This window comes from Macrosteles quadrilineatus, unplaced genomic scaffold (genome assembly GCF_028750875.1).
Source record: "Macrosteles quadrilineatus isolate MER2022 unplaced genomic scaffold, UCM_ALF_1.0 Scaffold_2__2_contigs__length_208266976, whole genome shotgun sequence".
In the NCBI taxonomy this organism is placed as follows: domain Eukaryota; kingdom Metazoa; phylum Arthropoda; class Insecta; order Hemiptera; family Cicadellidae; genus Macrosteles; species Macrosteles quadrilineatus.
Window position 1 is genome coordinate 185,180,673 of NW_026542595.1, and position 72,089 is coordinate 185,252,761.

A 72,089-nucleotide genomic window follows, 5' to 3' on the forward strand; every position below is an offset into this window, starting at 1 on the left:
CATTGAACATGGCACATGGAACATGGAAAAAGGAACATGGAACATGGAACATGGAACAAAGAGCATGGAACATTGAACATGGAACATGGAACGTGGAACAAGGAACATGAAACATGGAACATGGAACATAAAAACATAGAGCATGGAACATAGAACATGGTAAATAGAACATAGAGCATGGAACATAGGACATGGAACATGAAACATGGAACATGGAACATGGAACATGGAACATGGAGCATGGAACATGCAACAAGGAACATAGAACATGGAACATAGAACATGAAACATGGAACATAAAACATGGACCATGGAACATGAAACATGGAACAAGGAACATGGAACATGGAACATGGAACATGGAAAATGGAACAAGGAACATGGAACATGGAACATAGAGCATGGAACATAGAACATAGAGCATGGAACATATGACATGGAACATAGACCATGGAACATAGAACATAGAGCATGGAACATAGGACATGGAACATGGAACATGGAACAAAGAGCATGGAACAAGGAACATGGAACATGGAACATGCAACAAGGAACATAGAACATGAAACAAGGAACATGGAACATGGAACAAGGAACATGGAACATAAAACATGGAACATGGAACATAGAACATAGAACATGGAACAAGGAACATGGAACATGGAACAAGGAACATGGAACATAGAACAAGGAACATGGAATTTAGAGCATGGAACATGGAACATAGAACATGGAACATAGAACATGAAACATGAAACATAAAACATGGACCATGGAACATGAAACATGGAACAAGGAACATGGAACATGGAACATGGAACATGGAAAATGGAACAAGGAACATGGAACATGGAACATAGAGCATGGAACATATGACATGGAACATAGACCATGGAACATAGAACATAGAGCATGGAACATAGGACATGGAACATGGAACATGGAACAAAGAGCATGGAACAAGGAACATGGAACATGGAACATGCAACAAGGAACATAGAACATGAAACAAGGAACATGGAACATGGAACAAGGAACATGGAACATAGAACATGGAACATGGAACATAGAACATAGAACATGGAACAAGGAACATGGAACATGGAACAAGGAACATGGAACATAGAACATGGAACATGGAATTTAGAGCATGGAACATGGAACATAGAACATGGAAATGAAACATGGAACATTGAACATGGCACATGGAACATGGAAAAAGGAACATGGAACATGGAACATGGAACAAAGAGCATGGAACATTGAACATGGAACATGGAACGTGGAACAAGGAACATGAAACATGGAACATGGAACATAAAAACATAGAGCATGGAACATAGAACATGGTAAATAGAACATAGAGCATGGAACATAGGACATGGAACATGAAACATGGAACATGGAACATGGAACATGGAACATGGAACATGGAGCATGGAACATGCAACAAGGAACATAGAACATGGAACATAGAACATGAAACATGGAACATAAAACATGGACCATGGAACATGAAACATGGAACAAGGAACAAAGACCATGGAACAAGGAACATGGAACATGGAACATGCAACAAGGAACATAGAACATGAAACAAGGAACATGGTACATGGAACAAGGAACATGGAACATAGAACATGGAACATGGAACATAGAACATAGAACATGGAACAAGGAACATGGAACATGGAACAAGGAACATGGAACATAGAACATGGAACATGGAATTTAGAGCATGGAACATGGAACATAGAACATGAAACATGGAACATAAAACATGGACCATGGAACATGAAACATGGAACAAGGAACATGGAACATGGAACATGGAAAATGGAACAAGGAACATGGAACATGGAACATAGAGCATGGAACATAGAACATAGAGCATGGAACATATGACATGGAACATAGACCATGGAACAAGGAACATGGAACATAGAGCATGGAACATAGAGCATGGAACATAGAACATGGAACATAGAACATATAGCATGGAACAAAGGACATGGAACCCGAAACATGGAAATTGGACCATGGAACATGGACCAAGGAACATGGAACATGGAACATGGAACATGGAACATTGAACATGGAACATGGAACAAGGAACAAGGAACATGGAACATGGAACATAGAACATGGAACATAATACATCGAACATAGAACAAGGAACAAGGAACATGGAACATTGAACATGGAACATGGAACATGGAACATAGAACATGCAACAAGGAACAGAGAACATGGAACAAGGAACATGGAACATGGAACAAGAAACATGGAATTTGGAACATGGAAAATGGAACATGGAACATGGATCATGGAACATAGGACATGGAACATGGAACAAGGAACATAGAGAATGGAACATATGACATGGAACATAGACCATGGAACATAGAACATAGAGCATGGAACATAGGACATGGAACATGGAACATGGAACAAAGAGCATGGAACAAGGAACATGGAACAAGGAACATGGAACATGGAACAAGGAACATGGAACATGGAACATGGAACATAAAACATGGACCATGGAACATGAAACATGGAACAAGGAACATGGAACATGGAAAATGGAACAAGGAACATGGAACATGGAACATAGAGCATGGAACATAGAACATAGAGCATGGAACATATGACATGGAACATAGACCATGGAACATAGAACATAGAGCATGGAACATAGGACATGGAACATGGAACATGGAACAAAGAGCATGGAACAAGGAACATGGAACATGGAACATGCAACAAGGAACATAGAACATGGAACATAGAACATGAAACATGGAACATAAAACATGGACCATGGAACATGAAACATGGAACAAGGAACATGGAACATGGAACATGGAACATGGAAAATGGAACAAGGAACATGGAACATGGAACATAGAGCATGGAACATAGAACATAGAGCATGGAACATATGACATGGAACATAGACCATGGAACATAGAACATAGAGCATGGAACATAGGACATGGAACATGGAACATGGAACAAAGAGCATGGAACAAGGAACATGGAACATGGAACATGCAACAAGGAACGTAGAACATGAAACAAGGAACATGGAACATGGAACAAGGAACATGGAACATAGAACATGGAACATGGAACATAGAACATAGACCATGGAACAAGGAACATGGAACATGGAACAAGGAACATGGAACATAGAACAAGGAACATGGAATTTAGAGCATGGAACATGGAACATAGAACATGGAACATAGAACATGAAACATGAAACATAAAACATGGACCATGGAACATGAAACATGGAACAAGGAACATGGAACATGGAACATGGAACATGGAAAATGGAACAAGGAACATGGAACATGGAACATAGAGCATGGAACATATGACATGGAACATAGACCATGGAACATAGAACATAGAGCATGGAACATAGGACATGGAACATGGAACATGGAACAAAGAGCATGGAACAAGGAACATGGAACATGGAACATGCAACAAGGAACATAGAACATGAAACAAGGAACATGGAACATGGAACAAGGAACATGGAACATAGAACATGGAACATGGAACATAGAACATAGAACATGGAACAAGGAACATGGAACATGGAACAAGGAACATGGAACATAGAACATGGAACATGGAATTTAGAGCATGGAACATGGAACATAGAACATGGAAATGAAACATGGAACATTGAACATGGCACATGGAACATGGAAAAAGGAACATGGAACATGGAACATGGAACATAAAAACATAGAGCATGGAACATAGAACATGGTAAATAGAACATAGAGCATGGAACATAGGACATGGAACATGAAACATGGAACATGGAACATGGAACATGGAACATGGAACATGGAGCATGGAACATGCAACAAGGAACATAGAACATGGAACATAGAACATGAAACATGGAACATAAAACATGGACCATGGAACATGAAACATGGAACAAGGAACATGGAACATGGAACATGGAACATGGAAAATGGAACAAGGAACATGGAACATGGAACATAGAGCATGGAACATAGAACATAGAGCATGGAACATATGACATGGAACATAGACCATGGAACATAGAACATAGAGCATGGAACATAGGACATGGAACATGGAACATGGAACAAAGACCATGGAACAAGGAACATGGAACATGGAACATGCAACAAGGAACATAGAACATGAAACAAGGAACATGGAACATGGAACAAGGAACATGGAACATAGAACATGGAACATGGAACATAGAACATAGAACATGGAACAAGGAACATGGAACATGGAACAAGGAACATGGAACATAGAACATGGAACATGGAATTTAGAGCATGGAACATGGAACATAGAACATGAAACTTGGAACATAAAACATGGACCATGGAACATGAAACATGGAACAAGGAACATGGAACATGGAACATGGAAAATGGAACAAGGAACATGGAACATGGAACATAGAGCATGGAACATAGAACATAGAGCATGGAACATATGACATGGAACATAGACCATGGAACAAGGAACATGGAACATAGAGTTTGGAACATAGAGCATGGAACATAGAACATGGAACATAGAACATATAGCATGGAACAAAGGACATGGAACCCGAAACATGGAAATTGGACCATGGAACATGGAACAAGGAACAAGGAACATGGAACATTGAACATGGAACATGGAACATGGAACAAAGAGCATGGAACATAGAACATGGAACATGGAACGTGGAACAAGGAACATGGAACATAGAGAATGGAACATAGAACATGGAACATAGAACATGGAACATGGAACATAGTACATGAAACATGGAACATAGAACATGGAACATGGAACATGGAACGTGGAACAAGGAACATGAAACATGGAACATTGAACATGGCACATGGAACATGGAAAAAGGAACATGGAACATGGAACATGGAACAAAGAGCATGGAACATAGAGCATGGAACATAGAACATGGAACATAGAACATATAGCATGGAACAAAGGACATGGAACCTGAAACATGGAAATTGGACCATGGAACATGGAACAAGGAACAAGGAACATGGAACATTGAACATGGAACATGGAACATGGAACATGGAACATGCAACAAGGAACATGGAATTTGGAACATGGAACATGGAGCATGGAACATTGAAGATAGAACATGGAACATGGAACATTGAGAATGGAACATAGAACATGTAACATGGAACATGGAATATAGAGAATGGAACATAGAACATGGAACATAGAACATGGAACATGGAACATGGAACATAGTACATGAAACATGGAACATAGAACATGGAACATGGAACATGGAACGTGGAACAAGGAACATGAAACATGGAACATTGAACATGGCACATGGAACATGGAAAAAGGAACATGGAACATGAACATGGAACAAAGAGCATGGAACATAGAACATGGAACATGGAACGTGGAACAAGGAACATGAAACATGGAACATGGAACATAAAAATATAGAGCATGGAACATAGAACATGGTAAATAGAACATAGAGCATGGAACATAGGACATGGAACATGAAACATGGAACATGGAACATGGAACATGGAACATGGAACATGGAACATGGAACATAGAGCATGGAACATGCAACAAGGAACATAGAACAAGGAACATGGAACATATGACATGGAACATAGACCATGGAACATAGAACATAGAGCATGGAACATAGGACATGGAACATGGAACATGGAACAAAGAGCATGGAACAAGGAACATGGAACATGGAACATGCAACAAGGAACATAGAACATGGAACATAGAACATGAAACATGGAACATAAAACATGGACCATGGAACATGAAACATGGAACAAGGAACATGGAACATGGAACATGGAAAATGGAACAAGGAACATGGAACATGGAACATAGAGCATGGAACATAGAACATAGAGCATGGAACATATGACATGGAACATAGACCATGGAACATAGAACATAGAGCATGGAACATAGGACATGGAACATGGAACATGGAACAAAGAGCATGGAACAAGGAACATGGAACATGGAACATGCAACAAGGAACGTAGAACATGAAACAAGGAACAAGGAACATGGAACAAGGAACATGGAACATAGAACATGGAACATGGAACATAGAACATAGACCATGGAACAAGGAACATGGAACATGGAACAAGGAACATGGAACATAGAACAAGGAACATGGAATTTAGAGCATGGAACATGGAACATAGAACATGGAACATAGAACATGAAACATGAAACATAAAACATGGACCATGGAACATGAAACATGGAACAAGGAACATGGAACATGGAACATGGAACATGGAAAATGGAACAAGGAACATGGAACATGGAACATAGAGCATGGAACATATGACATGGAACATAGACCATGGAACATAGAACATAGAGCATGGAACATAGGACATGGAACATGGAACATGGAACAAAGAGCATGGAACAAGGAACATGGAACATGGAACATGCAACAAGGAACATAGAACATGAAACAAGGAACATGGAACATGGAACAAGGAACATGGAACATAGAACATGGAACATGGAACATAGAACATAGAACATGGAACAAGGAACATGGAACATGGAACAAGGAACATGGAACATAGAACATGGAACATGGAATTTAGAGCATGGAACATGGAACATAGAACATGGAAATGAAACATGGAACATTGAACATGGCACATGGAACATGGAAAAAGGAACATGGAACATGGAACATGGAACATAAAAACATAGAGCATGGAACATAGAACATGGTAAATAGAACATAGAGCATGGAACATAGGACATGGAACATGAAACATGGAACATGGAACATGGAACATGGAACATGGAACATGGAGCATGGAACATGCAACAAGGAACATAGAACATGGAACATAGAACATGAAACATGGAACATAAAACATGGACCATGGAACATGAAACATGGAACAAGGAACATGGAACATGGAACATGGAACATGGAAAATGGAACAAGGAACATGGAACATGGAACATAGAGCATGGAACATAGAACATAGAGCATGGAACATATGACATGGAACATAGACCATGGAACATAGAACATAGAGCATGGAACATAGGACATGGAACATGGAACATGGAACAAAGACCATGGAACAAGGAACATGGAACATGGAACATGCAACAAGGAACATAGAACATGAAACAAGGAACATGGAACATGGAACAAGGAACATGGAACATAGAACATGGAACATGGAACATAGAACATAGAACATGGAACAAGGAACATGGAACATGGAACAAGGAACATGGAACATAGAACATGGAACATGGAATTTAGAGCATGGAACATGGAACATAGAACATGAAACTTGGAACATAAAACATGGACCATGGAACATGAAACATGGAACAAGGAACATGGAACATGGAACATGGAAAATGGAACAAGGAACATGGAACATGGAACATAGAGCATGGAACATAGAACATAGAGCATGGAACATATGACATGGAACATAGACCATGGAACAAGGAACATGGAACATAGAGTTTGGAACATAGAGCATGGAACATAGAACATGGAACATAGAACATATAGCATGGAACAAAGGACATGGAACCCGAAACATGGAAATTGGACCATGGAACATGGAACAAGGAACAAGGAACATGGAACATTGAACATGGAACATGGAACATGGAACAAAGAGCATGGAACATAGAACATGGAACATGGAACGTGGAACAAGGAACATGGAACATAGAGAATGGAACATAGAACATGGAACATAGAACATGGAACATGGAACATAGTACATGAAACATGGAACATAGAACATGGAACATGGAACATGGAACGTGGAACAAGGAACATGAAACATGGAACATTGAACATGGCACATGGAACATGGAAAAAGGAACATGGAACATGGAACATGGAACAAAGAGCATGGAACATAGAGCATGGAACATAGAACATGGAACATAGAACATATAGCATGGAACAAAGGACATGGAACCTGAAACATGGAAATTGGACCATGGAACATGGAACAAGGAACAAGGAACATGGAACATTGAACATGGAACATGGAACATGGAACATGGAACATGCAACAAGGAACATGGAATTTGGAACATGGAACATGGAGCATGGAACATTGAAGATAGAACATGGAACATGGAACATTGAGAATGGAACATAGAACATGTAACATGGAACATGGAATATAGAGAATGGAACATAGAACATGGAACATAGAACATGGAACATGGAACATGGAACATAGTACATGAAACATGGAACATAGAACATGGAACATGGAACATGGAACGTGGAACAAGGAACATGAAACATGGAACATTGAACATGGCACATGGAACATGGAAAAAGGAACATGGAACATGAACATGGAACAAAGAGCATGGAACATAGAACATGGAACATGGAACGTGGAACAAGGAACATGAAACATGGAACATGGAACATAAAAATATAGAGCATGGAACATAGAACATGGTAAATAGAACATAGAGCATGGAACATAGGACATGGAACATGAAACATGGAACATGGAACATGGAACATGGAACATGGAACATGGAACATGGAACATGGAACATAGAGCATGGAACATGCAACAAGGAACATAGAACAAGGAACATGGAACATGGAACATGGAACATAAAACATGGACCATGGAACATGAAACATGGAACAAGGAACATGGAACATGGAACATGGAACATGGAAAATGGAAAAAGGAACATGGAACATGGAACATAGAGCATGGAACATAGAACATAGAGCATGGAACATATGAGATGGAACATAGACCATGGAACATAGAACATAGAGCATGGAACATAGGACTTGGAACATGGAACATGGAACATGGAACATGGAACATGGAACATGGAACATGGAACATGGACCATGGAACATGGAACATGGACCATGGAACATAGATCATGGAACATGGAACATGAAACATGGAACAAGGAACAAGGAACATGGGACATGTAACATGGAACATGGAACATGGAACATGGAACATTGAACATGGAACATGGAACATGGAACATTGAACATGGAATATGGAACATGGAACATAGAGCATGGAACATAGAACATGGAACAAGGAACATGGAACATGGAGCATGGAACATGGAACATAGAACATGGAACATGGAACATGGAACATGGGACATAGAACATGGAACATAGAGCATGGAACATAGAGCATGGAACATAGAACATGGAACATAGAACATATAGCATGGAACAAAGGACATGGAACCCGAAACATGGAAATTAGACCATGGAACATGGACCAAGGAACATGGAACATGGAACATGGAACATGGAACATGGAACATGGAACATTGAACATGGAACATGGAACAAGGAACAAGGAACATGGAACATGGAACATGGAACATGGGACATAGAACATGGAACATAGAGCATGGAACATAGAGCATGGAACATAGAACATGGAACATAGAACATATAGCATGGAACAAAGGACATGGAACCTGAAACATGGAAATTGGACCATGGAAAATGGAACAAGGAACAAGGAACATGGAACATTGAACATGGAACATGGAACATGGAACATGGAACATGGAACATGCAACAAGGAACATGGAATTTGGAACATGGAACATGGAGCATGGAACATTGAAGATAGAACATGGAACATGGAACATAGAGAATGGAACATAGAACATGTAACATGGAACATGGAACATGGAACATAGAACATGGAACATGGAACATGGAACATAGAGAATGGAACATAGAACATGGAACATAGAACATGGAACATGGAAAATGGAACATAGTACATGAAACATGGAACATAGAACATGGAACATGGAACATGGAACGTGGAACAAGGAACATGAAACATGGAACATTGAACATGGCACATGGAACATGGAAAAAGGAACATGGAACATGGAACATGGAACATGGAACATGGAACATGGAACGAAGAGCATGGAACATTGAACATGGAACATGGAACGTGGAACAAGGAACATGAAACATGGAACATGGAACATAAAAACATAGAGCATGGAACATAGAACATGGTAAATAGAACATAGAGCATGGAACATAGGACATGGAACATGAAACATGGAACATGGAACATGGAACATGGAACATGGAACATGGAACATGGAACATGGAGCATGGAACATGCAACAAGGAACATAGAACATGGAACATAGAACATGGAACATGGAACATAAAACATGGACCATGGAACATGAAACATGGAACAAGGAACATGGAACATGGAACATGGAACATGGAAAATGGAACAAGGAACATGGAACATGGAACATAGAGCATGGAACATAGAACATAGAGCATGGAACATATGACATGGAACATAGACTATGGAACATAGAACATAGAGCATGGAACATAGGACATGGAACATGGAACATGGAACAATGAGCATGGAACAAGGAACATGGAACATGGAACATGCAACAAGGAGCATAGAACATGAAACAAGGAACATGGAACATGGAACAAGGAACATGGAACATAGAACATGGAACATGGAACATAGAACATAGAACATGGAACAAGGAACATGGAACATGGGACAAGAAACATGGAACATAGAACATGGAACATGGAATTTAGAGCATGGAACATGGAACATAGAACATGGAAATGAAACATGGAACAAGGAACAAGGAACATGGAACATTGAACATGGAACATGGAACATGGAACATGGAACATGGAACATGAAACATGAAACATGGAACAAAAAACAGGGAACATAGAACATAGAGCATAGCACATAGGACATGGAACATGGAACATGGAACATGGAACATGGAACATGGACCATGGAACATGGAACATGGACCATGGAACATAGATCATCGAACATGGAACATGAAACATGGAACAAGGAACATGGAACATGGGACATGTAACAGGGAACATGGAACATGGAACATGGAACATTGAACATGGAACATGGAACATAGAGCATGGAACATAGAACATGGAACAAGGAACATGGAACATGGAGCATGGAACATGGAACATAGAACATGGAACATGGAACATGGAACATGGGACATAGAACATGAAACATAGAGCATGGAACATAGAGCATGGAACATAGAACATGGAACATAGAACATATAGCATGGAACAAAGGACATGGAACCCGAAACATGGAAATTGGACCATGGAACATGGACCAAGGAACATGGAACATGGAACATGGAACATGGAACATTGAACATGGAACATGGAACATGGAACATGGAACAAGGAACAAGGAACATGGAACATGGAACATAGAACATGGAACATAATACATCGAACATAGAACAAGGAACAAGGAACATGGAACATTGAACATGGAACATGGAACATGGAACATAGAATAGCAACAAGGAACAGAGAACATGGAACAAGGAACATGGAACATGGAACAAGAAACATGGAATTTGGAACATGGAAAATGGAACATGGAACATGGATCATGGAACATAGGACATGGAACATGGAACATGGAACAAAGAGAATGGAACATAGAACATGGAACATGGGACATGTAACATGGAACATGGAACATAAACATGGAACATGGAACATAGAACATGGAACATGGAACATAGAGCATGGGACATAGGACATGGAACATGGAATATAGAACATGGAACAAGTAAAAGGAACATGAAACATGGAACATCGAACATGGAACATGAAAAAAGGAACATAGAACATGGAACAAGGAACATAGAACATGGAACATGGAACATGCAACAAGGAACATAGAACTAGGAACAAGGAACATGGAACATGGAACATGGAACATGGAAAATGGAACAAGGAACATGGAACATGGAACATAGAGCATGGAACATGGAACATAGAGCATGGAACATATGACATGGAACATGGAACATGGAACAAAGATCATGGAACAAGGAACATGGATCATGGAACATGGAACAAAGAGCGTGGAACAAGGAACATGGAACATGGAACATGAAACATGCAACAAGGAACATAGAACTAGGAACAAGGAACATGGAACATGGAACATGGAACATGGAAAATGGAACATGGAACATGGAACATAGAGCATGGGACATAGGACATGGAACATGGAATATAGAACATGGAACAAGTAAAAGGAACATGAAACATGGAACATCGAACATGGAACATGAAAAAAGGAACATAGAACATGGAACAAGGAACATAGAACATGGAACATGGAACATGCAACAAGGAACATAGAACTAGGAACAAGGAACATGGAACATGGAACATGGAACATGGAAAATGGAACAAGGAACATGGAACATGGAACATAGAGCATGGAACATGGAACATAGAGCATGGAACATATGACATGGAACATGGAACATGGAACAAAGATCATGGAACAAGGAACATGGATCATGGAACATGGAACAAAGAGCGTGGAACAAGGAACATGATACATGGAACATGGAACATGGAACATGATACATGGAACATGGAACAAGGAACAAGGAACATGGAACATTGAACATGGAACATGGAACATGGAACATGGAACATGCAACAAGGAACATGGAATTTGAACATGGAACATGGAGCATGGAACATTGAAGATAGAACATGGAACATAGAGAATGGAACATAGAACATGGAACATGGAACATGGAACATGGAACATAGAGAATGGAACATAGAACATGGAACATAGAACATGGAACATGGAACATAGAGAATGGAACATAGAACATGGAACATAGAACATGGAACATGGAACATGGAACATAGTACATAACACATGGAACATAGAACATGGAACATGGAACATGGAACGTGGAACAAGGAACATGAAACATGGAACATCTAACATGGCACATGGAACATGGAAAAAGGAACATGGAACATGGAACATGGAACAAAGAGCATGGAACATAGAACATGGAACATGGAACGTGGAACAAGGAACATGGAACATGGAACATAGAGAATGGAACATAGAACATGGAACATAGAACATGGAACATGGAACATGGAACATGGAACATAGAGAATGGAACATAGAACATGGAACATAGAACATGGAACATGGAACATGGAACATAGTACATGAAACATGGAACATAGAACATGGAACATGGAACATGGAACATGGAACAAGGAACATGGAACATAGAACATGGAACATGGAACTTAGAGCATGGAACATGGAACATAGAACATGGAACATGAACATAGATAATGGAAAATTGAACATCAAACATGGAACATGATACATGGAACATGGAACATGGAACATGATACATGGAACATGGAACAAGGAACAAGGAACATGGAACATTGAACATGGAACATGGAACGTGGAACATGGAACATGCAACAAGGAACATGGAATTTGAACATGGAACATGGAGCATGGAACATTGAAGATAGAACATGGAACATAGAGAATGGAACATGGAACATGGAACATGGAACATAGTACATGAAACATGGAACATAGAACATGGAACATGGAACATGGAACGTGGAACAAGGAACATGAAACATGGAACATTGAACATGGCACATGGAACATGAAAAAAGGAACATGGAACATAGAACATGGAACAAAGAGCATGGAACATAGAACATGGAACATGGAACGTGGAACAAGGAACATGGAACATAGAGAATGGAACATAGAACATGGAACATAGAACATGGAACATGGAACATAGTACATGAAACATGGAACATAGAACATGGAACATGGAACATGGAACGTGGAACAAGGAACATGAAACATGGAACATTGAACATGGCACATGGAACATGGAAAAAGGAACATGGAACATGGAACATGGAACAAAGAGCATGGAACATAGAGCATGGAACATAGAACATGGAACATAGAACATATAGCATGGAACAAAGGACATGGAACCTGAAACATGGAAATTGGACCATGGAACATGGAACAAGGAACAAGGAACATGGAACATTGAACATGGAACATGGAACAAGGAACATGGAACATGCAACAAGGAACATGGAATTTGGAACATGGAACATGGAGCATGGAACATTGAAGATAGAACATGGAACATGGAACATTGAGAATGGAACATAGAACATGTAACATGGAACATGGAATATAGAGAATGGAACATAGAACATGGAACATAGAACATGGAACATGGAACATGGAACATAGTACATGAAACATGGAACATAGAACATGGAACATGGAACATGGAACGTGGAACAAGGAACATGAAACATGGAACATTGAACATGGCACATGGAACATGGAAAAAGGAACATGGAACATGAACATGGAACAAAGAGCATGGAACATAGAACATGGAACATGGAACGTGGAACAAGGAACATGAAACATGGAACATGGAACATAAAAATATAGAGCATGGAACATAGAACATGGTAAATAGAACATAGAGCATGGAACATAGGACATGGAACATGAAACATGGAACATGGAACATGGAACATGGAACATGGAACATGGAACATGGAACATAGAGCATGGAACATGCAACAAGGAACATAGAACAAGGAACATAGAACATGGAACATGGAACATAAAACATGGACAATGGAACATGAAACATGGAACAAGGAACATGGAACATGGAACATGGAAAATGGAAAAAGGAACATGGAACATGGAACATAGAGCATGGAACATAGAACATAGAGCATGGAACATATGACATGGAACATAGACCATGGAACATAGAACATAGAGCATGGAACATAGGACATGGAACATGGAACATGGAACATGGAACATGGAACATGGAACATGGAACATGGAACATGGAACATGGAACATGGAACATGGAACATGAAACTTGGAACAAGGAACATGGAACATGGGACATGTAACATGGAACATGGAACATGGAACATTGAACATGGAATATGGAACATGGAACATTGAACATGGAACATGGAACATGGAACATAGAGCATGGAACATAGAACATGGAACAAGGAACATGGAACATGGAGCATGGAACATGGAACATAGAACATGGAACATGGAACATGGAACATGGGACATAGAACATGGAACATAGAGCATGGAACATAGAGCATGGAACATAGAACATGGAACATAGAACATATAGCATGGAACAAAGGACATGGAACCCGAAACATGGAAATTAGACCATGGAACATGGACCAAGGAACATGGAACATGGAACATGGAACATGGAAAATGGAACATTGAACATGGAACATGGAACAAGGAACAAGGAACATGGAACATGGAACATAGAACATGGAACATAATACATCGAACATAGAACAAGGAACAAGGAACATGGAACATTGAACATGGAACATGGAACATGGAACATAGAACATGCAACAAGGAACAGTGAACATGGAAATTGGACCATGGAAAATGGAACAAGAAACATGGAATTTGGAACATGGAAAATGGAACATGGAACATGGATCATGGAACATAGGACATGGAACATGGAACATGGAACATAGAGAATGGAACATATGACATGGAACATAGACCATGGAACATAGAACATAGAGCATGGAACATAGAGCATGGAACATAGAACATGGAACATAGAACATATAGCATGGAACAAAGGACATGGAACCTGAAACATGGAAATTGGACCATGGAAAATGGAACAAGGAACAAGGAACATGGAACATTGAACATGGAACATGGAACATGGAACATGGAACATGGAACATGCAACAAGGAACATGGAATTTGGAACATGGAACATGGAACATGGAACATTGAAGATAGAACATGGAACATGGAACATAGAGAATGGAACATAGAACATGTAACATGGAACATGGAACATGGAACATGGAACATGGAACATGGAACATGGAACATAGAGAATGGAACATAGAACATGGAACATAGAACATGGAACATGGAAAATGGAACATAGTACATGAAACATGGAACATAGAACATGGAACATGGAACATGGAACGTGGAACAAGGAACATGAAACATGGAACATTGAACATGGCACATGGAACATGGAAAAAGGAACATGGAACATGGAACATGGAACATGGAACATGGAACGAAGAGCATGGAACATTGAACATGGAACATGGAACGTGGAACAAGGAACATGAAACATGGAACATGGAACATAAAAACATAGAGCATGGAACATAGAACATGGTAAATAGAACATAGAGCATGGAACATAGGACATGGAACATGAAACATGGAACATGGAACATGGAACATGGAACATGGAACATGGAACATGGAACATGGAGCATGGAACATGCAACAAGGAACATAGAACATGGAACATAGAACATGGAACATGGAACATAAAACATGGACCATGGAACATGAAACATGGAACAAGGAACATGGAACATGGAACATGGAAAATGGAAAATGGAACAAGGAACATGGAACATGGAACATAGAGCATGGAACATAGAACATAGAGCATGGAACATATGACATGGAACATAGACCATGGAACATAGAACATAGAGCATGGAACATAGGACATGGAACATGGAACATGGAACAATGAGCATGGAACAAGGAACATGGAACATGGAACATGCAACAAGGAACATAGAACATGAAACAAGGAACATGGAACATGGAACAAGGAACATGGAACATAGAACATGGAACATGGAACATAGAACATAGAACATGGAACAAGGAACATGGAACATGGGACAAGAAACATGGAACATAGAACATGGAACATGGAATTTAGAGCATGGAACATGGAACATAGAACATGGAAATGAAACATGGAACAAAAAACAGGGAACATAGAACATAGAGCATGGAACATAGGACATGGAACATGGAACATGGAACATGGAACATGGAACATGGACCATGGAACATGGATCATGGACCATGGAACATAGATCATGGAACATGGAACATGAAACATGGAACAAGGAACATGGAACATGGGACATGTAACAGGGAACATGGAACATGGAACATGGATCATTGAACATGGAACATGGAACATAGAGCATGGAACATAGAACATGGAACAAGGAACATGGAACATGGAGCATGGAACATGGAACATAGAACATGGAACATGGAACATGGAACATGGGACATAGAACATGAAACATAGAGCATGGAACATAGAGCATGGAACATAGAACATGGAACATAGAACATATAGCATGGAACAAAGGACATGGAACCCGAAACATGGAAATTGGACCATGGAACATGGACCAAGGAACATGGAACATGGAACATGGAACATGGAACATTGAACATGGAACATGGAACATGGAACATGGAACAAGGAACAAGGAACATGGAACATGGAACATAGAACATGGAACATAATACATCGAACATAGAACAAGGAACAAGGAACAAGGAACATGGAACATTGAACATGGAACATGGAACATGGAACATAGAACATGCAACAAGGAACAGAGAACATGGAACAAGGAACATGGAACATGGAACAAGAAACATGGAATTTGGAACATGGAAAATGGAACATGGAACATGGATCATGGAACATAGGACATGGAACATGGAACATGGAACAAAGAGAATGGAACATAGAACATGGAACATGGGACATGTAACATAGAACATGGAACATAAACATGGAACATGGAACATAGAACATGGAACATGGAACATAGAGCATGGGACATAGGACATGGAACATGGAATATAGAACATGGAACAAGTAAAAGGAACATGAAACATGGAACATCGAACATGGAACATGAAAAAAGGAACATAGAACATGGAACAAGGAACATAGAACATGGAACATGGAACATGCAACAAGGAACATAGAACTAGGAACAAGGAACATGGAACATGGAACATGGAACAAGGAAAATGGAACAAGGAACAGGGAACATGGAACATAGAGCATGGAACATGGAACATAGAGCATGGAACATATGACATGGAACATGGAACATGGAACAAAGATCATGGAACAAGGAACATGGATCATGGAACATGGAACAAAGAGCGTGGAACAAGGAACATGGAACATGAAACATGCAACAAGGAACATAGAACATGGAACAAGGAACATGGAACATGGAACATGGAACAAGGAACATGGAACATAGAACATGGAACATGGAACTTAGAGCATGGAACATGGAACATAGAACATGGAACATGAACATAGAGAATGGAAAATTGAACATCAAACATGGAACATGATACATGGAACATGGAACATGGAACATGGAACATGGAACATGGAACATGCAACAAGGAACATGGAATTTGAACATGGAACATGGAGCATGGAACATTGAAGATAGAACATGGAACATAGAGAATGGAACATAGAACATGGAACATAGAACATGGAACATAGAGAATGGAACATAGAACATGGAACATGGAACATAGAACATGGAACGTGGAACATGGAACATAGTACATGACACATGGAACATAGAACATGGAACATGGAACATGGAACGTGGAACAAGGAACATGAAACATGGAACATTGAACATGGCACATGGAACATGGAAAAAGGAACATGGAACATGGAACATGGAACAAAGAGCATGGAACATAGAACATGGAACATGGAACGTGGAACAAGGAACATGGAACATGGAACATAGAGAATGGAACATAGAACATGGAACATAGAACATGGAACATGGAACATGGAACATGGAACATAGAGAATGGAACATAGAACATGGAACATAGAACATGGAACATGGAACATGGAACATAGTACATGAAACATGGAACATAGAACATGGAACATGGAACATGGAACGTGGAACAAGGAACATGAAACATGGAACATTGAACATGGCACATGGAACATGGAAAAAGGAACATGGAACATGGAATATGGAACAAAGAGCATGGAACATAGAGCATGGAACATAGAACATGGAACATAGAACATATAGCATGGAACAAAGGACATGGAACCTGAAACATGGAAATTGGACCATGGAACATGGAACAAGGAACAAGGAACATGGAACATTGAACATGGAACATGGAACATGGAACATGGAACATGCAACAAGGAACATGGAATTTGGAACATGGAACATGGAGCATGGAACATTGAAGATAGAACATGGAACATGGAACATAGAGAATGGAACATAGAACATGTAACATGGAACATGGAATATAGAGAATGGAACATAGAACATGGAACATAGAACATGGAACATGGAACATGGAACATAGTACATGAAACATGGAACATAGAACATGAAACATGGAACATGGAACGTGGAACAAGGAACATGAAACATGGAACATTGAACATGGCACATGGAACATGGAAAAAGGAACATGGAACATGAACATGGAACAAAGAGCATGGAACATAGAACATGGAACATGGAACGTGGAACAATGAACATGAAACATGGAACATGGAACATAAAAATATAGAGCATGGAACATAGAACATGGTAAATAGAACATAGAGCATGGAACATAGGACATGGAACATGAAACATGGAACATGGAACATGGAACATGGAACATGGAACATGGTACATGGAGCATGGAACATGCAACAAGGAACATAGAACATGGAACATAGAACATTGAACATGGAACATAAAACATGGACCATGGAACATGAAACATGGAACAAGGAACATGGAACATGGAACATGGAACATGGAAAATGGAAAAAGGAACATGGAACATGGAACATAGAGCATGGAACATAGAACATAGAGCATGGAACATATGACATGGAACATAGACCATGGAACATAGAACATGGAACATGGAACATGAAACATGGAACAAGGAACATGGAACATGGGACATGTAACATGGAACATGGAACATGGAACATGGAACATTGAACATGGAACATGGAACATTGAACATGGAACATGGAACATGGAACATTGAACATGGAACATGGAACATGGAACATAGAGCATGGAACATAGAACATGGAACAAGGAACATGGAACATAGAGCATGGAACATAGAGCATGGAACATAGAACATGGAACATAGAACATATAGCATGGAACAAAGGACATGCAACCCGAAACATGGAAATTGGACCATGGAACATGGACCAAGGAACATGGAACATGGAACATGGAACATGGAACATGGAACATTGAACATGGAACATGGAACAAGGAACAAGGAACATGGAACATGGAACATAGAACATGGAACATAATACATCGAACATAGAACAAGGAACAAGGAACATGGAACATTGAACATGGAACATGGAACATGGAACATAGAACATGCAACAAGGAACAGAGAACATGGAACAAGGAACATGGAACATGGAACAAGAAACATGGAATTTGGAACATGGAAAATGGAACATGGAACATGGATCATGGAACATAGGACATGGAACATGGAACATGGAACATAGAGAATGGAACATATGACATGGAACATAGACCATGGAACATAGAACATAGAGCATGGAACATAGGACATGGAACATGGAACATGGAACAAAGAGCATGGAACAAGGAACATGGAACAAGGAACATGGAACATGGAACAAGGAACATGGAACATAGAACATGGAACATGGAACATGGAACATAAAACATGGACCATGGAACATGAAACATGGAACAAGGAACATGGAACATGGAAAATGGAACAAGGAACATGGAACATGGAACATAGAGCATGGAACATATGACATGGAACATAGACCATGGAACATAGAACATAGAGCATGGAACATAGGACATGGAACATGGAACAAAGAGCATGGAACAAGGAACATGGAACATGGAACATGCAACAAGGAACATAGAACATGAAACAAGGAACATGGAACATGGAACAAGGAACATGGAACATAGAACATGGAACATGGAACGTAGAACATAGAACATGGAACAAGGAACATGGAACATGGAACAAGGAACATGGAACATAGAACATGGAACATGGAATTTAGAGCATGGAACATGGAACATAGAACATGGAAATGAAACATGGAACAAGGAACAAGGAACATGGAACATTGAACATGGAACATGGAACATGGAACATGGAACATGGAACATGAAACATGAAACATGGAACAAAAAACAGGGAACATAGAACATAGAGCATGGAACATAGGACATGGAACATGGATTATGGAACATGGAACATGGAACATGGACCATGGAACATGGAACATGGACCATGGAACATAGATCATGGAACATGGAACATGAAACATGGAACAAGGAACATGGAACATGGGACATGTAACATGGAACATGGAACATGGAACATGGAACATTGAACATGGAACATGGAACATGGAACATTGAACATGGAACATGGAACATGGAACATAGAGCATGGAACATAGAACATGGAACAAGGAACATGGAACATGGAGCATGGAACATGGAACATAGAACATGGAACATGGAACATGGAACATGGGACATAGAACATGGAACATAGATCATGGAACATAGGGCATGGAACATAGAACATGGAACATAGAACATATAGCATGGAACAAAGGACATGGAACCCGAAACATGGAAATTGGACCATGGAACATGGACCAAGGAACATGGAACATGGAACATGGAACATGGAACATGGAACATTGAACATGGAACATGGAACAAGGAACAAGGAACATGGAACATGGAACATAGAACATGGAACATAATACATCGAACATAGAACAAGGAACAAGGAACATGGAACATTGAACATGGAACATGGAACATGGAACATAGAACATGCAACAAGGAACAGAGAACATGGAACAAGGAACATGGAACATGGAACAAGAAACATGGAATTTGGAACATGGAAAATGGAACATGGAACATGGATCATGGAACATAGGACATGGAACATGGAACATGGAACATAGAGAATGGAACATAGAACATGGAACATGGGACATAAGACATGGAACATGGAACATGGAACATGGAACATGGAACATGGAACATGGACCATGGAACATGGAACATGGACCATGGAACATAGATCATGGAACATGGAACATATGACATGGAACATAGACCATGGAACATAGAACATGGAACATGGAACATGGACCATGGAACATGGAACATGGACCATGGAACATAGATCATGGAACATGAAACATATGACATGGAACATAGACCATGGAACATAGAACATGGAACATGGAACATGAAACATGGAACAAGGAACATGGAACATGGGACATGTAACATGGATCATGGAACATAGGACATGGAACATGGAACATGGAACATAGAGAATGGAACATAGAACATAGAGCATGGAACATAGGACATGGAACATGGAACATGGAACATGGAACATGGAACATGGAACATGGACCATGGAACATGGAACATGGACCATGGAACATAGATCATGGAACATGGAACATATGACATGGAACATAGACCATGGAACATAGAACATGGAACATGGAACATGAAACATGGAACAAGGAACATAGAACATGGGACATGTAACATGGAACATGGAACATGGAACCTGGAACATTGAACATGGAACATGGAACATGGAACATTGAACATGGAACATGGAACATGGAACATGGAACATAGAGCATGGAACATAGAGCATGGAACATAGAACATGGAACATAGAACATATAGCATGGAACAAAGGACATGGAACCCGAAACATGGAAATTGGACCATGGAACATGGACCAAGGAACATGGAACATGGAACATGGAACATGGAACATGGAACATTGAACATGGAACATGGAACAAGGAACAAGAAACATGGAACATGGAACATAGAACATGGAACATAATACATCGAACATAGAACAAGGAACAAGGAACATGGAACATTGAACATGGAACATGGAACATGGAACATAGAACATGCAACAAGGAACAGAGAACATGGAACAAGGAACATGGAACATGGAACAAGAAACATGGAATTTGGAACATGGAAAATGGAACATGGAACATGGATCATGGAACATGGAACATGGAACGTAGAACATAGAACATGGAACAAGGAACATGGAACATGGAACAAGGAACATGGAACATAGAACATGGAACATGGAATTTAGAGCATGGAACATGGAACATAGAACATGGGAATGAAACATGGAACAAGGAACAAGGAACATGGAACATTGAACATGGAACATGGAACATGGAACATGGAACATGGAACATGGAACATGAAACATGGAACAAAAAACAGGGAACATAGAACATAGAGCATAGAACATAGGACATGGAACATGGATTATGGAACATGGAACATGGAACATGGACCATGGAACATGGAACATGGACCATGGAACATAGATCATGGAACATGGAACATGAAACATGGAACAAGGAACATGGAACATGGGACATGTAACATGGAACATGGAACATGGAACATTGAACATGGAACATGGAACATGGAACATTGAACATGGAACATGGAACATGGAACATAGAGCATGGAACATAGAACATGGAACAAGGAACATGGATCATGGAGCATGGAACATGGAACATAGAACATGGAACATGGAACATGGAACATGGGACATAGAACATGGAACATAGATCATGGAACATAGGGCATGGAACATAGAACATGGAACATAGAACATATAGCATGGAACAAAGGACATGGAACCCGAAACATGGAAATTGGACCATGGAACATGGACCAAGGAACATGGAACATGGAACATGGAACATGGAACATGGAACATTGAACATGGAACATGGAACAAGGAACAAGGAACATGGAACATGGAACATAGAACATGGAACATAATACATCGAACATAGAACAAGGAACAAGGAACATGGAACATTGAACATGGAACATGGAACATGGAACATAGAACATGCAACAAGGAACAGAGAACATGGAACAAGGAACATGGAACATGGAACAAGAAACATGGAATTTGGAACATAAAAATTGAACATGGAACATGGATCATGGAACATAGGACATGGAACATGGAACATGGAACATAGAGAATGGAACATAGAACATGGAACATGGGACATAGGACATGGAACATGGAACATGGAACATGGAACATGGAACATGGAACATGGACCATGGAACATGGAACATGGACCATGGAACATAGATCATGGAACATGGAACATATGACATGGAACATAGACCATGGAACATAGAACATGGAACATGGAACATGGACCATGGAACATGGAACATGGACCATGGAACATAGATCATGGAACATGGAACATATGACATGGAACATAGACCATGGAACATAGAACATGGAACATGGAACATGAAACATGGAACAAGGAACATGGAACATGGGACATGTAACATGGATCATGGAACATAGGACATGGAACATGGAACATGGAACATAGAGAATGGAACATAGAACATAGAGCATGGAACATAGGACATATAACATGGAACATGGAACATGGAACATGGAACATGGAACATGGACCATGGAACATGGAACATGGACCATGGAACATAGATCATGGAACATGGAACATATGACATGGAACATAGACCATGGAACATAGAACATGGAACATGGAACATGAAACATGGAACAAGGAACATAGAACATGGGACATGTAACATGGAACATGGAACATGGAACATGGAACATTGAACATGGAACATGGAACATGGAACATTGAACATGGAACATGGAACATGGAACATGGATCATAGAGCATGGAACATAGAGCATGGAACATAGAACATGGAACATAGAACATATAGCATGGAACAAAGGACATGGAACCCGAAACATGGAAATTGGACCATGGAACATGGACCAAGGAACATGGAACATGGAACATGGAACATGGAACATGGAACATTGAACATGGAACATGGAACAAGGAACAAGGAACATGGAACATGGAACATAGAACATGGAACATAATACATCGAACATAGAACAAGGAACAAGGAACATGGAACATTGAACATGGAACATGGAACATGGAACATAGAACATGCAACAAGGAACAGAGAACATGGAACAAGGAACATGGAACATGGAACAAGAAACATGGAATTTGGAACATGGAAAATGGAACATGGAACATGGATCATGGAACATAGGACATGGAACATGGAACATGGAACATAGAGAATGGAACATATGACATGGAACATAGACCATGGAACATAGAACATAGAGCATGGAACATAGGACATGGAACATGGAACATGGAACAAAGAGCATGGAACAAGGAACATGGAACAAGGAACATGGAACATGGAACAAGGAACATGGAACATAGAACATGGAACATGGAACATGGAACATAAAACATGGACCATGGAACATGAAACATGGAACAAGGAACATGGAACATGGAAAATGGAACAAGGAACATGGAACATGGAACATAGAGCATGGAACATATGACATGGAACATAGACCATGGAACATAGAACATAGAGCATGGAACATAGGACATGGAACATGGAACAAAGAGCATGGAACAAGGAACATGGAACATGGAACATGCAACAAGGAACATAGAACATGAAACAAGGAACATGGAACATGGAACAAGGAACATGGAACATAGAACATGGAACATGGAACGTAGAACATAGAACATGGAACAAGGAACATGGAACATGGAACAAGGAACATGGAACATAGAACATGGAACATGGAATTTAGAGCATGGAACATGGAACATAGAACATGGAAATGAAACATGGAACAAGGAACAAGGAACATGGAACATTGAACATGGAACATGGAACATGGAACATGGAACATGGAACATGAAACATGAAACATGGAACAAAAAACAGGGAACATAGAACATAGAGCATGGAACATAGGACATGGAACATGGAACATGGAACATGGAACATGGAACATGGAACATGGACCATGGAACATGGAACATGGACCATGGAACATAGATCATGGAACATGGAACATGAAACATGGAACAAGGAACATGGAACATGGGACATGTAACATGGAACATGGAACATGGAACATGAAACATTGAACATGGAACATGGAACATGGAACATTGAACATGGAACATGGAACATGGAACATAGAGCATGGAACAAAAAACAGGGAACATAGAACATAGAGCATGGAACATAGGACATGGAACATGGATTATGGAACATGGAACATGGAACATGGACCATGGAACATGGAACATGGACCATGGAACATAGATCATGGAACATGGAACATGAAACATGGAACAAGGAACATGGAACATGGGACATGAAACATGGAACATGGAACATAAAAATATAGAGCATGGAACATAGAACATGGTAAATAGAACATAGAGCATGGAACATAGGACATGGAACATGAAACAAAGAGCATGGAACATAGAACATGGAACATGGAACGTGGAACAATGAACATGAAACATGGAACATGGAACATAAAAATATAGAGCATGGAACATAGAACATGGTAAATAGAACATAGAGCATGGAACATAGGACATGGAACATGAAACATGGAACATGGAACATGGAACATGGAACATGGAACATGGTACATGGAGCATGGAACATGCAACAAGGAACATAGAACATGGAACATAGAACATGGAACATGGAACATAAAACATGGACCATGGAACATGAAACATGGAACAAGGAACATGGAACATGGAACATGGAACATGGAAAATGGAAAAAGGAACATGGAACATGGAACATAGAGCATGGAACATAGAACATAGAGCATGGAACATATGACATGGAACATAGACCATGGAACATAGAACATGGAACATGGAACATGAAACATGGAACAAGGAACATGGAACATGGGACATGTAACATGGAACATGGAACATGGAACATGGAACATTGAACATGGAACATGGAACATTGAACATGGAACATGGAACATGGAACATTGAACATGGAACATGGAACATGGAACATAGAGCATGGAACATAGAACATGGAACAAGGAACATGGAACATAGAGCATGGAACATAGAGCATGGAACATAGAACATGGAACATAGAACATATAGCATGGAACAAAGGACATGCAACCCGAAACATGGAAATTGGACCATGGAACATGGACCAAGGAACATGGAACATGGAACATGGAACATGGAACATGGAACATTGAACATGGAACATGGAACAAGGAACAAGGAACATGGAACATGGAACATAGAACATGGAACATAATACATTGAACATAGAACAAGGAACAAGGAACATGGAACATTGAACATGGAACATGGAACATGGAACATAGAACATGCAACAAGGAACAGAGAACATGGAACAAGGAACATGGAACAAGAAACATGGAATTTGGAACATGGAAAATGGAACATGGAACATGGATCATGGAACATAGGACATGGAACATGGAACATGGAACATAGAGAATGGAACATATGACATGGAACATAGACCATGGAACATAGAACATAGAGCATGGAACATAAGACATGGAACATGGAACATGGAACAAAGAGCATGGAACAAGGAACATGGAACAAGGAACATGGAACATGGAACAAGGAACATGGAACATAGAACATGGAACATGGAACATGGAACATAAAACATGGACCATGGAACATGAAACATGGAACAAGGAACATGGAACATGGAAAATGGAACAAGGAACATGGAACATGGAACATAGAGCATGGAACATATGACATGGAACATAGACCATGGAACATAGAACATAGAGCATGGAACATAGGACATGGAACATGGAACAAAGAGCATGGATCAAGGAACATGGAACATGGAACATGCAACAAGGAACATAGAACATGAAACAAGGAACATGGAACATGGAACAAGGAACATGGAACATAGAACATGGATCATGGAACGTAGAACATAGAACATGGAACAAGGAACATGGAACATGGAACAAGGAACATGGAACATAGAACATGGAACATGGAATTTAGAGCATGGAACATGGAACATAGAACATGGAAATGAAACATGGAACAAGGAACAAGGAACATGGAACATTGAACATGGAACATGGAACATGGAACATGGAACATGGAACATGAAACATGAAACATGGAACAAAAAACAGGGAACATAGAACATAGAGCATGGAACATAGGACATGGAACATGGATTATGGAACATGGAACATGGAACATGGACCATGGAACATGGAACATGGACCATGGAACATAGATCATGGAACATGGAACATGAAACATGGAACAAGGAACATGGAACATGGGACATGTAACATGGAACATGGAACATGGAACATGGAACATTGAACATGGAACATGGAACATGGAACATTGAACATGGAACATGGAACATGGAACATAGAGCATGGAACATAGAACATGGAACAAGGAACATGGAACATGGAGCGTGGAACATGGAACATAGAACATGGAACATGGAACATGGAACATGGGACATAGAACATGGAACATAGATCATGGAACATAGGGCATGGAACATAGAACATGGAACATAGAACATATAGCATGGAACAAAGGACATGGAACCCGAAACATGGAAATTGGACCATGGAACATGGACCAAGGAACATGGAACATGGAACATGGAACATGGAACATGGAACATGGAACATTGAACATGGAACATGGAACAAGGAAAAAGGAACATGGAACATGGAACATAGAACATGGAACATAATACATCGAACATAGAACAAGGAACAAGGAACATGGAACATTGAACATGGAACATGGAACATGGAACATAGAACATGCAACAAGGAACAGAGAACATGGAACAAGGAACATGGAACATGGAACAAGAAACATGGAATTTGGAACATGGAAAATGGAACATGGAACATGGATCATGGAACATAGGACATGGAACATGGAACATGGAACATAGAGAATGGAACATAGAACATGGAACATGGGACATAGGACATGGAACATGGAACATGGAACATGGAACATGGAACATGGAACATGGACCATGGAACATGGAACATGGACCATGGAACATAGATCATGGAACATGGAACATATGACATGGAACATAGACCATGGAACATAGAACTTGGAACATGGAACATGGACCATGGAACATGGAACATGGACCATGGAACATAGATCATGGAACATGGAACATATGACATGGAACATAGACCATGGAACATAGAACATGGAACATGGAACATGAAACATGGAACAAGGAACATGGAACATGGGACATGTAACATGGATCATGGAACATAGGACATGGAACATGGAACATGGAACATAGAGAATGGAACATAGAACATAGAGCATGGAACATAGGACATGGAACATGGAACATGGAACATGGAACATGGACCATGGAACATGGAACATGGACCATGGAACATAGATCATGGAACATGGAACATATGACATGGAACATAGACCATGGAACATAGAACATGGAACATGGAACATGAAACATGGAACAAGGAACATAGAACATGGGACATGTAACATGGAACATGGAACATGGAACATGGAACATTGAACATGGAACATGGAACATGGAACATTGAACATGGAACATGGAACATGGAACATAGAGCATGGAACATAGAACATGGAACAAGGAACATGGAACATAGAGCATGGAACATAGAGCATGGAACATAGAACATGGAACATAGAACATATAGCATGGAACAAAGGACATGGAACCCGAAACATGGAAATTGGACCATGGAACATGGACCAAGGAACATGGAACATGGAACATGGAACATGGAACATGGAACATTGAACATGGAACATGGAACAAGGAACAAGGAACATGGAACATGGAACATAGAACATGGAACATAATACATCGAACATAGAACAAGGAACAAGGAACATGGAACATTGAACATGGAACATGGAACATGGAACATAGAACATGCAACAAGGAACAGAGAACATGGAACAAGGAACATGGAACATGGAACAAGAAACATGGAATTTGGAACATGGAAAATGGAACATGGAACATGGATCATGGAACATAGGACATGGAACATGGAACATGGAACATAGAGAATGGAACATATGACATGGAACATAGGCCATGGAACATAGAACATAGAGCATGGAACATAGGACATGGAACATGGAACATGGAACAAAGAGCATGGAACAAGAAACATGGAACAAGGAACATGGAACATGGAACAAGGAACATGGAACATAGAACATGGAACATGGAACATGGAACATAAAACATGGACCATGGAACATGAAACATGGAACAAGGAACATGGAACATGGAAAATGGAACAAGGAACATGGAACATGGAACATAGAGCATGGAACATATGACATGGAACATAGACCATGGAACATAGAACATAGAGCATGGAACATAGGACATGGAACATGGAACAAAGAGCATGGAACAAGGAACATGGAACATGGAACATGCAACAAGGAACATAGAACATGAAACAAGGAACATGGAACATTGAACAAGGAACATGGAACATAGAACATGGAACATGGAACGTAGAACATAGAACATGGAACAAGGAACATGGAACATGGAACAAGGAACATGGAACATAGAACATGGAACATGGAATTTAGAGCATGGAACATGGAACATAGAACATGGAAATGAAACATGGAACAAGGAACAAGGAACATGGAACATTGAACATGGAACATGGAACATGGAACATGGAACATGGAACATGAAACATGAAACATGGAACAAAAACAGGGAACATAGAACATAGAGCATGGAACATAGGACATGGAACATGGAACATGGAACATGGAACATGGAACATGGAACATGGAACATGGACCATGGAACATGGAACATGGACCATGGAACATAGATCATGGAACATGGAACATGAAACATGGAACAAGGAACATGGAACATGGGACATGTAACATGGAACATGGAACATGGAACATGGAACATTGAACATGGAACATGGAACATGGAACATTGAACATGGAACATGGAACATGGAACATAGAGCATGGAACATAGAACATGGAACAAGGAACATGGAACATGGAGCATGGAACATGGAACATAGAACATGGAACATGGAACATGGAACATGGGACATAGAACATGGAACATAGATCATGGAACATAGGGCATGGAACATAGAACATGGAACATGGAACATTGAGAATGGAACATAGAACATGTAACATGGAACATGGAATATAGAGAATGGAACATAGAACATGGAACATAGAACATGGAACATGGAACATGGAACATAGTACATGAAACATGGAACATAGAACATGGAACATGGAACGTGGAACAAGGAACATGAAACATGGAACATGGAACATGAACATGGAACAAAGAGCATGGAACATAGAACATGGTAAATAGAACATAGAGCATGGAACATAGGACATGGAACATGAAACATGGAACATGGAACATGGAACATGGAACATGGAACATGGAACATGGAACATAGAGCATGGAACATGCAACAAGGAACATAGAACAAGGAACATAGAACATGGAACATGGAACATAAAACATGGACCATGGAACATGAAACATGGAACAAGGAACATGGAACATGGAACATGGAACATGGAAAATGGAAAAAGGAACATGGAACATGGAACATAGAGCATGGAACATAGAACATAGAGCATGGAACATATGACATGGAACATAGACCATGGAACATAGAACATAGAGCATGGAACATAGGACATGGAACATGGAACATGGAACATGGAACATGGAACATGGAACATGGACCATGGAACATGGAACATGGACCATGGAACATAGATCATGGAACATGGAACATGAAACATGGAACAAGGAACATGGAACATGGGACATGTAACATGGAACATGGAACATTGAACATGGAACATGGAACATGGAACATTGAACATGGAACATGGAACATGGAACATAGAGCATGGAACATAGAACATGGAACAAGGAACATGGAACATGGAGCATGGAACATGGAACATAGAACATGGAACATGGAACATGGAACATGGGACATAGAACATGGAACATAGAGCATGGAACATAGAGCATGGAACATAGAACATGGAACATAGAACATATAGCATGGAACAAAGGACATGGAACCCGAAACATGGAAATTAGACCATGGAACATGGACCAAGGAACATGGAACATGGAACATGGAACATGGAACATTGAACATGGAACATGGAACAAGGAACAAGGAACATGGAACATGGAACATAGAACATGGAACATAATACATCGAACATAGAACAAGGAACAAGGAACATGGAACATTGAACATGGAACATGGAACATGGAACATAGAACATGCAACAAGGAACAGTGAACATGGAAATTGGACCATGGAAAATGGAACAAGAAACATGGAATTTGGAACATGGAAAATGGAACATGGAACATGGATCATGGAACATAGGACATGGAACATGGAACATGGAACATAGAGAATGGAACATATGACATGGAACATAGACCATGGAACATAGAACATAGAGCATGGAACATAGAGCATGGAACATAGAACATGGAACATAGAACATATAGCATGGAACAAAGGACATGGAACCTGAAACATGGAAATTGGACCATGGAAAATGGAACAAGGAACAAGGAACATAGAACATTGAACATGGAACATGGAACATGGAACATGGAACATGGAACATGGAACATGCAACAAGGAACATGGAATTTGGAACATGGAACATGGAGCATGGAACATTGAAGATAGAACATGGAACATGGAACATAGAGAATGGAACATAGAACATGTAACATGGAACATGGAACATGGAACATGGAACATGGAACATGGAACATGGAACATGGAACATAGAGAATGGAACATAGAACATGGAACATAGAACATGGAACATGGAAAATGGAACATAGTACATGAAACATGGAACATAGAACATGGAACATGGAACATGGAACGTGGAACAAGGAACATGAAACATGGAACATTGAACATGGCACATGGAACATGGAAAAAGGAACATGGAACATGGAACATGGAACATGGAACGAAGAGCATGGAACATTGAACATGGAACATGGAACGTGGAATAAGGAACATGAAACATGGAACATGGAACATAAAAACATAGAGCATGGAACATAGAACATGGTAAATAGAACATAGAGCATGGAACATAGGACATGGAACATGAAACATGGAACATGGAACATGGAACATGGAACATGGAACATGGAACATGGAACATGGAACATGGAGCATGGAACATGCAACAAGGAACATAGAACATGGAACATAGAACATGGAACATGGAACATAAAACATGGACCATGGAACATGAAACATGGAACAAGGAACATGGAACATGGAACATGGAACATGGAAAATGGAACAAGGAACATGGAACATGGAACATAGAGCATGGAACATAGAACATAGAGCATGGAACATATGACATGGAACATAGACCATGGAACATAGAACATAGAGCATGGAACATAGGACATGGAACATGGAACATGGAACAATGAGCATGGAACAAGGAACATGGAACATGGAACATGCAACAAGGAACATAGAACATGAAACAAGGAACATGGAACATGGAACAAGGAACATGGAACATAGAACATGGAACATGGAACATAGAACATAGAACATGGAACAAGGAACATGGAACATGGGACAAGAAACATGGAACATAGAACATGGAACATGGAATTTAGAGCATGGAACATGGAACATAGAACATGGAAATGAAACATGGAACAAGGAACAAGGAACATGGAACATTGAACATGGAACATGGAACATGGAACATGGAACATGGAACATGAAACATGAAACATGGAACAAAAAACAGGGAACATAGAACATAGAGCATGGAACATAGGACATGGAACATGGAACATGGAACATGGAACATGGAACATGGACCATGGAACATGGAACATGGACCATGGAACATAGATCATGGAACATGGAACATGAAACATGGAACAAGGAACATGGAACATGGGACATGTAACAGGGAACATGGAACATGGAACATGGATCATTGAACATGGAACATGGAACATAGAGCATGGAACATAGAACATGGAACAAGGAACATGGAACATGGAACATGGAGCATGGAACATGGAACATAGAACATGGAACATGGAACATGGAACATGGGACATAGAACATGAAACATAGAGCATGGAACATAGAGCATGGAACATAGAACATGGAACATAGAACATATAGCATGGAACAAAGGACATGGAACCCGAAACATGGAAATTGGACCATGGAACATGGACCAAGGAACATGGAACATGGAACATGGAACATGGAACATTGAACATGGAACATGGAACATGGAACATGGAACAAGGAACAAGGAACATGGAACATGGAACATAGAACATGGAACATAATACATCGAACATAGAACAAGGAACAAGGAACATGGAACATTGAACATGGAACATGGAACATGGAACATAGAACATGCAACAAGGAACAGAGAACATGGAACAAGGAACATGGAACATGGAACAAGAAACATGGAATTTGGAACATGGAAAATGGAACATGGAACATGGATCATGGAACATAGGACATGGAACATGGAACATGGAACAAAGAGAATGGAACATAGAACATGGAACATGGGACATGTAACATGGAACATGGAACATAAACATTGAACATGGAACATAGAACATGGAACATGGAACATAGAGCATGGGACATAGGACATGGAACATGGAATATAGAACATGGAACAAGTAAAAGGAACATGAAACATGGAACATCGAACATGGAACATGAAAAAAGGAACATAGAACATGGAACAAGGAACATAGAACATGGAACATGGAACATGCAACAAGGAACATAGAACTAGGAACAAGGAACATGGAACATGGAACATGGAACATGGAAAATGGAACAAGGAACATGGAACATGGAACATAGAGCATGGAACATGGAACATAGAGCATGGAACATATGACATGGAACATGGAACATGGAACAAAGATCATGGAACAAGGAACATGGATCATAGAACATGGAACAAAGAGCGTGGAACAAGGAACATGGAACATGGAACATGAAACATGCAACAAGGAACATAGAACATGGAACAAGGAACATGGAACATGGAACATGGAACAAGGAACATGGAACATAGAACATGGAACATGGAACTTAGAGCATGGAGCATGGAACATAGAACATGGAACATGAACATAGAGAATGGAAAATTGAACATCAAACATGGAACATGATACATGGAACATGGAACATGGAACATGATACATGGAACATGGAACAAGGAACAAGGAACATGGAACATTGAACATGGAACATGGAACATGGAACATGGAACATGGAACATGCAACAAGGAACATGGAATTTGAACATGGAACATGGAGCATGGAACATTGAACATTGGAACATGGAACATAGAGAATGGAACATAGAACATGGAACATGGAACATGGAACATGGAACATAGAGAATGGAACATAGAACATGGAACATAGAACATGGAACATGGAACATAGAGAATGGAACATAGAACATGGAACATAGAACATGGAACATGGAACATGGAACATAGTACATGAAACATGGAACATAGAACATGGAACATGGAACATGGAACATGGAACAAGGAACATGAAACATGGAACATTGAACATGGCACATGGAACATGGAAAAAGGAACATGGAACATGGAACATGGAACAAAGAGCATGGAACATAGAACATGGAACATGGAACGTGGAACAAGGAACATGGAACATGGAACATAGAGAATGGAACATAGAACATGGAACATAGAACATGGAACATGGAACATGGAACATGGAACATAGAGAATGGAACATAGAACATGGAACATAGAACATGGAACATGGAACATGGAACATGGAACATGGAACATGGAACATGGAACATGGAACATAGAGAATGGAACATAGAACATGGAACATAGAACATGGAACATGGAAAATGGAACATAGTACATGAAACATGGAACATAGAACATGGAACATGGAACATGGAACGTGGAACAAGGAACATGAAACATGGAACATTGAACATGGCACATGGAACATGGAAAAAGGAACATGGAACATGGAACATGGAACATGGAACGAAGAGCATGGAACATTGAACATGGAACATGGAACGTGGAACAAGGAACATGAAACATGGAACATGGAACATAAAAACATAGAGCATGGAACATAGAACATGGTAAATAGAACATAGAGCATGGAACATAGGACATGGAACATGAAACATGGAACATGGAACATGGAACATGGAACATGGAACATGGAACATGGAACATGGAGCATGGAACATGCAACAAGGAACATAGAACATGGAACATAGAACATGGAACATGGAACATAAAACATGGACCATGGAACATGAAACATGGAACAAGGAACATGGAACATGGAACATGGAAAATGGAACAAGGAACATGGAACATGGAACATAGAGCATGGAACATATGACATGGAACATAGACCATGGAACATAGAACATAGAGCATGGAACATAGGACATGGAACATGGAACATAAAACATGGACCATGGAACATGAAACATGGAACAAGGAACATAGAACATGGAACATAGAACATGGAACATGGAACATAGAGAATGGAACATAGAACATGGAACATAGAACATGGAACATGGAACATGGAACATAGTACATGAAACATGGATCATAGAACATGGAACATGGAACATGGAACGTGGAACAAGGAACATGAAACATGGAACATTGAACATGGCACATGGAACATGGAAAAAGGAACATGGAACATGGAACATGGAACAAAGATTATGGAACATAGAACATGGAACATGGAACGTGGAACAAGGAACATGGAACATGGAACATAGAGAATGGAACATAGAACATGGAACATAGAACATGGAACATGGAACATGGAACATGGAACATAGAGAATGGAACATAGAACATGGAACATAGAACATGGAACATGGAACATGGAACATAGTACATGAAACATGGAACATAGAACATGGAACATGGAACATGGAACATGGAACAAGGAACATGGAACATAGAACATGGAACATGGAACTTAGAGCATGGAACATGGAACATAGAACATGGAACATGAACATAGAGAATGGAAAATTGAACATCAAACATGGAACATGATACATGGAACATGGAACATGGAACATGATACATGGAACATGGAACAAGGAACAAGGAACATGGAACATTGAACATGGAACATGGAACATGGAACATGGAACATGCAACAAGGAACATGGAATTTGAACATGGAACATGGAGCATGGAACATTGAAGATAGAACATGGAACATAGAGAATGGAACATAGAACATGGAACATGGAACATGGAACATGGAACATAGAGAATGGAACATAGAACATGGAACATAGAACATGGAACATGGAACATGGAACATAGAACATGGAACATAGAACATGGAACATGGAACATGGAACATGGAACATAGTACATGAAACATGGAACATAGAACATGGAACATGGAACATGGAACGTGGAACAAGGAACATGAAACATGGAACATTGAACATGGCACATGGAACATGAAAAAAGGAACATGGAACATAGAACATGGAACAAAGAGCATGGAACATAGAACATGGAACATGGAACGTGGAACAAGGAACATGGAACATAGAGAATGGAACATAGAACATGGAACATAGAACATGGAACATGGAACATAGTACATGAAACATGGAACATAGAACATGGAACATGGAACATGGAACGTGGAACAAGGAACATGAAACATGGAACATTGAACATGGCACATGGAACATGGAAAAAGGAACATGGAACATGGAACATGGAACAAAGAGCATGGAACATAGAGCATGGAACATAGAACATGGAACATAGAACATATAGCATGGAACAAAGGACATGGAACCTGAAACATGGAAATTGGACCATGGAACATGGAACAAGGAACAAGGAACATGGAACATTGAACATGGAACATGGAACATGGAACATGGAACATGGAACATGCAACAAGAAACATGGAATTTGGAACATGGAACATGGAGCATGGAACATTGAAGATAGAACATGGAACATGGAACATTGAGAATGGAACATAGAACATGTAACATGGAACATGGAATATAGAGAATGGAACATAGAACATGGAACATAGAACATGGAACATGGAACATGGAACATAGTACATGAAACATGGAACATAGAACATGGAACATGGAACATGGAACGTGGAACAAGGAACATGAAACATGGAACATTGAACATGGCACATGGAACATGGAAAAAGGAACATGGAACATGAACATGGAACAAAGAGCATGGAACATAGAACATGGAACATGGAACGTGGAACAAGGAACATGAAACATGGAACATGGAACATAAAAATATAGAGCATGGAACATAGAACATGGTAAATAGAACATAGAGCATGGAACATAGGGCATGGAACATGAAACATGGAACATGGAACATGGAACATGGAACATGGAACATGGAACATAGAGCATGGAACATGCAACAAGGAACATAGAACAAGGAACATAGAACATGGAACATGGAACATAAAACATGGACCATGGAACATGAAACATGGAACAAGGAACATGGAACATGGAACATGGAAAATGGAAAAAGGAACATGGAACATGGAACATAGAGCATGGAACATAGAACATAGAGCATGGAACATATGACATGGAACATAGACCATGGAACATAGAACATAGAGCATGGAACATAGGACATGGAACATGGAACATGGAACATGGAACATGGAACATGGAACATGGAACATGGACCATGGAACATGGAACATGGACCATGGAACATAGATCATGGAACATGGAACATGAAACATGGAACAAGGAACATGGAACATGGGACATGTAACATGGAACATGGAACATGGAACATGGAACATTGAACATGGAACATGGAACATGGAACATTGAACATGGAACATGGAACATGGAACATAGAGCATGGAACATAGAACATGGAACAAGGAACATGGAACATGGAGCATGGAACATGGAACATAGAACATGGAACATGGAACATGGAACATGGGACATAGAACATGGAACATAGAGCATGGAACATAGAGCATGGAACATAGAACATGGAACATAGAACATATAGCATGGAACAAAGGACATGGAACCCGAAACATGGAAATTAGACCATGGAACATGGACCAAGGAACATGGAACATGGAACATGGAACATGGAAAATGGAACATTGAACATGGAACATGGAACAAGGAACAAGGAACATGGAACATGGAACATAGAACATGGAACATAATACATCGAAAATAGAACAAGGAACAAGGAACATGGAACATTGAACATGGAACATGGAACATGGAACATAGAACATGCAACAAGGAACAGTGAACATGGAAATTGGACCATGGAAAATGGAACAAGAAACATGGAATTTGGAACATGGAAAATGGAACATGGAACATGGATCATGGAACATAGGACATGGAACATGGAACATGGAACATAGAGAATGGAACATATGACATGGAACATAGACCATGGAACATAGAACATAGAGCATGGAACATAGAGCATGGAACATAGAACATGGAACATAGAACATATAGCATGGAACAAAGGACATGGAACCTGAAACATGGAAATTGGACCATGGAAAATGGAACAAGGAACAAGGAACATGGAACATTGAACATGGAACATGGAACATGGAACATGGAACATGCAACAAGGAACATGGAATTTGGAACATGGAACATGGAACATGGAACATTGAAGATAGAACATGGAACATGGAACATAGAGAATGGAACATAGAACATGTAACATGGAACATGGAACATGGAACATGGAACATGGAACATGGAACATGGAACATAGAGAATGGAACATAGAACATGGAACATAGAACATGGAACATGGAAAATGGAACATAGTACATGAAACATGGAACATAGAACATGGAACATGGAACATGGAACGTGGAACAAGGAACATGAAACATGGAACATTGAACATGGCACATGGAACATGGAAAAAGGAACATGGAACATGGAACGAAGAGCATGGAACATTGAACATGGAACATGGAACGTGGAACAAGGAACATGAAACATGGAACATGGAACATAAAAACATAGAGCATGGAACATAGAACATGGTAAATAGAACATAGAGCATGGAACATAGGACATGGAACATGAAACATGGAACATGGAACATGGAACATGGAACATGGAACATGGAACATGGAACATGGAGCATGGAACATGCAACAAGGAACATAGAACATGGAACATAGAACATGGAACATGGAACATAAAACATGGACCATGGAACATGAAACATGGAACAAGGAACATGGAACATGGAACATGGAAAATGGAAAATGGAACAAGGAACATGGAACATGGAACATAGAGCATGGAACATAGAACATAGAGCATGGAACATATGACATGGAACATAGACCATGGAACATAGAACATAGAGCATGGAACATAGGACATGGAACATGGAACATGGAACAATGAGCATGGAACAAGGAACATGGAACATGGAACATGCAACAAGGAACATAGAACATGAAACAAGGAACATGGAACATGGAACAAGGAACATGGAACATAGAACATGGAACATGGAACATAGAACATAGAACATGGAACAAGGAACATGGAACATGGGACAAGAAACATGGAACATAGAACATGGAACATGGAATTTAGAGCATGGAACATGGAACATAGAACATGGAAATGAAACATGGAACAAGGAACAAGGAACATGGAACATTGAACATGGAACATGGAACATGGAACATGGAACATGGAACATGAAACATGAAACATGGAACAAAAAACAGGGAACATAGAACATAGAGCATGGAACATAGGACATGGAACATGGAACATGGAACATGGAACATGGAACATGGACCATGGAACATGGATCATGGACCATGGAACATAGATCATGGAACATGGAACATGAAACATGGAACAAGGAACATGGAACATGGGACATGTAACAGGGAACATGGAACATGGAACATGGATCATTGAACATGGAACATGGAACATAGAGCATGGAACATAGAACATGGAACAAGGAACATGGAACATGGAGCATGGAACATGGAACATAGAACATGGAACATGGAACATGGAACATGGGACATAGAACATGAAACATAGAGCATGGAACATAGAGCATGGAACATAGAACATGGAACATAGAACATATAGCATGGAACAAAGGACATGGAACCCGAAACATGGAAATTGGACCATGGAACATGGACCAAGGAACATGGAACATGGAACATGGAACATGGAACATTGAACATGGAACATGGAACATGGAACATGGAACAAGGAACAAGGAACATGGAACATGGAACATAGAACATGGAACATAATACATCGAACATAGAACAAGGAACAAGGAACATGGAACATTGAACATGGAACATGGAACATGGAACATAGAACATGCAACAAGGAACAGAGAACATGGAACAAGGAACATGGAACATGGAACAAGAAACATGGAATTTGGAACATGGAAAATGGAACATGGAACATGGATCATGGAACATAGGACATGGAACATGGAACATGGAACAAAGAGAATGGAACATAGAACATGGAACATGGGACATGTAACATAGAACATGGAACATAAACATGGAACATGGAACATAGAACATGGAACATGGAACATAGAGCATGGGACATAGGACATGGAACATGGAATATAGAACATGGAACAAGTAAAAGGAACATGAAACATGGAACATGGAACATGGAACATGAAAAAAGGAACATAGAACATGGAACAAGGAACATAGAACATGGAACATGGAACATGCAACAAGGAACATAGAACTAGGAACAAGGAACATGGAACATGGAACATGGAACATGGAAAATGGAACAAGGAACATGGAACATGGAACATAGAGCATGGAACATGGAACATAGAGCATGGAACATATGACATGGAACATGGAACATGGAACAAAGATCATGGAACAAGGAACATGGATCATGGAACATGGAACAAAGAGCGTGGAACAAGGAACATGGAACATGAAACATGCAACAAGGAACATAGAACATGGAACAAGGAACATGGAACATGGAACATGGAACAAGGAACATGGAACATAGAACATGGAACATGGAACTTAGAGCATGGAACATGGAACATAGAACATGGAACATGAACATAGAGAATGGAAAATTGAACATCAAACATGGAACATGATACATGGAACATGGAACATGGAACATGGAACATGGAACATGGAACATGCAACAAGGAACATGGAATTTGAACATGGAACATGGAGCATGGAACATTGAAGATAGAACATGGAACATAGAGAATGGAACATAGAACATGGAACATGGAACATGGAACATGGAACATAGAGAATGGAACATAGAACATGGAACATAGAACATGGAACATGGAACATAGAGAATGGAACATAGAACATGGAACATGGAACATAGAACATGGAACATGGAACATGGAACATAGTACATGACACATGGAACATAGAACATGGAACATGGAACATGGAACGTGGAACAAGGAACATGAAACATGGAACATTGAACATGGCACATGGAACATGGAAAAAGGAACATGGAACATGGAACATGGAACAAAGAGCATGGAACATAGAACATGGAACATGGAACGTGGAACAAGGAACATGGAACATGGAACATAGAGAATGGAACATAGAACATGGAACATAGAACATGGAACATGGAACATGGAACATGGAACATAGAGAATGGAACATAGAACATGGAACATAGAACATGGAACATGGAACATGGAACATAGTACATGAAACATGGAACATAGAACATGGAACATGGAACATGGAACGTGGAACAAGGAACATGAAACATGGAACATTGAACATGGCACATGGAACATGGAAAAAGGAACATGGAACATGGAATATGGAACAAAGAGCATGGAACATAGAGCATGGAACATAGAACATGGAACATAGAACATATAGCATGGAACAAAGGACATGGAACCTGAAACATGGAAATTGGACCATGGAACATGGAACAAGGAACAAGGAACATGGAACATTGAACATGGAACATGGAACATGGAACATGGAACATGGAACATGCAACAAGGAACATGGAATTTGGAACATGGAACATGGAGCATGGAACATTGAAGATAGAACATGGAACATGGAACATAGAGAATGGAACATAGAACATGTAACATGGAACATGGAATATGGAGAATGGAACATAGAACATGGAACATAGAACATGGAACATGGAACATGGAACATAGTACATGAAACATGGAACATAGAACATGAAACATGGAACATGGAACGTGGAACAAGGAACATGAAACATGGAACATTGAACATGGCACATGGAACATGGAAAAAGGAACATGGAACATGAACATGAAACAAAGAGCATGGAACATAGAACATGGAACATGGAACGTGGAACAATGAACATGAAACATGGAACATGGAACATAAAAATATAGAGCATGGACATAGAACATGGTAAATAGAACATAGAGCATGGAACATAGGACATGGAACATGAAACATGGAACATGGAACATGGAACATGGAACATGGAACATGGTACATGGAGCATGGAACATGCAACAAGGAACATAGAACATGGAACATAGAACATGGAACATGGAACATAAAACATGGACCATGGAACATGAAACATGGAACAAGGAACATGGAACATGGAACATGGAACATGGAAAATGGAAAAAGGAACATGGAACATGGAACATAGAGCATGGAACATAGAACATAGAGCATGGAACATATGACATGGAACATAGACCATGGAACATAGAACATGGAACATGGAACATGAAACATGGAACAAGGAACATGGAACATGGGACATGTAACATGGAACATGGAACATGGAACATGGAACATTGAACATGGAACATGGAACATTGAACATGGAACATGGAACATGGAACATTGAACATGGAACATGGAACATGGAACATAGAGCATGGAACATAGAACATGGAACAAGGAACATGGAACATAGAGCATGGAACATAGAGCATGGAACATAGAACATGGAACATAGAACATATAGCATGGAACAAAGGACATGCAACCCGAAACATGGAAATTGGACCATGGAACATGGACCAAGGAACATGGAACATGGAACATGGAACATGGAACATGGAACATTGAACATGGAACATGGAACAAGGAACAAGGAACATGGAACATGGAACATAGAACATGGAACATAATACATCGAACATAGAACAAGGAACAAGGAACATGGAACATTGAACATGGAACATGGAACATGGAACATAGAACATGCAACAAGGAACAGAGAACATGGAACAAGGAACATGGAACATGGAACAAGAAACATGGAATTTGGAACATGGAAAATGGAACATGGAACATGGATCATGGAACATAGGACATGTAACATGGAACATGGAACATAGAGAATGGAACATATGACATGGAACATAGACCATGGAACATAGAACATAGAGCATGGAACATAGGACATGGAACATGGAACATGGAACAAAGAGCATGGAACAAGGAACATGGAACAAGGAACATGGAACATGGAACAAGGAACATGGAACATAGAACATGGAACATGGAACATGGAACATAAAACATGGACCATGGAACATGAAACATGGAACAAGGAACATGGAACATGGAAAATGGAACAAGGAACATGGAACATGGAACATAGAGCATGGAACATATGACATGGAACATAGACCATGGAACATAGAACATAGAGCATGGAACATAGGACATGGAACATGGAACAAAGAGCATGGAACAAGGAACATGGAACATGGAACATGCAACAAGGAACATAGAACATGAAACAAGGAACATGGAACATGGAACAAGGAACATGGAACATAGAACATGGAACATGGAACGTAGAACATAGAACATGGAACAAGGAACATGGAACATGGAACAAGGAACATGGAACATAGAACATGGAACATGGAATTTAGAGCATGGAACATGGAACATAGAACATGGAAATGAAACATGGAACAAGGAACAAGGAACATGGAACATTGAACATGGAACATGGAACATGGAACATGGAACATGGAACATGAAACATGAAACATGGAACAAAAAACAGGGAACATAGAACATAGAGCATGGAACATAGGACATGGAACATGGATTATGGAACATGGAACATGGAACATGGACCATGGAACATGGAACATGGACCATGGAACATAGATCATGGAACATGGAACATGAAACATGGAACAAGGAACATGGAACATGGGACATGTAACATGGAACATGGAACATGGAACATGGAACATTGAACATGGAACATGGAACATGGAACATTGAACATGGAACATGGAACATGGAACATAGAGCATGGAACATAGAACATGGAACAAGGAACATGGAACATGGAGCATGGAACATGGAACATAGAACATGGAACATGGAACATGGAACATGGGACATAGAACATGGAACATAGATCATGGAACATAGGGCATGGAACATAGAACATGGAACATAGAACATATAGCATGGAACAAAGGACATGGAACCCGAAACATGGAAATTGGACCATGGAACATGGACCAAGGAACATGGAACATGGAACATGGAACATGGAACATGGAACATGGAACATGGAACATTGAACATGGAACATGGAACAAGGAACAAGGAACATGGAACATGGAACATAGAACATGGAACATAATACATCGAACATAGAACAAGGAACAAGGAACATGGAACATTGAACATGGAACATGGAACATGGAACATAGAACATGCAACAAGGAACAGAGAACATGGAACAAGGAACATGGAACATGGAACAAGAAACATGGAATTTGGAACATGGAAAATGGAACATGGAACATGGATCATGGAACATAGGACATGGAACATGGAACATGGAACATAGAGAATGGAACATAGAACATGGAACATGGGACATAGGACATGGAACATGGAACATGGAACATGGAACATGGAACATGGAACATGGACCATGGAACATGGAACATGGACCATGGAACATAGATCATGGAACATGGAACATATGACATGGAACATAGACCATGGAACATAGAACATGGAACATGGAACATGGACCATGGAACATGGAACATGGACCATGGAACATAGATCATGGAACATGGAACATATGACATGGAACATAGACCATGGAACATAGAACATGGAACATGGAACATGAAACATGGAACAAGGAACAAGGAACATGGGACATGTAACATGGATCATGGAACATAGGACATGGAACATGGAACATGGAACATAGAGAATGGAACATAGAACATAGAGCATGGAACATAGGACATGGAACATGGAACATGGAACATGGAACATGGAACATGGAACATGGACCATGGAACATGGAACATGGACCATGGAACATAGATCATGGAACATGGAACATATGACATGGAACATAGACCATGGAACATAGAACATGGAACATGGAACATGAAACATGGAACAAGGAACATAGAACATGGGACATGTAACATGGAACATGGAACATGGAACATGGAACATTGAACATGGAACATGGAACATGGAACATTGAACATGGAACATGGAACATGGAACATGGAACATAGAGCATGGAACATAGAGCATGGAACATAGAACATGGAACATAGAACATATAGCATGGAACAAAGGACATGGAACCCGAAACATGGAAATTGGACCATGGAACATGGACCAAGGAACATGGAACATGGAACATGGAACATGGAACATGGAACATGGAACATTGAACATGGAACATGGAACAAGGAACAAGGAACATGGAACATGGAACATAGAACATGGAACATAATACATCGAACATAGAACAAGGAACAAGGAACATGGAACATTGAACATGGAACATGGAACATAGAACATGCAACAAGGAACAGAGAACATGGAACAAGGAACATGGAACATGGAACAAGAAACATGGAATTTGGAACATGGAAAATGGAACATGGAACATGGATCATGGAACATGGAACATGGAACGTAGAACATAGAACATGGAACAAGGAACATGGAACATGGAACAAGGAACATGGAACATAGAACATGGAACATGGAATTTAGAGCATGGAACATGGAACATAGAACATGGAAATGAAACATGGAACAAGGAACAAGGAACATGGAACATTGAACATGGAACATGGAACATGGAACATGGAACATGGAACATGAAACATGAAACATGGAACAAAAAACAGGGAACATAGAACATAGAGCATAGAACATAGGACATGGAACATGGATTATGGAACATGGAACATGGAACATGGACCATGGAACATGGAACATGGACCATGGAACATAGATCATGGAACATGGAACATGAAACATAGAACAAGGAACATGGAACATGGGACATGTAACATGGAACATGGAACATGGAACATGGAACATGGAACATTGAACATGGAACATGGAACATGGAACATTGAACATGGAACATGGAACATGGAACATAGAGCATGGAACATAGATCATGGAACATAGGGCATGGAACATAGAACATGGAACATAGAACATATAGCATGGAACAAAGGACATGGAACCCGAAACATGGAAATTGGACCATGGAACATGGACCAAGGAACATGGAACATGGAACATGGAACATGGAACATGGAACATTGAACATGGAACATGGAACAAGGAACAAGGAACATGGAACATGGAACATAGAACATGGAACATAATACATCGAACATAGAACAAGGAACAAGGAACATGGAACATTGAACATGGAACATGGAACATGGAACATAGAACATGCAACAAGGAACAGAGAACATGGAACAAGGAACATGGAACATGGAACAAGAAACATGGAATTTGGAACATGGAAAATGGAACATGGAACATGGATCATGGAACATAGGACATGGAACATGGAACATGGAACATAGAGAATGGAACATAGAACATGGAACATGGGACATAGGACATGGAACATGGAACATGGAACATGGAACATGGAACATGGAACATGGACCATGGAACATGGAATATGGACCATGGAACATAGATCATGGAACATGGAACATATGACATGGAACATAGACCATGGAACATAGAACATGGAACATGGAACATGGACCATGGAACATGGAACATGGACCATGGAACATAGATCATGGAACATGGAACATATGACATGGAACATAGACCATGGAACATGGAACATGAAACATGGAACAAGGAACATGGAACATGGGACATGTAACATGGATCATGGAACATAGGACATGGAACATGGAACATGGAACATAGAGAATGGAACATAGAACATAGAGCATGGAACATAGGACATGGAACATGGAACATGGAACATGGAACATGGAACATGGAACATGGACCATGGAACATGGAACATGGACCATGGAACATAGATCATGGAACATGGAACATATGACATGGAACATAGACCATGGAACATAGAACATGGAACATGGAACATGAAACATGGAACAAGGAACATAGAACATGGGACATGTAACATGGAACATGGAACATGGAACATGGAACATTGAACATGGAACATGGAACATGGAACATTGAACATGGAACATGGAACATGGAACATGGAACATAGAGCATGGAACATAGAGCATGGAACATAGAACATGGAACATAGAACATATAGCATGGAACAAAGGACATGGAACCCGAAACATGGAAATTGGACCATGGAACATGGACCAAGGAACATGGAACATGGAACATGGAACATGGAACATGGAACATGGAACATTGAACATGGAACATGGAACAAGGAACAAGGAACATGGAACATGGAACATAGAACATGGAACATAATACATCGAACATAGAACAAGGAACAAGGAACATGGAACATTGAACATGGAACATGGAACATGGAACATAGAACATGCAACAAGGAACAGAGAACATGGAACAAGGAACATGGAACATGGAACAAGAAACATGGAATTTGGAACATGGAAAATGGAACATGGAACATGGATCATGGAACATAGGACATGGAACATGGAACATGGAACATAGAGAATGGAACATATGACATGGAACATAGACCATGGAACATAGAACATAGAGCATGGAACATAGGACATGGAACATGGAACATGGAACAAAGAGCATGGAACAAGGAACATGGAACAAGGAACATGGAACATGGAACAAGGAACATGGAACATGGAACAAGGAACATGGAACATAGAACATGGAACATGGAACATGGAACATAAAACATGGACCATGGAACATGAAACATGGAACAAGGAACATGGAACATGAAAAATGGAACAAGGAACATGGAACATGGAACATAGAGCATGGAACATATGACATGGAACATAGACCATGGAACATAGAACATAGAGCATGGAACATAGGACATGGAACATGGAACAAAGAGCATGGAACAAGGAACATGGAACATGGAACATGCAACAAGGAACATAGAACATGAAACAAGGAACATGGAACATGGAACAAGGAACATGGAACATAGAACATGGAACATGGAACGTAGAACATAGAACATGGAACAAGGAACATGGAACATGGAACAAGGAACATGGAACATAGAACATGGAACATGGAATTTAGAGCATGGAACATGGAACATAGAACATGGAAATGAAACATGGAACAAGGAACAAGGAACATGGAACATTGAACATGGAACATGGAACATGGAACATGGAACATGGAACATGAAACATGAAACATGGAACAAAAAACAGGGAACATAGAACATAGAGCATGGAACATAGGACATGGAACATGGAAAATGGAACATGGAACATGGAACATGGAACATGGACCATGGAACATGGAACATGGACCATGGAACATAGATCATGGAACATGGAACATGAAACATTGAACAAGGAACATGGAACATGGGACATGTAACATGGAACATGGAACATGGAACATGAAACATTGAACATGGAACATGGAACATGGAACATTGAACATGGAACATGGAACATGGAACATAGAGCATGGAACAAAAAACAGGGAACATAGAACATAGAGCATGGAACATAGGACATGGAACATGGATTATGGAACATGGAACATGGAACATGGACCATGGAACATGGAACATGGACCATGGAACATAGATCATGGAACATGGAACATGAAACATGGAACAAGGAACATGGAACATGGGACATGAAACATGGAACATGGAACATAAAAATATAGAGCATGGAACATAGAACATGGTAAATAGAACATAGAGCATGGAACATAGGTCATGGAACATGAAACAAAGAGCATGGAACATAGAACATGGAACATGGAACGTGGAACAATGAACATGAAACATGGAACATGGAACATAAAAATATAGAGCATGGAACATAGAACATGGTAAATAGAACATAGAGCATGGAACATAGGACATGGAACATGAAACATGGAACATGGAACATGGAACATGGAACATGGAACATGGTACATGGAGCATGGAACATGCAACAAGGAACATAGAACATGGAACATAGAACATGGAACATGGAACATAAAACATGGACCATGGAACATGAAACATGGAACAAGGAACATGGAACATGGAACATGGAACATGGAAAATGGAAAAAGGAACATGGAACATGGAACATAGAGCATGGAACATAGAACATAGAGCATGGAACATATGACATGGAACATAGACCATGGAACATAGAACATGGAACATGGAACATGAAACATGGAACAAGGAACATGGAACATGGGACATGTAACATGGAACATGGAACATGGAACATGGAACATTGAGCATGGAACATGGAACATTGAACATGGAACATGGAACATGGAACATTGAACATGGAACATGGAACATGGAACATAGAGCATGGAACATAGAACATGGAACAAGGAACATGGAACATAGAGCATGGAACATAGAGCATGGAACATAGAACATGGAACATAGAACATATAGCATGGAACAAAGGACATGCAACCCGAAACATGGAAATTGGACCATGGAACATGGACCAAGGAACATGGAACATGGAACATGGAACATGGAACATGGAACATTGAACATGGAACATGGAACAAGGAACAAGGAACATGGAACATGGAACATAGAACATGGAACATAATACATTGAACATAGAACAAGGAACAAGGAACATGGAACATTGAACATGGAACATGGAACGTAGAACATAGAACATGGAACATGGAACATGGAACATAGAACATGCAACAAGGAACAGAGAACATGGAACAAGGAACATGGAACATGGAACAAGAAACATGGAATTTGGAACATGGAAAATGGAACATGGAACATGGATCATGGAACATAGGACATGGAACATGGAACATGGAACATAGAGAATGGAACATATGACATGGAACATAGACCATGGAACATAGAACATAGAGCATGGAACATAAGACATGGAACATGGAACATGGAACAAAGAGCATGGAACAAGGAACATGGAACAAGGAACATGGAACATGGAACAAGGAACATGGAACATAGAACATGGAACATGGAACATGGAACATAAAACATGGACCATGGAACATGAAACATGGAACAAGGAACATGGAACATGGAAAATGGAACAAGGAACATGGAACATGGAACATAGAGCATGGAACATATGACATGGAACATAGACCATGGAACATAGAACATAGAGCATGGAACATAGGACATGGAACATGGAACAAAGAGCATGGAACAAGGAACATGGAACATGGAACATGCAACAAGGAACAAAGAACATGAAACAAGGAACATGGAACATGGAACAAGGAACATGGAACATAGAACATGGAACATGGAACGTAGAACATAGAACATGGAACAAGGAACATGGAACATGGAACAAGGAACATGGAACATAGAACATGGAACATGGAATTTAGAGCATGGAACATGGAACATAGAACATGGAAATGAAACATGGAACAAGGAACAAGGAACATGGAACATTGAACATGGAACATGGAACATGGAACATGGAACAAGGAACAAGGAACATGGAACATTGAACATGGAACATGCAACAAGGAACATGGAACAAGGAACAAGGAACATGGAACATTGAACATGGAACATGGAACATGGAACATGGAACATGCAACAAGGAACATGGAATTTGAACATGGAACATGGAGCATGGAACATTGAAGATAGAACATGGAACATAGAGAATGGAACATAGAACATGGAACATGGAACATGGAACATGGAACATGGAACATAGAGAATGGAACATAGAACATGGAACATAGAACATGGAACATGGAACATGGAACATAGAACATGGAACATAGAACATGGAACATGGAACATGGAACATAGAACATAGAACATGGAACATGGAACATGGAACATGGAACATGGAACATAGAGAATGGAACATAGAACATGGAACATAGAACATGGAACATGGAACATGGAACATAGAACATGGAACATAGAACAAGGAACATGGAACAAGGAACATGGAACATGGAACAAGGAACATGGAACATGGAACAAGGAACATGGAACATAGAACATGGAACATGGAACATGGAACATAAAACATGGACCATGGAACATGAAACATGGAACAAGGAACATGGAACATGAAAAATGGAACAAGGAACATGGAACATGGAACATAGAGCATGGAACATATGACATGGAACATAGACCATGGAACATAGAACATAGAGCATGGAACATAGGACATGGAACATGGAACAAAGAGCATGGAACAAGGAACATGGAACATGGAACATGCAACAAGGAACATAGAACATGAAACAAGGAACATGGAACATGGAACAAGGAACATGGAACATAGAACATGGAACATGGAACGTAGAACATAGAACATGGAACAAGGAACATGGAACATGGAACAAGGAACATGGAACATAGAACATGGAACATGGAATTTAGAGCATGGAACATGGAACATAGAACATGGAAATGAAACATGGAACAAGGAACAAGGAACATGGAACATTGAACATGGAACATGGAACATGGAACATGGAACATGGAACATGAAACATGAAACATGGAACAAAAAACAGGGAACATAGAACATAGAGCATGGAACATAGGACATGGAACATGGAAAATGGAACATGGAACATGGAACATGGAACATGGACCATGGAACATGGAACATGGACCATGGAACATAGATCATGGAACATGGAACATGAAACATTGAACAAGGAACATGGAACATGGGACATGTAACATGGAACATGGAACATGGAACATGAAACATTGAACATGGAACATGGAACATGGAACATTGAACATGGAACATGGAACATGGAACATAGAGCATGGAACAAAAAACAGGGAACATAGAACATAGAGCATTTAACATAGGACATGGAACATGGATTATGGAACATGGAACATGGAACATGGACCATGGAACATGGAACATGGACCATGGAACATAGATCATGGAACATGGAACATGAAACATGGAACAAGGAACATGGAACATGGGACATGAAACATGGAACATGGAACATAAAAATATAGAGCATGGAACATAGAACATGGTAAATAGAACATAGAGCATGGAACATAGGTCATGGAACATGAAACAAAGAGCATGGAACATAGAACATGGAACATGGAACGTGGAACAATGAACATGAAACATGGAACATGGAACATAAAAATATAGAGCATGGAACATAGAACATGGTAAATAGAACATAGAGCATGGAACATAGGACATGGAACATGAAACATGGAACATGGAACATGGAACATGGAACATGGAACATGGTACATGGAGCATGGAACATGCAACAAGGAACATAGAACATGGAACATAGAACATGGAACATGGAACATAAAACATGGACCATGGAACATGAAACATGGAACAAGGAACATGGAACATGGAACATGGAACATGGAAAATGGAAAAAGGAACATGGAACATGGAACATAGAGCATGGAACATAGAACATAGAGCATGGAACATATGACATGGAACATAGACCATGGAACATAGAACATGGAACATGGAACATGAAACATGGAACAAGGAACATGGAACATGGGACATGTAACATGGAACATGGAACATGGAACATGGAACATTGAACATGGAACATGGAACATTGAACATGGAACATGGAACATGGAACATTGAACATGGAACATGGAACATGGAACATAGAGCATGGAACATAGAACATGGAACAAGGAACATGGAACATAGAGCATGGAACATAGAGCATGGAACATAGAACATGGAACATAGAACATATAGCATGGAACAAAGGACATGCAACCCGAAACATGGAAATTGGACCATGGAACATGGACCAAGGAACATGGAACATGGAACATGGAACATGGAACATGGAACATTGAACATGGAACATGGAACAAGGAACAAGGAACATGGAACATGGAACATAGAACATGGAACATAATACATTGAACATAGAACAAGGAACAAGGAACATGGAACATTGAACATGGAACATGGAACGTAGAACATAGAACATGGAACATGGAACATGGAACATAGAACATGCAACAAGGAACAGAGAACATGGAACAAGGAACATGGAACATGGAACAAGAAACATGGAATTTGGAACATGGAAAATGGAACATGGAACATGGATCATGGAACATTGGACATGGAACATGGAACATGGAACATAGAGAATGGAACATATGACATGGAACATAGACCATGGAACATAGAACATAGAGCATGGAACATAAGACATGGAACATGGAACATGGAACAAAGAGCATGGAACAAGGAACATGGAACAAGGAACATGGAACATGGAACAAGGAACATGGAACATAGAACATGGAACATGGAACATGGAACATAAAACATGGACCATGGAACATGAAACATGGAACAAGGAACATGGAACATGGAAAATGGAACAAGGAACATGGAACATGGAACATAGAGCATGGAACATATGACATGGAACATAGACCATGGAACATAGAACATAGAGCATGGAACATAGGACATGGAACATGGAACAAAGAGCATGGAACAAGGAACATGGAACATGGAACATGCAACAAGGAACAAAGAACATGAAACAAGGAACATGGAACATGGAACAAGGAACATGGAACATAGAACATGGAACATGGAACGTAGAACATAGAACATGGAACAAGGAACATGGAACATGGAACAAGGAACATGGAACATAGAACATGGAACATGGAATTTAGAGCATGGAACATGGAACATAGAACATGGAAATGAAACATGGAACAAGGAACAAGGAACATGGAACATTGAACATGGAACATGGAACATGGAACATGGAACAAGGAACAAGGAACATGGAACATTGAACATGGAACATGCAACAAGGAACATGGAACAAGGAACAAGGAACATGGAACATTGAACATGGAACATGGAACATGGAACATGGAACATGCAACAAGGAACATGGAATTTGAACATGGAACATGGAGCATGGAACATTGAAGATAGAACATGGAACATAGAGAATGGAACATAGAACATGGAACATGGAACATGGAACATGGAACATGGAACATAGAGAATGGAACATAGAACATGGAACATAGAACATGGAACATGGAACATGGAACATAGAACATGGAACATAGAACATGGAACATGGAACATGGAACATGGAACATAGTACATGAAACATGGAACATAGAACATGGAACATGGAACATGGAACGTGGAACAAGGAACATGAAACATGGAACATTGAACATGGCACATGGAACATGAAAAAAGGAACATGGAACATAGAACATGGAACAAAGAGCATGGAACATAGAACATGGAACATGGAACGTGGAACAAGGAACATGGAACATAGAGAATGGAACATAGAACATGGAACATAGAACATGGAACATGGAACATAGTACATGAAACATGGAACATAGAACATGGAACATGGAACATGGAACGTGGAACAAGGAACATGAAACATGGAACATTGAACATGGCACATGGAACATGGAAAAAGGAACATGGAACATGGAACATGGAACAAAGAGCATGGAACATAGAGCATGGAACATAGAACATGGAACATAGAACATATAGCATGGAACAAAGGACATGGAACCTGAAACATGGAAATTGGACCATGGAACATGGAACAAGGAACAAGGAACATGGAACATTGAACATGGAACATGGAACATGGAACATGGAACATGCAACAAGAAACATGGAATTTGGAACATGGAACATGGAGCATGGAACATTGAAGATAGAACATGGAACATGGAACATTGAGAATGGAACATAGAACATGTAACATGGAACATGGAATATAGAGAATGGAACATAGAACATGGAACATAGAACATGGAACATGGAACATGGAACATAGTACATGAAACATGGAACATAGAACATGGAACATGGAACATGGAACGTGGAACAAGGAACATGAAACATGGAACATTGAACATGGCACATGGAACATGGAAAAAGGAACATGGAACATGAACATGGAACAAAGAGCATGGAACATAGAACATGGAACATGGAACGTGGAACAAGGAACATGAAACATGGAACATGGAACATAAAAATATAGAGCATGGAACATAGAACATGGTAAATAGAACATAGAGCATGGAACATAGGGCATGGAACATGAAACATGGAACATGGAACATGGAACATGGAACATGGAACATGGAACATAGAGCATGGAACATGCAACAAGGAACATAGAACAAGGAACATAGAACATGGAACATGGAACATAAAACATGGACCATGGAACATGAAACATGGAACAAGGAACATGGAACATGGAACATGGAAAATGGAAAAAGGAACATGGAACATGGAACATGGAACATAGAGCATGGAACATAGAACATAGAGCATGGAACATATGACATGGAACATAGACCATGGAACATAGAACATAGAGCATGGAACATAGGACATGGAACATGGAACATGGAACATGGAACATGGAACATGGAACATGGAACATGGACCATGGAACATGGAACATGGACCATGGAACATAGATCATGGAACATGGAACATGAAACATGGAACAAGGAACATGGAACATGGGACATGTAACATGGAACATGGAACATGGAACATGGAACATTGAACATGGAACATGGAACATGGAACATTGAACATGGAACATGGAACATGGAACATAGAGCATGGAACATAGAACATGGAACAAGGAACATGGAACATGGAGCATGGAACATGGAACATAGAACATGGAACATGGAACATGGGACATAGAACATGGAACATAGAGCATGGAACATAGAGCATGGAACATAGAACATGGAACATAGAACATATAGCATGGAACAAAGGACATGGAACCCGAAACATGGAAATTAGACCATGGAACATGGACCAAGGAACATGGAACATGGAACATGGAACATGGAAAATGGAACATTGAACATGGAACATGGAACAAGGAACAAGGAACATGGAACATGGAACATAGAACATGGAACATAATACATCGAACATAGAACAAGGAACAAGGAACATGGAACATTGAACATGGAACATGGAACATGGAACATAGAACATGCAACAAGGAACAGTGAACATGGAAATTGGACCATGGAAAATGGAACAAGAAACATGGAATTTGGAACATGGAAAATGGAACATGGAACATGGATCATGGAACATAGGACATGGAACATGGAACATGGAACATAGAGAATGGAACATATGACATGGAACATAGACCATGGAACATAGAACATAGAGAATGGAACATAGAGCATGGAACATAGAACATGGAACATAGAACATATAGCATGGAACAAAGGACATGGAACCTGAAACATGGAAATTGGACCATGGAAAATGGAACAAGGAACAAGGAACATGGAACATTGAACATGGAACATGGAACATGGAACATGGAACATGCAACAAGGAACATGGAATTTGGAACATGGAACATGGAACATGGAACATTGAAGATAGAACATGGAACATGGAACATAGAGAATGGAACATAGAACATGTAACATGGAACATGGAACATGGAACATGGAACATGGAACATGGAACATGGAACATAGAGAATGGAACATAGAACATGGAACATAGAACATGGAACATGGAAAATGGAACATAGTACATGAAACATGGAACATAGAACATGGAACATGGAACATGGAACGTGGAACAAGGAACATGAAACATGGAACATTGAACATGGCACATGGAACATGGAAAAAGGAACATGGAACATGGAACGAAGAGCATGGAACATTGAACATGGAACATGGAACGTGGAACAAGGAACATGAAACATGGAACATGGAACATAAAAACATAGAGCATGGAACATAGAACATGGTAAATAGAACATAGAGCATGGAACATAGGACATGGAACATGAAACATGGAACATGGAACATGGAACATGGAACATGGAACATGGAACATGGAACATGGAGCATGGAACATGCAACAAGGAACATAGAACATGGAACATAGAACATGGAACATGGAACATAAAACATGGACCATGGAACATGAAACATGGAACAAGGAACATGGAACATGGAACATGGAAAATGGAAAATGGAACAAGGAACATGGAACATGGAACATAGAGCATGGAACATAGAACATAGAGCATGGAACATATGACATGGAACATAGACCATGGAACATAGAACATAGAGCATGGAACATAGGACATGGAACATGGAACATGGAACAATGAGCATGGAACAAGGAACATGGAACATGGAACATGCAACAAGGAACATAGAACATGAAACAAGGAACATGGAACATGGAACAAGGAACATGGAACATAGAACATGGAACATGGAACATAGAACATAGAACATGGAACAAGGAACATGGAACATGGGACAAGAAACATGGAACATAGAACATGGAACATGGAATTTAGAGCATGGAACATGGAACATAGAACATGGAAATGAAACATGGAACAAGGAACAAGGAACATGGAACATTGAACATGGAACATGGAACATGGAACATGGAACATGGAACATGAAACATGAAACATGGAACAAAAAACAGGGAACATAGAACATAGAGCATGGAACATAGGACATGGAACATGGAACATGGAACATGGAACATGGAACATGGACCATGGAACATGGATCATGGACCATGGAACATAGATCATGGAACATGGAACATGAAACATGGAACAAGGAACATGGAACATGGGACATGTAACAGGGAACATGGAACATGGAACATGGATCATTGAACATGGAACATGGAACATAGAGCATGGAACATAGAACATGGAACAAGGAACATGGAACATGGAGCATGGAACATGGAACATAGAACATGGAACATGGAACATGGAACATGGGACATAGAACATGAAACATAGAGCATGGAACATAGAGCATGGAACATAGAACATGGAACATAGAACATATAGCATGGAACAAAGGACATGGAACCCGAAACATGGAAATTGGACCATGGAACATGGACCAAGGAACATGGAACATGGAACATGGAACATGGAACATTGAACATGGAACATGGAACATGGAACATGGAACAAGGAACAAGGAACATGGAACATGGAACATAGAACATGGAACATAATACATCGAACATAGAACAAGGAACAAGGAACATGGAACATTGAACATGGAACATGGAACATGGAACATAGAACATGCAACAAGGAACAGAGAACATGGAACAAGGAACATGGAACATGGAACAAGAAACATGGAATTTGGAACATGGAAAATGGAACATGGAACATGGATCATGGAACATAGGACATGGAACATGGAACATGGAACAAAGAGAATGGAACATAGAACATGGAACATGGGACATGTAACATAGAACATCAGGGCCGGACTTACCTATGGGCGGAGGGGGCGATCGCCCGGGGCCCCCGGGCCAAGGGGGGCCCCGACAGGGGCCCCCTTGCACAGTAGTTTTTATTAATAACATCGAAAATTTATCAGACACTTACCAAATGGCCTTCTTTTGTAACAGCTTTATTTTTATTTTCGCTATCGTATATTTAAGGTTATTTTTAGGTACATTTTAAGGCATTAATAGGAACGAAATTCTTAACCCTAAGGGACTTTTCCTCAGAGTTGCACTGGGCCCCACGCCTTTAGGCCTGGTTTACACGAGCATATGTGCTAGGCTGTGATGGACAAGTTTCAGTTTCAATGAAGCCGCTCCCCCGAATGTACGGCCGTGGCGAATGAGTTGAAGGGGGCCCCGCGCTTGGGACAAAAATACAATAAATATGAAAACTCTTGTCCCAGTGTAGAACGTATCTTGTAAAATTGTGTTGTGTTGAATGGAGATTTACTAGAGTTCAACTACTAAGTCTAGTTATGCGTCGAAATGTTGATCTCCAATTTAGTCATTGGAGTCAAAACCATACAGCGCCAGTAAGATTTTTAAAATCTATAGAGACACTTTAAAACAACTAGAGTCGTCTGATGTTAACAGCCGCAACAATCAATGATAATGAGCTGATAAGGGATCCTGTCTAGTCCTGTCTGTCTCACGCACTCGCATACACACACATAAAATGTCTTTCGCCTACTCAAATCAATTTAAATCACTTTACTCCCATAGTTTGTTCTTTGAGACTAATGGTCACGTCAAGTTGGTTGAAATTGTCTTACTTTTTGAGTTATTTTATTGTAATTCTGCAAACTAACAGTACAAAAACAAAGCTGAAGTGAGTAAGGTTGTATTCAATGCTATGTTTGTGTTGTATTAATCGATATTGGAACCATTTAACCATCTTTCAGTTACTCATATAAATAGTTAGCTTGTGAGTGTTTATTAGACATTGCAAGATTTTGCTCGTCAGTAAAAAACTCAAACTTGAAAGTCCTCAATGGTACTTTTCATGCTACGACTTTAACATACAGTATTATGAAAACAAGAATGCCATAGGTACCAAAACGATTATAAAAATAAAATAATCACACCTATATTGTAGTAATATTGAAAAATCATACAAATCGACGGCAATAATCTATAATTTAAATACGTAATAAACAAAAATATATCAATGCTTCTAATCCAAATATATTATGGTAGCCTACCATGCTACCATACCAAATATGCCGTCACTGGTACTACAAAGCAATTGAAACATTTGGTCAGAGTGTTTTAAATAGTGAATGCAAGAGATAAGGTTTCAAACATTTTTATTTTTTGTGTATAAAATTAAAAGATGCTGTACGGTATATAAAAATATGTTAAAATAGTTATATTTTAAGAACGATTTTTGATATAGAACTTATTGCTTATTTGGCCTTAAATTTCTCTATTTGAAGCCTAAATTTATAAATTTTCCCCGGGGGAGGACCCCCGGACCCCCCTTTGGCTTGGACGGGGGGGGGGTATTCCATACCCCCCAATCCCCCCGGAGGGCCCCAAACACTGAAGACCTAGGGCCCCATTGGAAAATTTGCCCGGGGCCCCTGAAGTCCTAAGTCCGGCCCTGTAGAACATGGAACATAAACATGGAACATGGAACATAGAACATGGAACATGGAACATAGAGCATGGGACATAGGACATGGAACATGGAATATAGAACATGGAACAAGTAAAAGGAACATGAAACATGGAACATGGAACATGGAACATGAAAAAAGGAACATAGAACATGGAACAAGGAACATAGAACATGGAACATGGAACATGCAACAAGGAACATAGAACTAGGAACAAGGAACATGGAACATGGAACATGGAACATGGAAAATGGAACAAGGAACATGGAACATGGAACATAGAGCATGGAACATGGAACATAGAGCATGGAACATATGACATGGAACATGGAACATGGAACAAAGATCATGGAACAAGGAACATGGATCATGGAACATGGAACAAAGAGCGTGGAACAAGGAACATGGAACATGAAACATGCAACAAGGAACATAGAACATGGAACAAGGAACATGGAACATGGAACATGGAACAAGGAACATGGAACATAGAACATGGAACATGGAACTTAGAGCATGGAACATGGAACATAGAACATGGAACATGAACATAGAGAATGGAAAATTGAACATCAAACATGGAACATGATACATGGAACATGGAACATGGAACATGGAACATGGAACATGGAACATGCAACAAGGAACATGGAATTTGAACATGGAACATGGAGCATGGAACATTGAAGATAGAACATGGAACATAGAGAATGGAACATAGAACATGGAACATGGAACATGGAACATGGAACATAGAGAATGGAACATAGAACATGGAACATGGAACATGGAACATGGAACATAGAGAATGGAACATAGAACATGGAACATGGAACATAGAACATGGAACATGGAACATGGAACATAGTACATGACACATGGAACATAGAACATGGAACATGGAACATGGAACGTGGAACAAGGAACATGAAACATGGAACATTGAACATGGCACATGGAACATGGAAAAAGGAACATGGAACATGGAACATGGAACAAAGAGCATGGAACATAGAACATGGAACATGGAACGTGGAACAAGGAACATGGAACATGGAACATAGAGAATGGAACATAGAACATGGAACATAGAACATGGAACATGGAACATGGAACATGGAACATAGAGAATGGAACATAGAACATGGAACATAGAACATGGAACATGGAACATGGAACATAGTACATGAAACATGGAACATAGAACATGGAACATGGAACATGGAACGTGGAACAAGGAACATGAAACATGGAACATTGAACATGGCACATGAAACATGGAAAAAGGAACATGGAACATGGAATATGGAACAAAGAGCATGGAACATAGAGCATGGAACATAGAACATGGAACATAGAACATATAGCATGGAACAAAGGACATGGAACCTGAAACATGGAAATTGGACCATGGAACATGGAACAAGGAACAAGGAACATGGAACATTGAACATGGAACATGGAACATGGAACATGGAACATGCAACAAGGAACATGGAATTTGGAACATGGAACATGGAGCATGGAACATTGAAGATAGAACATGGAACATGGAACATAGAGAATGGAACATAGAACATGTAACATGGAACATGGAATATAGAGAATGGAACATAGAACATGGAACATAGAACATGGAACATGGAACATGGAACATAGTACATGAAACATGGAACATAGAACATGAAACATGAAACATGGAACATGGAACGTGGAACAAGGAACATGAAACATGGAACATTGAACATGGCACATGGAACATGGAAAAAGGAACATGGAACATGAACATGAAACAAAGAGCATGGAACATAGAACATGGAACATGGAACGTGGAACAATGAACATGAAACATGGAACATGGAACATAAAAATATAGAGCATGGACATAGAACATGGTAAATAGAACATAGAGCATGGAACATAGGACATGGAACATGAAACATGGAACATGGAACATGGAACATGGAACATGGAACATGGTACATGGAGCATGGAACATGCAACAAGGAACATAGAACATGGAACATAGAACATGGAACATGGAACATAAAACATGGACCATGGAACATGAAACATGGAACAAGGAACATGGAACATGGAACATGGAACATGGAAAATGGAAAAAGGAACATGGAACATGGAACATAGAGCATGGAACATAGAACATAGAGCATGGAACATATGACATGGAACATAGACCATGGAACATAGAACATGGAACATGGAACATGAAACATGGAACAAGGAACATGGAACATGGGACATGTAACATGGAACATGGAACATGGAACATGGAACATTGAACATGGAACATGGAACATTGAACATGGAACATGGAACATGGAACATTGAACATGGAACATGGAACATGGAACATAGAGCATGGAACATAGAACATGGAACAAGGAACATGGAACATAGAGCATGGAACATAGAGCATGGAACATAGAACATGGAACATAGAACATATAGCATGGAACAAAGGACATGCAACCCGAAACATGGAAATTGGACCATGGAACATGGACCAAGGAACATGGAACATGGAACATGGAACATGGAACATGGAACATTGAACATGGAACATGGAACAAGGAACAAGGAACATGGAACATGGAACATAGAACATGGAACATAATACATCGAACATAGAACAAGGAACAAGGAACATGGAACATTGAACATGGAACATGGAACATGGAACATAGAACATGCAACAAGGAACAGAGAACATGGAACAAGGAACATGGAACATGGAACAAGAAACATGGAATTTGGAACATGGAAAATGGAACATGGAACATGGATCATGGAACATAGGACATGTAACATGGAACATGGAACATAGAGAATGGAACATATGACATGGAACATAGACCATGGAACATAGAACATAGAGCATGGAACATAAGACATGGAACATGGAACATGGAACAAAGAGCATGGAACAAGGAACATGGAACAAGGAACATGGAACATGGAACAAGGAACATGGAACATAGAACATGGAACATGGAACATGGAACATAAAACATGGACCATGGAACATGAAACATGGAACAAGGAACATGGAACATGGAAAATGGAACAAGGAACATGGAACATGGAACATAGAGCATGGAACATATGACATGGAACATAGACCATGGAACATAGAACATAGAGCATGGAACATAGGACATGGAACATGGAACAAAGAGCATGGAACAAGGAACATGGAACATGGAACATGCAACAAGGAACAAAGAACATGAAACAAGGAACATGGAACATGGAACAAGGAACATGGAACATAGAACATGGAACATGGAACGTAGAACATAGAACATGGAACAAGGAACATGGAACATGGAACAAGGAACATGGAACATAGAACATGGAACATGGAATTTAGAGCATGGAACATGGAACATAGAACATGGAAATGAAACATGGAACAAGGAACAAGGAACATGGAACATTGAACATGGAACATGGAACATGGAACATGGAACAAGGAACAAGGAACATGGAACATTGAACATGGAACATGCAACAAGGAACATGGAACAAGGAACAAGGAACATGGAACATTGAACATGGAACATGGAACATGGAACATGGAACATGCAACAAGGAACATGGAATTTGAACATGGAACATGGAGCATGGAACATTGAAGATAGAACATGGAACATAGAGAATGGAACATAGAACATGGAACATGGAACATGGAACATGGAACATGGAACATAGAGAATGGAACATAGAACATGGAACATAGAACATGGAACATGGAACATGGAACATAGAACATGGAACATAGAACATGGAACATGGAACATGGAACATGGAACATAGTACATGAAACATGGAACATAGAACATGGAACATGGAACATGGAACGTGGAACAAGGAACATGAAACATGGAACATTGAACATGGCACATGGAACATGAAAAAAGGAACATGGAACATAGAACATGGAACAAAGAGCATGGAACATAGAACATGGAACATGGAACGTGGAACAAGGAACATGGAACATAGAGAATGGAACATAGAACATGGAACATAGAACATGGAACATGGAACATAGTACATGAAACATGGAACATAGAACATGGAACATGGAACATGGAACGTGGAACAAGGAACATGAAACATGGAACATTGAACATGGCACATGGAACATGGAAAAAGGAACATGGAACATGGAACATGGAACAAAGAGCATGGAACATAGAGCATGGAACATAGAACATGGAACATAGAACATATAGCATGGAACAAAGGACATGGAACCTGAAACATGGAAATTGGACCATGGAACATGGAACAAGGAACAAGGAACATGGAACATTGAACATGGAACATGGAACATGGAACATGGAACATGCAACAAGAAACATGGAATTTGGAACATGGAACATGGAGCATGGAACATTGAAGATAGAACATGGAACATGGAACATTGAGAATGGAACATAGAACATGTAACATGGAACATGGAATATAGAGAATGGAACATAGAACATGGAACATAGAACATGGAACATGGAACATGGAACATAGTACATGAAACATGGAACATAGAACATGGAACATGGAACATGGAACGTGGAACAAGGAACATGAAACATGGAACATTGAACATGGCACATGGAACATGGAAAAAGGAACATGGAACATGAACATGGAACAAAGAGCATGGAACATAGAACATGGAACATGGAACGTGGAACAAGGAACATGAAACATGGAACATGGAACATAAAAATATAGAGCATGGAACATAGAACATGGTAAATAGAACATAGAGCATGGAACATAGGGCATGGAACATGAAACATGGAACATGGAACATGGAACATGGAACATGGAACATGGAACATAGAGCATGGAACATGCAACAAGGAACATAGAACAAGGAACATAGAACATGGAACATGGAACATAAAACATGGACCATGGAACATGAAACATGGAACAAGGAACATGGAACATGGAACATGGAAAATGGAAAAAGGAACATGGAACATGGAACATGGAACATAGAGCATGGAACATAGAACATAGAGCATGGAACATATGACATGGAACATAGACCATGGAACATAGAACATAGAGCATGGAACATAGGACATGGAACATGGAACATGGAACATGGAACATGGAACATGGAACATGGAACATGGACCATGGAACATGGAACATGGACCATGGAACATAGATCATGGAACATGGAACATGAAACATGGAACAAGGAACATGGAACATGGGACATGTAACATGGAACATGGAACATGGAACATGGAACATTGAACATGGAACATGGAACATGGAACATTGAACATGGAACATGGAACATGGAACATAGAGCATGGAACATAGAACATGGAACAAGGAACATGGAACATGGAGCATGGAACATGGAACATAGAACATGGAACATGGAACATGGAACATGGGACATAGAACATGGAACATAGAGCATGGAACATAGAGCATGGAACATAGAACATGGAACATAGAACATATAGCATGGAACAAAGGACATGGAACCCGAAACATGGAAATTAGACCATGGAACATGGACCAAGGAACATGGAACATGGAACATGGAACATGGAAAATGGAACATTGAACATGGAACATGGAACAAGGAACAAGGAACATGGAACATGGAACATAGAACATGGAACATAATACATCGAACATAGAACAAGGAACAAGGAACATGGAACATTGAACATGGAACATGGAACATGGAACATAGAACATGCAACAAGGAACAGTGAACATGGAAATTGGACCATGGAAAATGGAACAAGAAACATGGAATTTGGAACATGGAAAATGGAACATGGAACATGGATCATGGAACATAGGACATGGAACATGGAACATGGAACATAGAGAATGGAACATATGACATGGAACATAGACCATGGAACATAGAACATAGAGCATGGAACATAGAGCATGGAACATAGAACATGGAACATAGAACATATAGCATGGAACAAAGGACATGGAACCTGAAACATGGAAATTGGACCATGGAAAATGGAACAAGGAACAAGGAACATGGAACATTGAACATGGAACATGGAACATGGAACATGGAACATGCAACAAGGAACATGGAATTTGGAACATGGAACATGGAACATGGAACATTGAAGATAGAACATGGAACATGGAACATAGAGAATGGAACATAGAACATGTAACATGGAACATGGAACATGGAACATTGAACATGGAACATGGAACATGGAACATAGAGAATGGAACATAGAACATGGAACATAGAACATGGAACATGGAAAATGGAACATAGTACATGAAACATGGAACATAGAACATGGAACATGGAACATGGAACGTGGAACAAGGAACATGAAACATGGAACATTGAACATGGCACATGGAACATGGAAAAAGGAACATGGAACATGGAACGAAGAGCATGGAACATTGAACATGGAACATGGAACGTGGAACAAGGAACATGAAACATGGAACATGGAACATAAAAACATAGAGCATGGAACATAGAACATGGTAAATAGAACATAGAGCATGGAACATAGGACATGGAACATGAAACATGGAACATGGAACATGGAACATGGAACATGGAACATGGAACATGGAACATGGAGCATGGAACATGCAACAAGGAACATAGAACATGGAACATAGAACATGGAACATGGAACATAAAACATGGACCATGGAACATGAAACATGGAACAAGGAACATGGAACATGGAACATGGAAAATGGAAAATGGAACAAGGAACATGGAACATGGAACATAGAGCATGGAACATAGAACATAGAGCATGGAACATATGACATGGAACATAGACCATGGAACATAGAACATAGAGCATGGAACATAGGACATGGAACATGGAACATGGAACAATGAGCATGGAACAAGGAACATGGAACATGGAACATGCAACAAGGAACATAGAACATGAAACAAGGAACATGGAACATGGAACAAGGAACATGGAACATAGAACATGGAACATGGAACATAGAACATAGAACATGGAACAAGGAACATGGAACATGGGACAAGAAACATGGAACATAGAACATGGAACATGGAATTTAGAGCATGGAACATGGAACATAGAACATGGAAATGAAACATGGAACAAGGAACAAGGAACATGGAACATTGAACATGGAACATGGAACATGGAACATGGAACATGGAACATGAAACATGAAACATGGAACAAAAAACAGGGAACATAGAACATAGAGCATGGAACATAGGACATGGAACATGGAACATGGAACATGGAACATGGAACATGGACCATGGAACATGGATCATGGACCATGGAACATAGATCATGGAACATGGAACATGAAACATGGAACAAGGAACATGGAACATGGGACATGTAACAGGGAACATGGAACATGGAACATGGATCATTGAACATGGAACATGGAACATAGAGCATGGAACATAGAACATGGAACAAGGAACATGGAACATGGAGCATGGAACATGGAACATAGAACATGGAACATGGAACATGGAACATGGGACATAGAACATGAAACATAGAGCATGGAACATAGAGCATGGAACATAGAACATGGAACATAGAACATATAGCATGGAACAAAGGACATGGAACCCGAAACATGGAAATTGGACCATGGAACATGGACCAAGGAACATGGAACATGGAACATGGAACATGGAACATTGAACATGGAACATGGAACATGGAACATGGAACAAGGAACAAGGAACATGGAACATGGAACATAGAACATGGAACATAATACATCGAACATAGAACAAGGAACAAGGAACATGGAACATTGAACATGGAACATGGAACATGGAACATAGAACATGCAACAAGGAACAGAGAACATGGAACAAGGAACATGGAACATGGAACAAGAAACATGGAATTTGGAACATGGAAAATGGAACATGGAACATGGATCATGGAACATAGGACATGGAACATGGAACATGGAACAAAGAGAATGGAACATAGAACATGGAACATGGGACATGTAACATAGAACATGGAACATAAACATGGAACATGGAACATAGAACATGGAACATGGAACATAGAGCATGGGACATAGGACATGGAACATGGAATATAGAACATGGAACAAGTAAAAGGAACATGAAACATGGAACATGGAACATGGAACATGAAAAAAGGAACATAGAACATGGAACAAGGAACATAGAACATGGAACATGGAACATGCAACAAGGAACATAGAACTAGGAACAAGGAACATGGAACATGGAACATGGAACATGGAAAATGGAACAAGGAACATGGAACATGGAACATAGAGCATGGAACATGGAACATAGAGCATGGAACATATGACATGGAACATGGAACATGGAACAAAGATCATGGAACAAGGAACATGGATCATGGAACATGGAACAAAGAGCGTGGAACAAGGAACATGGAACATGAAACATGCAACAAGGAACATAGAACATGGAACAAGGAACATGGAACATGGAACATGGAACAAGGAACATGGAACATAGAACATGGAACATGGAACTTAGAGCATGGAACATGGAACATAGAACATGGAACATGAACATAGAGAATGGAAAATTGAACATCAAACATGGAACATGATACATGGAACATGGAACATGGAACATGGAACATGGAACATGGAACATGCAACAAGGAACATGGAATTTGAACATGGAACATGGAGCATGGAACATTGAAGATAGAACATGGAACATAGAGAATGGAACATAGAACATGGAACATGGAACATGGAACATGGAACATAGAGAATGGAACATAGAACATGGAACATAGAACATGGAACATGGAACATAGAGAATGGAACATAGAACATGGAACATGGAACATAGAACATGGAACATGGAACATGGAACATAGTACATGACACATGGAACATAGAACATGGAACATGGAACATGGAACGTGGAACAAGGAACATGAAACATGGAACATTGAACATGGCACATGGAACATGGAAAAAGGAACATGGAACATGGAACATGGAACAAAGAGCATGGAACATAGAACATGGAACATGGAACGTGGAACAAGGAACATGGAACATGGAACATAGAGAATGGAACATAGAACATGGAACATAGAACATGGAACATGGAACATGGAACATGGAACATAGAGAATGGAACATAGAACATGGAACATAGAACATGGAACATGGAACATGGAACATAGTACATGAAACATGGAACATAGAACATGGAACATGGAACATGGAACGTGGAACAAGGAACATGAAACATGGAACATTGAACATGGCACATGAAACATGGAAAAAGGAACATGGAACATGGAATATGGAACAAAGAGCATGGAACATAGAGCATGGAACATAGAACATGGAACATAGAACATATAGCATGGAACAAAGGACATGGAACCTGAAACATGGAAATTGGACCATGGAACATGGAACAAGGAACAAGGAACATGGAACATTGAACATGGAACATGGAACATGGAACATGGAACATGCAACAAGGAACATGGAATTTGGAACATGGAACATGGAGCATGGAACATTGAAGATAGAACATGGAACATGGAACATAGAGAATGGAACATAGAACATGTAACATGGAACATGGAATATAGAGAATGGAACATAGAACATGGAACATAGAACATGGAACATGGAACATGGAACATAGTACATGAAACATGGAACATAGAACATGAAACATGAAACATGGAACATGGAACGTGGAACAAGGAACATGAAACATGGAACATTGAACATGGCACATGGAACATGGAAAAAGGAACATGGAACATGAACATGAAACAAAGAGCATGGAACATAGAACATGGAACATGGAACGTGGAACAATGAACATGAAACATGGAACATGGAACATAAAAATATAGAGCATGGACATAGAACATGGTAAATAGAACATAGAGCATGGAACATAGGACATGGAACATGAAACATGGAACATGGAACATGGAACATGGAACATGGAACATGGTACATGGAGCATGGAACATGCAACAAGGAACATAGAACATGGAACATAGAACATGGAACATGGAACATAAAACATGGACCATGGAACATGAAACATGGAACAAGGAACATGGAACATGGAACATGGAACATGGAAAATGGAAAAAGGAACATGGAACATGGAACATAGAGCATGGAACATAGAACATAGAGCATGGAACATATGACATGGAACATAG